General features: G+C 38.6%; 1 protein-coding gene across 3 annotated transcripts; it reads right to left on the reverse strand.

Annotated features, from left to right (window-relative positions):
- Window positions 1–3,235: 3,235 nt before the first annotated feature.
- On the reverse strand, window positions 3,236–50,843 carry sema6d.S (semaphorin 6D S homeolog). Of its 3 annotated transcripts, XM_041588289.1 has the most exons (19): window positions 49,898–50,840; window positions 25,813–25,967; window positions 23,437–23,548; window positions 21,588–21,648; window positions 20,683–20,745; window positions 20,377–20,478; window positions 19,537–19,627; window positions 19,124–19,243; window positions 18,588–18,676; window positions 17,422–17,639; window positions 17,180–17,311; window positions 15,408–15,563; window positions 15,135–15,308; window positions 14,891–15,031; window positions 14,724–14,801; window positions 14,286–14,344; window positions 13,463–13,519; window positions 12,355–12,525; window positions 3,236–6,539 (listed from the first exon to the last, which is right to left on the reverse strand). In XM_041588289.1, the coding sequence occupies exons 2-19, from the start codon at window positions 25,919–25,921 to the stop codon at window positions 5,215–5,217; spliced, it is 3,258 nt and encodes a 1,085-aa protein (XP_041444223.1). In that variant the 5' UTR covers window positions 25,922–25,967; window positions 49,898–50,840; the 3' UTR covers window positions 3,236–5,214. The 3 variants fall into 3 exon arrangements, with proteins under 3 accessions (XP_041444223.1, XP_041444224.1, XP_041444225.1); XM_041588290.1 differs by lacking the exon at window positions 13,463–13,519 and having other exon boundaries at window positions 49,898–50,843; XM_041588291.1 differs by lacking the exons at window positions 12,355–12,525; window positions 13,463–13,519 and having other exon boundaries at window positions 49,898–50,843.
- Between the last annotated feature and the right edge of the window lie 21,246 nt (window positions 50,844–72,089).

Here is a 72,089-nt window from a genome sequence, read left to right on the forward strand (position 1 = left end):
ACACTGGCCATACCCCCAGGCAGTATTCTCTATACAGAGAGGATGGGGATAGGGAAGCTGCATAGATTATTACATTGTGTTGGAAATCTAAACATCACATGATGAAATCCCCTATTCCAAGTAACTCAGCTTGACCTTTATTATTTAATTGTTCATGTATGGGGAGGAGGTACTGATACTGAGTGCATTATGCATAGCTGTTTTTCTTTGAAAACACAGGCTTGAAAAGGAGTAATAGCCAGTCTATTTTATGTAGGGAATCTTTCTTTACTCCTTAATACAGGCTGTGTATCAATAACATAACTAGAAGAGCCGGGTACGGATGAAGGCAGAGGCCCACCTACCCCCTCACATCAGCATTAGTGTCCGGAGGCCCCAGAGGGGGGGGCACCCCCTGTAGTTCCACCTCTGCTGCATATTGGAATTGTGCCCAGCCATATAATTCTCCTTTGTGTGCTTAATATTTAGAAGCCTTTTTTCTGTCACCATCACATATACAACAGCTACACAGGATACTGGGAAATATACAGCGGATACTTATTTTTCAGTAATACTGCTGAAGCAACAGTGAAGGCTGGTAAAATGTAATATATAAGAACAAGGTGACACAGTAACACACATTCTGGCTGGGTAATGGACTCCCAATGAAAGTGACCCTGAGTAGACTGCATGCTTCATTTTCATAAAAAAAAGAGAATAATTCTAATAATGTGAATTTGCATTACAATAGTCAGCACTCAGCACGGTAGAACAGAGCAAGCTGCCTTTCATTTGCTGAACTAGTTGTGGGGATTTTGCATTGTCTAAACGAGATATGAAATGAAGGTGGGTGGAGAGGAGATAGTGTTATTATGGCAGGGATATATACAGCACCTTGGCAATGGAAAAATAGCTAACTAAAGAGATTAATAGATTTCAGCTTGATAATGCCAGTGTATCAATCAATACAATGTAATTTCTTTCTGTCGAGCTGTAATATATATATATATATATATATATATATTCATAGGACAGCCATGCTGCAGGTGAATTATTATACAGTACGACTAATTTGGGTGTAAATCCCACTGATTGGAATGAGAGTGAAAGCTGGAAGGGGCCCAATAGCACACAATGAATGGCTGCCTGTGAGCTAGAACAGTTCCTGCCTCACACTAGTCAATATGACTATGGGGTAACAGCACTTGTTGGATTTCCATGACAAAGGACTGAAAGAAATGCTAGCCAGTCCCCTAACCAGAGCAATTTGTACAGTGCAGACGATAAGGCTTTATGTCAAAGAAAAGGAACACAAGCCAAAAACGATTAATTCAATAGTATTTATTATCACTGTATAAGGCCGGGATTCATTGCTCCACTCCATGTAGTAGTTCAATAACAACAGACCAGCTGCAGGATAGACAGGACTGATCCACGTCCAGAGAGCCTCTTTGCACTGTGGGAAATTGTAATTGCACGCTAGTGGAGAAACGGTAACAAATTTCACGCAGTTATGGTGCATGTCAGGGTTTGTCGGGCGCAGCAGAGCGCTTCATTGAAAGCCTTGAGCTAATTACGTTCCTGTTCCCTGAGCATCGTGATGTATGAACCCATGCTGCAAATGAGATATTTATGACTTTAATAAAAAACAGTGAAAATGCAAATATTGATGTTTATAGAGGGAATGCAAATGTTAGATGAGCATTTATACATCTTAGCAGCACATTAGGTGTGGTTTTATTACGGCACAGCAATAGATCGGCACAGAGCTTAATGGTCACCATCTCACTCGCTTTGTGTGATTATCTGTTGTTTCATTTTAGCTTGTTTCAAAGCAGCTAGGGAGAACAATATAATTCTCTAAGCAGCAAGCAACGGAGTAAAATGGTCTACGGTGTTTGTTTTCTTTTTGACTTCAGGTTTGTTGCACTTGCCCGTTACATAGACTGAACCATTTACCTCAAAGTACTCGCCAAATTAAACTAATGGAGGCCTTAATGGGCTTTTACACCACCAGTCACTCCTGTTAGAGTTAGGTTGCTGTGCATTGAGCATCCAGGCAATATATTGTCTCGTAATCCAAACTGGCCCACTACAAGCTGAACCCCACGTGTTTGTAAAGGTGGCCATAGACGTTACAATTACGATCTTTCTTGGAAAAGATCTTTCCAGGAAAGATCATTCATTTCAATACACAAGTGTAGAGCTGAATCGTCAGATATACAGGTAGGAACAATAGAATTCTACCTGTTTTTGACAATTCAGCACTAGCAATGGCTGATGAAAATTTTCCGACCGTTCCGACTGACAATTCGACCGATATCCAAGTCTTCTGCCGTTATTGGTTGGCTCATCTTCCACCATACACGCACCGAATATCGTATGAAAAATAGTATAGTATGATATTATCTGTGCGTCTATGGCCACCGTAAGTCAACCAACAAAGGGATCAGGAAGGGAAGCTGCTCGTCTGTTTGGCTGATGTGGGTATCTGCTGATACGATTATTACGCATTTAGGTTTACCAAGATTTACAATTAGAAGCTACATGATTCGGAGAAGATTCCAGAAGTGGTGTTATTTAGAGCTGGACTGCCATTGGCCAGCTTGGTGAACAAGGCAGCCATCTGCTTGTATCCAGCTTTAGAAAGGGAAGGGGATTTTTGGAGAGAAAGCCCTGATACATCACTAACCAGACCAATCAATGCTTGAGGGTGTTCACTATAAGGACAGCTACTGTTGTTATTAGTTGCATCTTTTCAGAAAGGACCAATTGTACAATATGTGCCATTGGGGACTTTGACTGATCCCATGTAAAATAACTTTCCCCACTTAGCCATCCAATCAGAGCAACACAAGGATTAAACAAGTTCCTGGGGTGTCAAATAAGGGCTGTGATTGGCTATTTGATTGCCCCTGTGAGGGACTGGCAGACTATAGGAGGCTCTGTTTCGCAGACCTCTGTTTTTTTGCAACTAAAACTTGCCTCCAAACCAGCAATTGAAAAATAAGCTCCTGCTTTGAGGCCACTGGGAGCAACATCCAAGGGATTGGTGAGCAACATGTTGCTTGCGAGCCACTGGTTGGGGATCACTAGCCTAGTGGTAACTTGACCCATAACAGAATGGGCTAGTTGACCCAGCAATCATGGCACTCTTGTGCTTGATCATGGAGCCATTTTGGCAAGCCTGAATCATTCCCAGGTGCAGTGCGGTGCTACTGTGCCTACATACTTCAGAAGAATTCATGACAAGCGCTTTCGATTGGATATTTTATTTTTTCTTTACATGCGCTGTTAAAAATCCAAATAGTACAGAATTATTTACACATTCACAATAAAAGATCTACCCTTTAAATACTCTAAGGAACAGGATAGAGCAACATTTGCATGATTACTTTTCTATGCTGGACCAATAGAAAAAAGTTACAATCTGCAGTTTTTATTTTTACCTTTGCACAAGTGGATAAAGCACTTTTTTTAGATAAATGAAATGTTTTTGCCTAGATTGAATGTTAGAAACATCAACATAAATACTGATAGAACTCACATTACGATCTACAAGGCAGTAAAAAGATACCCGGGTTAAAAGGTTTACTGGTTTGGCTTTTTTCAGTCTCAAGTGCTCTTACTCTTTCTCAAACAGGAACGCCCATCATCAGCCTTTGTAACTGGAAATCGATGGCAAATTGCATAACTGGTATTCATTCAGTATAAAAACATTACCCCAAACTTTGGCCATAAACAAAGACTAGTGAATACTTTCTTTTCAGGCAAATTTACACAAGAGAATGAGCCAATTTTTGTTTCCTGTCAATTTGCAAATTACATTGAAAAAATAAACCGGACATTCTCTTGAATAAAACAAATCTAGCCTCAGTTTTGAGCATATTCTCTCTATGTGCAATAAACAATATGTTTATATGCATCTAAATCACCATCTGTGTCGAATATCAATCAACAGCCGTTGCTGTCAAATCTTGGAAATGTCTTGCACCAATTTTAGTAGGTGTTTTAGCTCAGAAATCTGTATTAAATTCCTAGTATGGCATCGATTGCAGAGTTTCTCCTGCTGGATGGTAGTTCTGACTGCCGTCTACATTCTTTTTGTATTTAGTGGTTGAAAGGACTTAGTGAAAATGGATCTGACACTCTAATATGCTGCACCGAAGACACTTTGACAGGCCACAGTAATTGTATTCTCATGAATAAGGCACAAAATGCACAGATCTGGGTATCCTCATCTATTTACAGAACATTGTCATTACCTGCATGACCTTTTAAAACACTCAGAGAACATGAAATGAACATAATTGCACTATTGTTGAACTTAGTACTGTAGCGGTTCCAATTTCACCTTCACTACACCTATGGCAACTAGGAACCGTAATAATATTCCACTATTAAGGGCTGCATTTATAGAAACAATAGAGAAATGTAACTGGCACTAATGTTAAATTGACTACAATTCCAATCATGGTAACAAAGCAACATAATTCACCTTTCTGTTGTTTAGTAGCTTTACCAGTGATAATACACAATATTTATTATATAGCAGCATAACCTTACTAAGAATCTTTGCATTCTTGCACGAGGTACCTCGTTCAGCCATGTTTATCAGAAAAGAAAGGCAGCTCTGTCTCTCCCAGTTTCAATGTAAACAGCTCCATAGCACAGGAGTTGCAACAATCTCTATGGACCTGATTGTGTGAACAGGACACATGCACAGATAGCAAATACTAAGGTCTGGTGTATCAGTGGAGTACAGAAATTGCTGCATGTGATAAATAATGGGCTGGAGCCAGTAGAAGATTTAGCGCAAACTTTGATCAGGACAACTTGGTGAGACTTGTGCAAGAGGCAAGGTGAATGTATACACAACGTTCACATTAAATGGGATGGTTACACGTGGTGGTGGTATGAAATGAAGCCAGTTTTCAAGTATATCGTTAAATGTGGTACTGCTTTAAAAAAAACCAAAAAAAAACCCCTTAAGTAGCATAGCTTTGTGCTACATCTCCACTCTGTGCCAAACAAAAGAAATTAAATGACCAGCACATTCCTTTGTTTTGCTCTTTTGCTCATTTATCTATATCTGCGGGCGGCGAGACACGACGTTGCCAAACTAAAGGGAGCTTCTTTGGCCACTTTGTTTGGGAATGACTAGGCACCTGCCTGCAGACTTTGTATTACAACATCACGCCATTACCTTATTTGCATTAAGCAGGAATATTGTCCTTAGTAGCTATATTTGTTCAGCTGTCTTACAGATGTATTTTGTGAAGTAAACAAAGGTTTTGGTGGCACATCTGGCTTAATAGATGGTGTCCTTTTTACCCCCATACGGGGAAGGGTTCCATGCCCTGTATAACTACTTTGCCGCGACAAAGAAGTCTGTTGGTGAACTATTATAGGTGTCCCTTGCATATAGTCCATCCTTGTACTGGGACTTGGAGGCATATATCCTCCTCGATTAATACTTGGCTGTCTTGAAAGCAAAACACCATTTGGTGAGTTCATATTTTTAGGCAGGGCTGATATTGAATGCCTCTGTGAAGAGTTCTTATGATAGCTCCTTTGTGATTCTAAAGGAGTCATTTGCCCATTTGGAGTTGACGGCACATCCACTCTTTTTGTTGGGCTGTTTCTTGGAAGAGTAGAAGATGGGGAATACAAAGATGCCTCTCTGTTGGGAACTTTAGGCGGCACTTCAGACATGTTTCCCATTGTATCTAGCATTAAAGTTTGATGTGGAACTTGACCATTCTGATGCGTTACTTGAATATCTGCCATAAGAGCTTTGGGGCTTCCAGTGGATTCATTCAAATGTTTCAAAAAGTCATTTAATGTATTCCTTGAATCAACAGAGCGCCTGTGGTCCCTCTTGCTTGACTGTTTTCCCAAAGAATGCTCTAGGTTGTGCAATTTTTTATCCGATTTATGGGCATTTGAGTTTGAAAAGGAAGTATTGAAGTCATGGGTGGCATTTGGAAGAACAACAGCACTCGGTATTTGCCCATGAGCTAAAGGTGAATGGGGTGGAGGGCTGGAGGGAAAATACTGTGGACTTTTAAGAGGAGTTTCTTTCCGTGAAATGTTTAAGTTATTGTGTGTTTTCTCCCACTGGTTTTTGATAGGCTGCAGACTCTTTTGGTGAAGCACCGGGGTAGATTCAGGAGTCGGAAGGGCCGATAGTTCGGGTGGCTGTCCTTGACTCTCCATCATCATTGACTTGGTTTCTCCATTTGGTGGCATTTCCTTCCTACTAGTCAGTATGTTTGTGTAGTGCTTGGGTGAATCAATGCTTTGATGATATTCTTTAACGGGACTATCGAACAATCCATTTAATTTTGCAAAACTTCCACTTGAATCTGTACAGGACTGAGCAGACTCTGCATCTTTGTGGATTTTTCTTGTTTTCCTTGTGAACATCTCCCTGTAGCAGTAAACTATCACTCCTGCAATAAAAGCTCCGAGCACAAAAGCAGCAAGTACACAGGTGATCACAACATTCATGTGGACCATTTGGTTGGCATCTCCTGACTGGACTTCCCATCTTACACCTAAAAATACAAATGACAACATTTAGGGAAACTCGAAGGCAGTAACACAGGTTCTATGGTATATGGACTGCTCTTTAAATACGTTTCTTTTTGGATCATCTATATTGCATTTCCAGTCCATGTGACAGCCATGATGATAACATTAACGAAATGCTGACAGTTGCATAAAACAGTGTTCTACCATTTGACAATGAAGGGTGTTGAAAGGGAAAGGTATTATTGAGTAAGGTTATATAGTTAAAGAATGTGTACAGACAAAAGTTATTTACTAGGAGTTAAAATCAGTAATCATGTTCATACCACGATCTAATGAAATTAGAAATTTTTGCTGTATCTTCTTTCCATTGTAGGATGTCCATACATTGCTGCTCAATCAGTCACACTGACCAAGTCAGCAACTTATTGTCCTTATTAATGTGACCATATTGATGACCTCTCCTATTGATATCTGATACACAGGACATATTGACATTATCAGAAAATGCCACTGAGAAGGGTTGCAGATGTGGTTCCCTCCTGATGGGTCTGAACAGGCTCCAGGGGCCAAACTATTAATTTATCTAGCAGTTAATACAGCTTGCTCTTTTTTGCTAAACTGTATAAAGCATACTAAACCTGTGCGCATTAACAATGCCCCATGCAGTGTGCCATTTTTTTCACTTTGCTCACTGTGTGGGGCATGAATAGCCTCAGGACTCTGCTCTCCATTTCAGCGCATTATGAATTTAGTTTGGCCTGCATTAGGCCACACTAGAATCAAAAGAGGTGGACAGGGGGTAAGCGTGTAGGTCTTCCCTCTACTCAGCCAGGACCTTGTGCAAGCTCATGGTAGCAGGACGCACAGGCCACATAAGGCCCTAGCACACCTCCTAACAGTGCTCATTTAAGGGGCCGCTGGATTGTTGAACAGACGCTTCATTTGAAGAGCAGAATACCACTAGATACAAGTGTATCACTAAGGGGCACACTCTTGTGTCCAGGGATTTAGAAAACAGGCCTTTATATGTCTTACATGAATACAAAACCCACTTTGGAGTTATTTTCCATTACATTGGCAATTTGGCTGTTGAGTTCATTCTGTATATTATGTATATTTCTAGTAGAAAATATTAAAATTTGGTAATACATCAAACATCACACTAGTTCACTACTGGCACTGGGTTTGGTATAAATAAAAAGTGTGCATTAAAAACTGACATTTAGAGTCAGTTGTGTCAATTTTTCTTCTTGAATTAATTATAGCATTCAAGAACAAATATATTACTCTATTTCTACTGCATTACGCATAATTGAGTTACTCAATGCTATCCAATGCTACCTCTATAGGCATTGCTATGCTTCTCCCACTGTTAAAACATAGCAGGCACATACTGACGAACCAATATGGGGCAGGCACTCAAAAAGGCAAAACTTCCACCAGGCAAATGTTCACAAGTGAAGAATTGTCCAAACACTTAATCATAGCTGATTAAGTGTTTGGAACACGAAACGCGTCAGGCTGTTTGACACAATAAATTCTTCACTTGTGAACATTTGCCTGGTGGAAGTTTTGCTTTTTTGAGTGCCTGCTCCATATTGGTTTGTCGGGTTTGTCCTCCCCCCTGTGCTGAAGGCTCAGGTCGGTGCACCCGAGACCCGAAAATCACAGAAGCGTTTTCATAGCGGGCACATAGTAACCCAGACAATCGGTCATTAAACTTTTTCACACTCCTGCTTTCTAGCACTTCTTGTCTATCCTCACCACCATAAACTCCATCTTGAATTCAAACCGGCTGGCAAAGCCCAATTCTTACTCTGCTTTCTCCACTTCTGGCCATAAGCTTTAAAATGATAATAATGTTAATAATATAAAACTAGTTTCGGGATGAATATGAAGATTGCTGCCCATAAGCGCTATTTCCTAAGTTTCCCATTTCTCTTCCTGTCAGGCAGCAGCTGGTAAAATTGCGCACAGTAATTCCCATGAATATTCATGCCTTTTTAAAAGACAATGCTGATGATGGATACAGATATGTGCAAAAGACGTGTGCCAAACATGCAGATCATTGTGTTCAGTTCTGGTTAATGCAATGCAATGCCAATACAGCTACAGGTATCTAATAATGATTGCCTAAACAAAGTACTGCTTGGTGTATATGGACACCCTCTGCCTGTTGTACACCCATTACAGATGTGAAATGTGATGTGTGTGTATTCTAGGATGAATATTACTTTACTAAAGAAACAGCAGCATTGCCTTTCAGTGTATCCAAGTATGTATAGCCAGGATTCTGAACAATAGCTGCACCCCCCCCCACCAGCGAGACTGCTACTGTGTTATATTGTGTGTATAGTAAGGGAAGATGTTGTAATACTTAGCCTGCTGCCCAATTTTCAGCCTTTAACTGTTGAACTACACCTACTCCCTCAAGCAGCCAAAGAGTCTCTGGAGCTGCTTGGAGATCTTGTAGAGCAACAGATTATAAATATGGAGCCCTCGTCACTATTTATTTCCCTGACTTGTGACAAGCAAGGACTACCCCGATAATCTCTATATTAAGACTGGCATGATATGTGTGTGCCCAGGGCATTATAGGATTGTAATATTTGGTTTATGCTCCATTATACCTGAAACCGACAGATCCAAAAGGACATCCTATGGGCACAACAGTGTAACATTGTTTCATAATTGTAATAGGGCCAATTAGATGAATTCATCTCATGAATGACACAAATACTGTTCGTAAAGCAGCACATGCTTGAAAGTTATTTCAGATTATTCCAGACGAGAATAATGTGAAGACAAAGTATGAAAACGTCAGTTTCCCATAGGAATGAGAGAAAGGGTGAGTTTTTCTGTGGTAAGATCTAATCTCAAACTTTGCTATATGTGCCCCTAAAACACACTTATCTTAGAATTATAAAGAGTGATCACTTCATAACCTGCAATAAGACCATTTTGTAGATACACAGGGACTACCTCAGACCTGTCCCAAATCATGCAGGACATTCCTAATCATTGGACCTCAAAAGAGGCAAAATGTGTGATAGGCTTGGAAGGATCAGTGGTGTGAGAGAGCTGGGAATGGTCAGGGCTGATAGGGTGTGCAGCAAAAACATCTTGTTTTGTAGTTAGGGAAGGTGAGATGTATGCAAATGCTAGGCTAAGAGCTATGGCATACTCAAAGATTTGTTGTCCATGAGAAATCTCCTGAAAAATGCCTTTCACTTTACTAACATGCCGATCGCTACATGTAAACACTTGCAGAAGAAGGCATTTTCCAGTGATAACACTGCGCTGATCCTCATGTTAGTAAACGGAAATTTTCGGGAGATCTGTTGCCCTAATGCTAAAAAGAAGGGACTATTTATTTTTGCAGTTAACCAATCTGGCAGATTTATATGCAACCATTAACCTAAAAGGAGAATATTTGGTTAGTTAGCCACCACAGACATAGAAAATCAGAAACACCCACCAGTTAGTTCTAGAAGACATGTGACTATACATGCACACTTGCATTCCTCCAAAGGAAATTAGGATTAATAGAAATACAGAGGGAATCAGCGTTTGTTAGAGGCAAGGCCTTGGAACATTTAGAGCAAAATGCTCTGGGTTATTATGTTTTGGCAGTGCTTAAAGAACAAATGAAAAAAAAAAAAAAAGTCACATCAAATAAAAATTAAAAACTAAGACAAAAACAAACTGAAAAGTACTCAAATACTCTCTCTTGCTGCATCACCATGTTTCTTTATACAGTGGTGTGTAATATGCTGCCCCAGATATTAAACCCAATAGAACTGTTTGCCACCAGTATGGATTTATGCAGTTTAATTACATCAAGTACAGGTTTGGGAGTTGTTATCCAGAATGCTCGGGACCTGGGGATCTTTCTGTAATTCAGATCTCGGTACCTTTAGTCTACTAGAAAATCATGTAAACATTAAAGAAACCCAATAGGCTGTTTCTGCTTCTAATAAGGATTAATTATACTTTAGTTTGGATCAAGTACAAGGTACTGTTTCACCATTACAGAGAAGGCCATCCCGTAATTCTGAGCTTTCTGGATAACAGATGCCATACTTGTACATGGTAATGTTTTTTATCACTGAGAAAAAGGAAACCGTTTTTAAAAGTTCACTTGATTGTAAAACTCTCTGTTGCCGGAAAAGTGTAAAAAATATAGATATAGATAAGATAGATATGGCCACTATTTACTGGCAGTTTAATCTAGAAATACCAGTTAAATTCAATAAAAAGGCAGGTCATTACTGCATAAGCCCTGTACTACGTGTCACTATATGGGAACATAAGTCCCTGTGGTGTGACACTACCTGTTGCCTCTCCATGCCTCACTGATCATATCACTTAACTGTTGATTTCATATGTCAAGTTAAAACCTTATTCTCATGACAGTGGTCATCTTGGCATAAGTCAGAGAGAAAGGTGAATTACTACAATAGAGAGATTCCTAGTCACTTGTGTAGCTGTTCTCCCCTGCGGAAATCTGGCCCTTTCATGAATATTTCCCATGGGTAAAACTTGCTGGCTACTAAAGCTTCTTACAAATCTGTTTTTTAACCAATAAGAAATGACGGGAATAAAACAATAGCGCTGTAATCAAAAAGAAACAAAACAAAAGAAACACGAAATGGAACTTAAAAATATATAAATGAAAATACACTGCCATAATGTCTGAGGGAAAACCTGAGCCACAGTTTCAAATCATGGCTAAATAATTTGCATTGAAAATTTAGAAATGGAAAGGAAGCATTCATCATTCCTGTACCCTGGTGTATTGTTTCCTGCTTCCTCCATTGTTGGTTAGGTACCAGCATCTCCTCCCGCTCCCATTCAAAGCAGCATTAAAGGAACAGTAACACCAAAAACAAAGTGTTTTAAAGTAATCAAAAGATCATGTAGTGTTGCCCTGCACTGGTAAAACTGATGTGTTTGCTTCAGAAACACTACTATAGTTCATATAAACAAGCTGCTGAGTAGCAATGGCGGAAATTGAAAAACGGCTATACAGCACAGGATAGATAATGGATAACAGATAGCATTATGTTCTACAGAGCTTATCTGTTATCTGCTGTGTAACTTGAGCCTTTTCTCCTTTGAATGGCTGCCCCCATTGCTACACAGCAGCTTATTTATATAAACAATAGTAGTGTTTCTGAAGCAAACACAGCAGTTTTACTAGTGCAGGGCAACACTGCATTATATTTTTATTACTTAAAAACAATTACATTTTTTGATGTTACTGGTCTTTTAAAGGCAAAATAGATTCATGCCTAGTATTTCTCTTCAATTGATGTCATATACAATACCACGAGCAGAAACATTGTTTCTCTGCATGGCTGTAAATATACATATGTATGGGATTAACTACTGTCTTAGACTGAGTAAACAGCATCTTGCTATTATGATCTAGGCAGAATGGCAGAGATGGGGAAAGCAATAGAACATTTCCCACTGATGTGACATAATATATATTATCTATCTGTATATATACTATATATGTAGGATCTGGATCTGCTCTGCAGATGGATACAAGGCATTTAGCAGAAAACTTGATATATATCTCAGCTATGTTATAAAGTCATTATTCCTCTAACATTGTAAATAACAAAGCTGATTTTTTAACCTGTGCTAGTAAAGTACAAATTGACCATCCCATTTGTGCCATATGCTGTAGGGCCAACACTAGCCAATCTTCACGCCAACCAACACTGGATTAAGCAGGGTAGGTAGTTTTACTTGCCCAATTGTGTACAATAATGTTATAATGGCTGTAGGTTTCCACTCAGATTGCCATGTTTCCCTTAAAGGCCTTACCCTCGTGGACACCTGTTGTTAATGGATCAATATACTCAGAGGTGTTTGGGTCATCTTGGTATATAAATTTCCGAGAGCCAGTCATTCTGGGCTTCCAGGAACCAATCACTTTAGGTAAAATGACTGGGCTACTTGTCATGGTGGTTACAGAAGTAGAGGGAACCTCAATGTCTGTGGTAGCAAACGAGATATTCATTAATTGGTATTCACAATACACAACTTATTACGACAGGTTTAGAAAAGAGAGAGAGGAATTCCTTGGCTGTTAGAGAACAGCATGCCTAGTCTTGAAGAACTGATTCAATTCTTTTGTATTCTTATCCAAAATGAATATAAAAAGGCACACATTTAAGGCTTAGCAGCAGACAGCTAACATAGAAATAAACTCTATTCACAAACAGGATTTATCCACTTTCTGTTAAACAGTTTATGAGGGTCATAGCTTTCTGCGTGCACAGAACATACCATTTCTGCATACTTAAGAAGGGGGTAACCATATTATATATATACACATTGGTTGTAGTAATAGTCAAAGGTTGTAAATAGCTCTTTATACATATAGGAAAGGCTCAGCTATACAGCTGTTCTCACTCACAGTTATATATAAACACAAAGATGGAATGTTCTGTGCATGCAAAAAGCCATGCCCATTATGTTTTACAGTAAGTTGAAGAGAAACAGGATTTTGAAAATAAGAGTCAATTTCCCTTTAAGTAAATGCATAATTGTCTATAAAGATGCTTCATGGATATGGTGCTGTCCTTTATCATTAATAAATGTAAAACAGGTATTGACAAATGCATGGGCAGAAGGAATGAAAGCTGGCTGGCTTTCATGCTGTGGAAATGTCACAGAATAAATTGCATTTTAGCAAAGAGAGTTGACGTTCAATCAATCAATGATAGGGAACATGCGGCTACACATAGGCGAGTTTCTGATTGGAAGAAAAGGAAGGAGAAAAGACCATCTTTCTGTTACCAGGGGGTGCATGGAGTTAAAGCACAGTAATGAGGAATTGCCAACTGCGGAAGAGATCGAAGGGGGGAAAAAAAACCAGAAGATGCCGAACCCAAAAGAAAAGGCAAGAAATGAATTAAATAAAACTAACCAGATGTTGGATCGCCAAATATTTTGTAATCTGGTGTAGTTGCAGAAGGCAAAATGTCTAAAATTAAAGGAACAGATAATCAGTGAAAAGTAACCAAAAGAAAGCAAAAAAGTTATAATTTGTGAATTGAAAAAACAAATAAAAAATTCTGACTATTTCAAGTCTTTGGACAAGCGTCTGATCTGCACTCTACTAGCTGTTGGTCAATGGGAAATAAACTCCTGTGTTCTACACGAGCAACATTAATAATGCTTGTGTAGAAATGCACTTATTCATAGAAACAGTCAACCTGTAGCAGTGCCATAGCTAGATGTTACTGGGCCCCACAACATTAATTTTAGGGCCCTCAACATATACAGAGGTTGTCCTGTTTTACCAAAATGTCTTGAAATTGCCCATTAATTAGGGTCACATGGGCCCCCTATACCTCCTGGGCCCCCCGCAGCTATACAGTTTGCTTCCTCCGTAGTTACACCCCTGACCTGTATTGTGATTTATTACATGGTGCAACTCAACTGAGCCGTTACATCAGCTACACATGCAATTTAATCTAATCCATCTGACCCAATTGTACTGCTGTGTGCTGAGCCCTAAAATAATCTACGTGGCTGCCTCTAGTGCACTAAATTATCGGCTAACCAAGATATGCAAGTCGTGGTTCAACTAATAAAGCATTGGGTACATATGCTCTGTGCTTTAAGTTGTTGTGTGTAGCCAAACACATGAAGGACTTTGTCTTTGTACTAAGGTTAATACAGCAACATCCTTAAAGAAAAAAATGATTAGTGAAGGATTTTGTAAGGTACTCAGGGCAGATTCTTACCATGACAGTCGCCAAGCTGTACTGTGTTACCGTATTCTACATCCTGTTCATATCCAAAGCTGCATTAATACAGAAAACGATAAAAAAAAAAATTTATGTACACAAATATTAGCAGAGGCAGCAACTTGTGCTCTGCACCTTCTTCAAGTGTAAATGGAAAAAGACATCAGAGCAGCAAGTTCCAGTTAGAACATAATATTGTGTAAACACAGAAATCCAATTTATGCTTGTTTGTACAAGAGAATTGTTTTGTCATAATTAATAGAACTCCCTTGAGATGCAATGCTATACCTCCCATGAGAATTCAAAGCATATTACTTGACATGCTAGGGGTATTGCTTACTGTCTCAGAAGCATTCTGATGAAAAAATAAAATATCTGGACTAAGCAGAGAAAATGTAAAGGAAAACTTGCCCGAATAACAGAAATGTTACTTACAACATGCCAGGTTTCACTCTTCCGCAGGTCTCGTGGTTTAGCCAGCCACAATAAGGATCTCTGGCACCGATGCAAGACCTGTACATGGAAAGAAAAATTACTCAGTATGGATTGCTGAAAGTCTGAAAAAAACCCCCCAGAAAATCAATATTACAGAATTCACTCACTTTTTGCACGATCCATATCGCTCACAGCGGCTCATGGGCAGTCTAACAATGCAGCCTGAGTATGCCACAAACAAGGCATGATGGTCTCTGTCCATCTGCAGTGATATTACTTTTCTATCCTCCTCGCTATTCCCAGAACACCTACAGTAAAAAATGGCAGTTTGATCTTAAACCGCAGACAGGCAACTATGCTCTGAGGTGGGAATATGTGACATTGCCAAAGACAATATAAGAGATGACTTACTTTACACGGTTGTAGGCATCAATCTCTTCCAGTAATACACTGTCATTCAGAGAAAAGGGGCTGGTCTTGGCTAGGATCTTTAATACAACACCAGCTTCAGAACCCACAAACATCACTGTGTAATTTAAGTAAGGCCCTGCCAAGTGGTCCACTGCTACAGCAGTTAATCTGTACCTAATTAGACAAGAAAATGTGTATCATGAAATCTTACCCTTTAAGCGATCAACTGTCATCACAAATACTAAAGTGCAGTTTGCGGACACATTGGCATACCTTACGCGTGTCTTAGTGAACCACGGCTCTTCTATTATAGTTGGGATTGCAGAGTCCATCAGTGGATGGGACTTGATAAAAGATAAGGTTTCATCTGGAAATTCTGTAGAGGCCCTGTAGCCTTCTCCAAAACCATGTCTTGCACAGCAACCAGGTCTGATAAAAAGAATATAATCTTTTTAGGCTCACTGTAACATGGAATGTAAAGCAAAAGCAGCTGTGACTTCAGAAACATTTATGGTATTACTGCATTCGATGCAACTTAAAGGAAAACTATACCCCCAAAATGAATACTTAAGCAACAGATAGTTTATATCAAATTGAATGACATATTAAAGAATCTTACCAAACTGGAATATATATTTACATAAATATTGCCCTTTTACATCTCTTGCCTGGAACCACCATTTCGTGACTCTATCTGTGCTGCCTCAGAGATCACCTGACCAGAAATACTACAACACTAACTGTAACAGGAAGAAGTGAGGAAGCAAAAGGCAGAACTCTGTCTGTTAATTGGCTCATGTGACCTTACATGTGGTATGTATGTATGCACAGTGAATCTTACGATTTCAGGGGGCGGCCCTTATTTTTTAAAATGGCAATTTTCTATTTATGATTACCCAATAGCACATACTACTAAAAAAGTATATTATTATGATAATGGTTCATTTACATGAAGCAGGGTTATACACATGAGCTGTTTTACTCAGTATCTTTTAATAGAGACCTACATTGTTTGGGGGGTATAGTTTTCCTTTAAAAAAATAGGCTCAGCTAGATATCAAATTGCTGGTCTTTTTGTTACTGTAAATCACAACACCCAGAAAGCAAGAGCGCAGCTGAAGAGCTGCGAGTCTGCAGTACTTGGCTTAAGCCATAGTTGGTATTCATGCTACAGTAAAACTGTAATGGACCCTGCAGCACACACTAAATAAGATGCCCATACAAATCACTTAAACGGGCCAAACAAAACTAAGGTTCACAATTTGCCTGCATAATGTAAATACGGACTAAAAGCCACGCAGCATTTCTACAATGTAAATTCGATCGAAACCATTGCCAGTTCTTGTTTTTTAAAGGAACTGTAATGGCATAAAGTGAAAATATTAAAATATAAAATTACTTCTCTAGGGAAAGGTAGTAAACCCCTGATTTTCTAAAACTAGCCTTGTGTAAAGCTGAATCGAACTGGAGTGGTGGTGAAGCTAATGTCAATGTATGGTCACGTTAAGAACTTTAGGTGGTCACACACAGGTAGCTATATATAAGCTGGTGGCAGACTAAATTGGCAGCTTATTGGGTTTTTAAAGGGCCCGCTGATGGGCTTCCCCCATTGGGCAGATATCAATCAGACAGGTTAAAAAATCCAGTTGGAGCAAGGACCACATTTCTGTTGTGATCTGATTATCGGGCCCTAGAAATCCACTCGTTTAGCGACCTTGCCTGACTCTTGCTTGGCAGAGACAATTTGATAGGAGGCAGTTATGTGGTTCAATACATACAAAACTCTTAATTTTTGGTTTTGCTGACCCATTAAATGAGCAGATTATCAGAGGAGATTTAAAACATTGAACCTTTCTCCATTCTATAAAGATATGCTCTAGGTACATTGTCTATATATACACACACAAATCCAACTGACACCTATCGGACATCTATATAACAAGGTCTTCTGATCTGTAATTGACATGTTTATCGTCATATAATTAAATACCCTGAAACTATTAAGATTTGTGTGCTGTGATCATAGCTTCCCTCTTTTGTAATACCTTGGCTTAGGTACTCTGTCTTCAGATACAGCTGTCCAAACAGAGTCCGGGGACTTTTGTTCTTTAAATCTTCCTCTGAATACCTTTTCTATGTCATCCATGGTGAAAGCGCAAACCGCTGAACCTGGGATACTGAGAAAAACAAGGAAAACCTTTGATGGTTGGCGGGGCTGCAACAAAGTCTATTTGGCTAACAAGAAGAAAGTAAAGCAGTTCATTTGATGTCAGTTTTCTTCTCTTACCTGTTCAGCTGTGTAGTAAATACACCAACAACAGTGGGAATTCCATTGATTTCTATTATGTCTGTGATAGACTGCAGAACATCAAAGTAGAAGAATGAATCCCCAGGAACAGAGCAATTGAGTCGCGCCTTTACGAATGAAGTCCAGTGTTTCTCCAGCACTCGCTGTGAGCCTCCCAAGTCATTTTTGCATATGCGTGCCACCCGAGAGTGCACCGCCTGCAGAATTGAAGCAGAGCCAAGGGAAAAGGGGGGATATGGTAGAACTAATGAAAATCAGCATAGTAAAAGATTACATTGTATCTATACTTGCTAAATAAAACATATCCCATTTTATGTTTGAATTCAAAGGTAAGGTAAAGCAGACACTATTTAACTTAAGACTAAATGTCCAGTTTAATGCACCACAAAGCAAGCCCATAACATTCACACAGTTTCCCCACTCTTTAATTAACCATGCGTAAGTGGTTTAATAATTTACAATGGGTCATCTATAATGTAGCCCGAGTATCACAGACTGCATTTGTGTCACTTAAATATTTAACATCTGGGAGGCAAGACGGAACCTCGGCTCAAATATAAACACATATATGAATTTAAATCTTAAAAGGGAAACAGCTTCCTAATAAGGATCATGGATCACTTTTGTCAGAAAAACTAGTGCCCGAAATATTAGCCGAAATATTCCCATTATATGGGGAAATAAATGCCTGTGTTTGATCTACAGGGCTGGTTTTGGACATGCATTTTGCCGAATTACCAATAATTATTTTATTGCGTACAATAAATTGTGGGAGGCACATTTATCAGGTTGAAATTTGAAGTTTTTAAAAACTCCCCTAAATTTGACATGATAAATCTCTAAAATCAAATTAGATTTTTTTTTAAAAAACTCAAATCAAATTTGAATAACTCCCTAGTTGAATTTGACAGTTTTGACCATAAAAAACTTTGAATTTTCAATTCGTCCCTTGATAAATGTGCCCCTAAATGTATGGATACAATAAAATAAATACTATATGCACAAATAGCAGCTCTAGAATTGCACTCATATCAAGCAATAGCATGTCCATGCTGGTATATCCAGGATTCATGTACTGTATTCCATATCCTTGCTAAAACCGTCTCACGAGTTTAAATTTGTAACATTCCCAATTCTGCACTTACCTTGCCTAGATTATTATGTTCAACAGCAATCTCCCGAAAGAAGAAATAGATATAATTTCCGTATTCTATCGCATGGAGAAAATGTGGCTCTGGAAGTTTAATGAGACAAGATAGTTTTATCAGTGCCAGTATATTAGATACATACAACACATCTTGTGTTCATACATTATTGCCGCAGCTGTGAGCCCACATACTCCAAGCCTAATGTAGAAATCTGAATGGATTCAAGCATAATTGATCCTACTGTCTTCAGTACTGACTAATGACATCCAAAACTCTTAAAGGATTTACATCACGCTTAATGTTTGATTTTTTTATTTTATTGGAGAATCAATCCATTTTGAAAAAATGCATTTAAAGTAAAGACACTGATGCATCAGCATGCAATGGCATGATCATCTAGTAGTGTCGTACAAAAAGGTTCTTGAATGCTTATTAAGCATTATATTTCTGAGAAATGCGAATACACTACACTCACTAAGCTAGTAATGATCACATCTCTGTGCAGTTTTTAATAGAAGCATGGTCTCAAGTACCTTTCAGCCATTTGGAGTCATATTTAATTGTCCTCAGAGCAAATCCATCCCCCATACTTCGATAGATCACAGCGTCGCTGGCTTGGAAATCGGCCATGGTAGCAGAATATAACTTGCCATCTAGGAGACAGAGAAGATTTTGGGGATGAGTGGTCATTGTAGGGATGCACCCATGCAGCAAATGCAGCCAACTCAGTATGTCAAACATTTAATAACAGATCTCTCACTGAGCACTAAAATAATAAGCAAATCCAGGAGTCAATTTCAAGCTTATCTGCTTGTGACTTCCTCAGACACCATTAATAGACTGAAGCTCTGCTGCATGAAAGATTCTGGATTGAGCCTTTGAAGCACTTGATGCTAGGCATACACAGGCCCATCCCACCAAGCCAAGCAAAGAACCGCAAACTTACCAGCAAAGAGGGCTACATTGGTTTGTCTGGCATCAAATGGGCATCTTGCCAAGCCACTAATTTCTTCCCCATCATACTCGAAAGTATTTAACTGCAAAAGTAAAATAAGTAAAGACTTGTTTCTTATAATAGAAAGCTAGAGCCAAATTATGAAGACAATGTGGAAATGTCAAGATTGGTTGTGGGACAGAAACACAAAGATGCCAAGGAACTATACACTTTATATTATGGGGCAGATTTATCAAGGGTCAAATTGAAAATTCAAATTTTTTATGGTCACATTTGACTAGGGAGTCATTCAAATTCGATTCGAGTTTTTCAAAAAATTTTAATTTTGAGATTTATCATACTCTGGCCCTTCAAGAACTCAAATTTGACTATTCGACACCTAAAACCTGACAAATTGCTGTTTATGTCAATGGGAGAGGTCCAGGGATCAATTTGGAGATGTTTGACATCCAAGTTTTTTCTGGAATCAAGTTTGTAAAATTCGAATCAAATTTATCTGAAAAAAATTGATTTTTTTTTAAAATAAATTTCAATTGGTGAAATTTCTAATTTATGGGCGTTTTTAAAAACTCACACGAATTCGAAATTTGACCTTTGATAAATTTGCCTCCGTGAGTCAGGGAAGGAATATTTGTAGAAATATAATTATAGGACAATCTGCTTAGTAATGGTCTAAATTATATATTTTAATTCAACAATTTAAAAATGCAAAACAAGGAGCCATACACATCACTTTGGGGTAGAATATCATATCGGCAGGACGACACACAAGTATATTGTAGGACACAACAACACCCACACAGGGTAAGTACAACTCATACAGCATCTTACCGTGTAATATCTGCATATAGGATTGAATGCATTTGTACCACAGACAAACACCATCTCATCGTTTCTTGGAACGAAAACCTTGATGTAGTTATGGCATTCATCCTAATCAGGAGGAAGAAGTAAATGTAAGGACAATATTAAGAGTCTGCAAGGCATTTCTCATACATTTCAGAAAGTATTTTAATCAACGTTGTCCTTCAAGCTGGTCCCTTGCTTCTGCAGAGACCTTAAATGTCTTGCAATTAAGGTCTCTTGCTTAGTAACAAAAAATTCAAGTATTTGGCATTTTTGACTAGAAACACTCACCTTGTGCTTTCCTTTCATCGCACAGTTTTTACGGTCTGCTGGGCCCGACCTCCATGTCAACCTCTGAGAAAATCAAAAGCCAAAAATTTAAAACCCATGAATTTGTCTGTATTTGAGTACAGGGATATTGTCATGATAGAATTACCTATTCTAATAATTCAATGACATTTTGTAGATAAATTGATATAGCTGTGTTGATTTTCTATTACATAAGGTATATGGTTTTTGTACTGATATATATTTACATCTTTAAATTATAAGGATAATATATATATATATATATATTGACAAATCCAAGTAATCCTTTGCACTCAGCCCATTAACAATATATTTAAGAGGGGTGTATGTATGGATGCTGGGTTTTCATTTGGAGGGGTTGAACTTGATGGACTTTGTCTTTTTTCAACCCAATTTAACTATGTAACTATGTAACATGGAGACACTTTGTGCCTTAAAGAGATACGGCCACCAGAAATTAAACCTTTTTTTACATCTATCATAGTATTGACTTAGTTTGCAACTATTTTACCATAAAGTATTTTCTCATGCATATTTTAAAAAGTATTTTCTAAGCGTCAGTATCATTTTAAGCTACCAAAAAATGGATTTCAAGGAGTTGACTTTCAAGTTAAAGGCTTACTCAAAACACCCCAAGGAAACATTTAACCATTTTGTTTCCTCTGCCTTGGTAAAGCCCATATGAACTTAAGTCATCCCAATAAATCATGGGTCTTGACATTACATCTGATTCTGATGCTTATATAGAATCGATCAGCTGAAAAGTGACCAAGGCTTTTTTTGGCTGAAACCGCACTGCCCACCACCATCCAAAAACAAAAATATATTTTTTCCAAGAAACTATAACTTTCAGAAAAAGCACTTGCACAGTTTTAAAGCCCACTTACTCTGCTCGGAGTTAATTCAGTCTTCGGTACCTCATTTAAATTGACAGCATAAACCTGATCTCTGTGGAAGACAGAAGAAGAACAAGCTACTTCAGGATATAGAGAGAAAAGAAAAAAGCTGCCCTTCAGGATATAGAGAGAAAAGAAGAAAGCTGCCCTTCAATGTAGTCATGCATAGCATGACAAATCTGTTTCAGGGCCCTTGTCAGACAAAGTTTGCAGCCTGGCTGGATTTCTTTGTCTGGATCAGGATGGTTATGGCAGCATTACATTTCACTCGCTTCAAAAGAGTATCACTTTCATTTAGTTCCTCCTTTGCTTGAGAGCGTAATATATCCCCTTTCTTCATAGTATGATCATACACAAACACATCAATCAGGAGAGAGAGAGAGAGAGAGAATCCTATTTATCAGTAGTTCTTTTTTCTCCACTCATGTGCCTTAAACAGGGATCAAGGAATAAAGGCTCTGATTACTGCAGTATAGAGCCATGAGGTCCCACCAATATGGTTTTTCCTCAGGTGCTCTTCATGATCATTTCTTTTTCTCTGAATATCTGCCTTGATACATGGGAGTAGAAGCTACAAAACCCGCAGTGTTGACATTAAAGCATTCGTTTACCTTAGTTCAACTTTTCACTTGGTTTTTCTAGGTTTTAGATTATTTGCCTTCTTCTTCTTTCTAGCTTGCAGTTCTAGGGATCCTTCCATAGGCTGAAGTCCTGTTTCCATTTGTAATTGGTCTATGGAAGGATCCACCACCCCCAACCCAACGACATTGAAGCAACACAGAAGATCATTAAGCTGTGTCGGAAGGTTGGGTTAACAAAGGTCCACGGGGCTGGGGGGGCTTTTAGGGGAAACTATTCAGCGTGCAGCAGCTCCAAGATATGAACACATTTCTATGATTTTTATAGGAATGTGTTATCACTTTAAAGCAGCCCCATTCACATAGCACTATCTTTTTTGGCTGATTGGATCAGTGACCCCCAACATCCAAACAACATTTTAAACTGCAAGCTACAAAGAAGAAGAAGAGGAAGGCAAATGATTTAAAACCTAGAAAAAAAAACAAGCGAAAAGTTGAACTAAGGTAAATGAATGCTTTAATGTCAACACTGCGGTTTTGTAGCTTGTACTCCCATGCATCAAGGCAGATATTCAGAGAAAGAATGCTCTAGCCCAGTGATCCCCAACCAGTAGCTTGTGAGCAACATGTTGCTCTCCAACCCCTTGGATGTTGCTCCCAGTGGCCTCAAAGCAGGTGCTTATTTTTGAATTCCAGGCTTGGAGGCAAGTTTTGGATATATAAAACCAGTTGTACTGCTAAACAGATCCTCAATGTAGGTTGACAATCCACATAGGGGCTACCAAATGGCCAATCACAGCACTTATTTCGCACCCCAATAAAATTTTTCATGCTAGTGTTGCTCCCCATCTCCTTTTACTTCTGAATGTTGCTCACGGGTTCAAAAGGTTGGGGATCCCTGCTCTAGCCCTATAATAAGCTTGGACCTTATTTGATCCTGTTCAGGGAAACACATAAATGTGTTTATTAACAGAGAAGATTTTCTATTTACCACCACCCCAATTTATAGGGACAGGGATCATCCTTTCTAATCCAGCTGGAGATACAATTTTTATCGATATTTGCACTGAGAGCAGAATCATATTTTCTGTCAGTGTAGACAAATATTACAAATTTTTATTTGCACAGCTGCCTGCCTATATAAATATAATATATATATATATATATATATATATATAGATAGATATAACGAATGGTACATTTGAGCGCAGGCAGAAATAGAAAGCAGAACCAATTCAAATAAACAGATTAAGGGAAAATACCTTCCAGCCACATAAAGTGTATCTCGAATTTTCAGCATCAGTTGAAAGTCCAGGCTGTGCTGTGAATCATTGCCTGAAGGGCGTCCTCTAAATACTGGATATTGCCTTGAATCTGCAAGTTAAAATGGGATGCACCATCACTCTGGATTACAGCACTAGGAATCAATATCTGCCATTGATTAGCTGTACACACTTGGTGTAAAAGGGTTTAACCTAAATCCCCATAGCAACATCTTGACTAGAAATGAATATATTATAGAGAATGTCAGCAAATCTGACCCACTGCTGCTTGAGATTATATATGAAGTTTAAAGGGGCTGTTCACCTTTAAAAAAAATTTTTTTAGTTGAGTTGGTTTCAGATTGTTCACCAGAAATAAATGCTTTTTCCTATTGCTTTCCCTTTTTTATTTATCGTTTTTCCAAAATTAAACTTTAAAGTTTCATATTCCTGTCTCTAGTGTTTCAGTCTGGCAGCTCAGTGATCCAGGAGCAGACTCTAAGGGTCTGACCGCATGGGCAGACTCGGGGAGATTAGTCGGCAGACGACACATCTCCTCTTCTTTGCGGCGACTTATCTCCCCGATCTGCTTTCCAAAGGCTAAAATGTAAATTGCCTGGGGGCAGGCGAAGTCGCCCGTAATTGCCTCACGAAGCGTTCCGTGTGCCTGCCCCCAGGCGATTTATAGTTTAGCTTGCGGAAGGCAGATGTTACAATTTGCTACATTTAGTTGATACAATTAGTTCATACATTTCTCTGTGGGAATATTAGCAACTATTTGTATCAATTCTAACAGTTGCCTTTAATGAAACGCAGAGATTCTGCTCAGCAGGAACAAAGGTAACAAATCAACTAAATGTATAAATTTAGAACCGTTAAAGAGTCGGCGACGCCCCCTTTCCCAGAGCTGCTTTAGAAGGTAAAAATTGAAACTTTACGCTTCAATATTAGTTTTAATATTATTAATAATATTATATAATATTTTAATGAGTATTAAATGCAAGTCCATGGTGTTATACAATAGTAACTATACAGCTAACCGGTGGGACATTAATTAAGTTTGCAGCAAGTCCAATAACATGTAGCAGCTAATCAGATGATTGATTGCAAAACTACAATTCCACATGTCTCACATTATATTCTACTGAGTGAACATACAGTAACTAGTCATTAACAGAAAAGTAAAGTACTAAGCTGGCCAATATTAGGGATGCATGTGTATAGAAAACGGATCTGCACACACACTGGTTAATGCAGTTGGAGAGTATCCCCTTTTATTCAGCCACCAAACATTTAACGTTTCGGGGGGGGAGGGAACACCCGAACACCCACCCTTCATCAGATCCTGATCCTGTGTCATCTTGATCCTGGTGAAGGGTGGGTGTTCCCCCCCCAAAACATTGAATGTTTGGTGGCTGAATAAAAGGTGATTCCGCTGAATCTTTTCTGAAAGATTTGGATGAATTCAGCGAATCTCTTTTGGCCATACACGTGCCAATAAAAGCTGTAGACTTAGCCCCTTCAGATTGAGTTGTCAGCTTATTGGTTCATGTATGGGGATTGAGAGAGAGAGAGAGAGAGAGAAAGTTACTGCCTGCATCCATTAAGAACCCGACTACAGATAATCTAGATTTGGCCAACATTGTTGGAGGGCAAATCAGGGTCCATTTGTTTAGTAAACTCACTAAACAAGCCAATCTTGTATGTAAAGTATGTATGGCAACTTTATAGCCCTACTACCTGTGGGTAAAGGGTTATCAGGTAACACTGTATTTTACTGTGGTCATAAACAGAGCAAACAGAGATATGACACCTGCAGTTTTGAGCTTGACTGTGTATATATACATACTGTATATAAATGCATACAGTCAATACAATACCTCCTCAGGCAGATTTTCACCTTACTTTTTAACTACTGTACCAAAGAAGCAGCACTGTATATTTGGTTTCCCATATCTTCCCTTAGAAAATCAGAAATGAATTAAACATATGCAGGAAATTTAACTGTAGCTTGGATGAAACTTGAACCTGACTTGATTTAGAATATAAACGTATAATATCCTATGGCATGCATTTTGTTGGAACAGTATAGTACAAATTTGACACGTCTAAATGCCCCGAGGTTTGACTTCTCATCTAAGGGGGTCAATTTAAGGCAGCAAATGTAGTGGACTCACACGTGTGCACAAGACCTTGGAAATGCCTGGGCCACTTTTATGCACTGGTCCAAGTACTACCGTTGATCATGTCACATTACTAGAATCACTTGCATTATGCTGAACTGATGGAAGAATTAGACATTACCCTTGGCTCTGTGCTCTTGAATGTTACATGTCACAAGATAACACTTTATTATCATCATTGAGTGATACTTACAGTGATAATCGACAACATTAATAGGCTCGTCATCCTCAGGAAAGTTAACGGCACAGACCGCACTTACGGTGAGCAGCAACGCCCAGGCAAAACCCATGCAAAGCGTCATGGTTCAGCAAGTGTATTATTCCTTCCTTCCAACAATGTAATTCTACCTGCAATGACAAACAGACATCACTTATAACTCAGCCGTGTATGGAACAATGTGCTTTATTTTCAACAGCCGTTGATTTTTTCCCAAACAGGGGAAAGAATTATGTTAAATGGAAAAAACAATAGAGGAAATATATTGAGCTGTCTGAGTGCAAGAGGACTTTGTAATATGGATAACTATTTAAAAAGGGACTACACACTACACAATGTTAAAGGGGTTGTTCAACTTCCAACACATTTTCCAGTTCAGTTCGTTTCAGATTGTTAATGAGGGTAGTGTGTTATTGAGATGGCACTGGGAACGCTTTGTTTTCAGAAGTTGCCTCACCTTAGGGCGACTTCGGAAAGCCCAAGCGATCAGAGAGCCATCCTGCCGGTGATTTACATTCTAGCCGATGGGAAGTCATTTAGGGGAGATTAGTCGCCTGAAGAAGAGGCGATTTGTCGCTGGGCGACTAATATCCCCCAGTAGCCACGTCTGCCACCACTCTAATACTCCAGCGAATCTCTTGAGAAATGTATCAAATAAATATAGCAAATTGTAACAATTCAGAGTCTGCACCTGAATTATCGAGCTGCCAAACTGAAACGCCAGAGACAGGGACATTAAACTTTAAACTTAGATTTTGGTAAAAAAAAAAAAAAAAAAAAAGGAAAGCAATTGTAAAAAGTCTTTATTTCTGGGGAACAATCTGAAAACAACTGAACTGAAAAATAGTTTGGAAGGTGAACAACCCCTCTAAGTCTGTGCTTAGTACAGGGGCGAGTTCTGATCATGTATAAAACATATAGCGCTGGCAGACCCAGTATATATCTACACACTGGAGCAGCTTTTAATCCAGCTCTAATATGAACATTCTATCCAAACATGTGGCTTGGGATATTCTATGGATTCTACCATTAGGAATTTGACTCTTTTATATTCTGTACAAATTCACGTTCATGTGCTCATGCCCCCCCCAATTCAGAGGACAGTACATAGATACTTTATATGTTATTGCATGCTGGGTTCTGTGGATGAACCCCAGGGGTACCCTGCTTAAGCATGGCCTGTTCTGTAGAAAAATAAAGATGAAAAACCCCATTTGTGTTCCCAGTCAGCGCAAGTGAAATCTTTCTTCTCTTGAGCGCTGACTACGTGACTCTTGTCTTCTGTCCTCTATTTGGGAATAAAGTATTTTTTTTTCAATGTCCCGTTATAATTAAATTCCTGCTAATATCTGTGCTCCATTTGTGGAATGAAATGGCTGGAGCTTGCTAGCAGAATTTCATGTCCGTCTGCATGGCGTGGGGGATGCAGGGCTAATTGTAACAAAGAGCGAGGGCTGCTTGCAATGCTTTGGTCTCCGTGCTGATACACTGGAACAAAGATGATATGTTGCCAGTGCCAAAGTCGTATTGCATGGTAGATATCCTGACATACAAATATAGCAGCTCACGCAGCTAAGGAAAACAGTAATTTCAAGACTGCCTTATTTTTGTTTACCTAGAACCTATTAGAATGCCAGCACTGCAAATCCCAGCCTGCCACTGTAACACAATCCAAGGGATTCTGCACAGAAACAAAAGGTCCTCTCTTCCCCCATTAACCCTGTGTGTGCTGCACACTCTCAGCCAAAAATATATTCAAACCAACCCTATTATACACAACTAGAGATATTTATAGCCCATTAACTGACAGCATCTCAGTGAGTGATGTACTTGACCCAGAATGGAGAGTCAAAAATGCAATAAACTTTCAGGCCACCCCTATCACTGTGTAATGGCTGAATAACCCAACCCTTCCCTTCCCACCTGCTCACAATCTAAAATTAGCAGGTCTCTTGGGGAAACAGACTTGCAGCTTAAAGGGCAATTCACCTTCATTAGCAAAACTGTAATAACACATAAAAGCCACAGGCGTGTTCAAATTTAGAAATGTGTTCAAACTTTCAGAACCTGCCAAATTTTGCAAAATGAACATGGTAATTAGGGGTGTGGTCAAAAAATTGCCACGTTCCGCATGTCAAATCTTTTTGTCCCGCTTTCCAAAACGTTGGGAGGTATGCGACAGCGCTATATAAATGACAATAATAATAAATACCATCAGGGCTGCCCTAAACTATTGCCTGGGGCCCCATACAGGCTAGTTTGCACCAGACTCTGTGACTAATAACTGCCCAGTTGTAGAATCCTATAGAACATCCTTTAAAATGAAACTAACTTTCTTGGTATAGTTCTGAAATTGAATATTGTGTGCGCAGAAGAAAGGATCTTTGTAACTGCAGTGCATGCTGAAGTAAGCCCTCAATAAATAGAAAAAGGCAATAAAACTACTGGTAACTAAAAAAAATGGCCCAGTTTAGTAGCAATAGGGAATAATCGGCCAGTGTGCCAAAAAGCTGTTATAAAGAGAGATTTGGGAGGAACAACATGTTCCCACAACCCACTGACTGTTATTTTCACAGTTTTAAAAGTAGGCAAAGACATCATTTGCAATGTGCAGGTATCACTTTTACTGTCGAAAGAAGAGAAATCTTGTTTCCAGACGTCTTGTCACTTGTCAATTTTAACTGCTAATTTATCAGTCATTTCCCCCGTGGATTTATCTCCGCTCACAATTCACAGGCGGCTAGGTTAAACATGATTTGTTGTGAATCTGTTCCATTTCTTTATTTAATCAAGGCTTTATTTTTATTGTTGGAAATCATGGAGGATTGGCTGGAAATGGCCTGCGCATTTAGCTTGATATTCCGTCGCTTACTTTTACTGCTACAAAATAACACATTACGTTTATTGCAACTAGATAAATATCCTTTATTAGGAATGTGCATCTTAGGCTGGCAGTGCACAAAAAAAACACCTCATTCCATTTGTCTAAGGACTTCTGAAATGGTATTCTTTCAATGTGTGTGTAGGGAGATTGGTAGAAAGGAAAAGAATAAATGTGACTCAAAGGGGGACTTTGCATTTAATAGGACATTGTAAAGAATAAAGCTGATGGCTCAGTTGTTGCCATTCAATTCAATGGGAGGTCATTTTGGGGAGCTTTGAAGCTGGATAAAACATACCCTGTGTGCCATCAAAGAACATAAAGGGATACTGTCATGGGAAAATATGTTTTTTTTCAAAGCGCATCAGTTAATAGTGCTGCTCCAGCAGACTTCTGCACTGAAATCCATTTCTCAAAAGAGCAACAGATTTTTTTTATATTCAATTTTGAAATCTGACATGGGGCTAGACATATTGTCAGTTTCCCAGCTGCCCCAGCCATGTGACTTGTGCCTGCACTTTAGGATAGAATTACTTTTTGGCAGGCTGTTATTTCTCCTACTTAATGTAACTGAATCAGTCTCGGTGAGACTTGGCTTTTACTATTGAGTGTTGTTTTTAGATCTACCAGGGAGCTGTTATCTTGTGTTACCTTCCCATTGTTCTATTGTTAGGCTGCTGGGGGGGGGTGATATCACTCTAACTTGCAGTACAGCATTAAAGAGTGACTAAAGTTTATCAGAGTACAAGTCACATGACTGGGGCAGCTGGGAAACAGACAATATGTCTAGCCCCATGTCAGATTTCAAAATTGAATATAAAAAAATCTGTTTGCTATTTTGAAAAATAGATTTCAGTGCAGAATTCTGCACTATTAACTGATGCGTTTTGAAAAAAACATGTTTTCCAATGGCAGTATCCCTTTAAAGGGCAACTAAACCCTGCAGTCTTTCTGCTGGTGATTCAAGTGCATCTGATTCAAGGTATATAAAGACCAAGAGTAAAGTGCTTCATTTTTTTCATGCACAACAGGCCTGTATGGATTCAATAACACCGGCGCCACAAAAACATGCTGGCTGTTGCAAATGCTGAAAAAAGGGGGTGCAAGTGATATTGTACAATTCCATTTGTAGATGTTATCAGTTGCCTTTAACTTTTTATTTAATATGACTTGCTTTTCAGTACTTCCCTGCCCCTGACTGTTTGCTAGATTGTGAAGCAGAGAAAGGAAAGAATGGTCCCGATATGAAGTAATGGATCAAGAGCCAATAGCCATTTCATTGCCAGGGCAGATATATTAAAAAAGGATATACATCAAAAGAACATAAATTATTGAAACATTACAACCAACTGAAAAACTAGATTGACTCTTGTCTGCAACAACATGTCTACATTTTCTGTTTATACTTCATGTTCCTTCCACCTTTATATTGAATCTAACATCACCAAATACCCAAATACATTCCCACTGGCTGTTCAATGAGGCCACGGACAGCAATATGCACTGTGGCATCTCATTGGATACACTGCCTGCATAGTTAATCCAACATACCTTTCACGGCACAGCAACTTTAAGAGACAGCCAAAGGGATGAATGCATCATATTAGCAGTATAAAACTGCTAATAACTTTAAAAAAGCTTCAACATTTAAATTGGAAAAGGGCTTAGAAGAGCAGCCCTTGCAAGCTGACTTTTTTCCGACCCTCTTTAACAGAATTAACTAGAAAGACTGTCAACAAGTAATGTTGTATGAATCCTCCTGGCATCAGTGTTTGAGCCACCTGTTAGTCTTTCTGTGATTTACAGGGTTTCTGTACTGATATGTATACCCAGACTGACTCTTATCAAACATGGAAAAATGTACTGAATATGGAAATAATAGGATAACACTTTTTTGAATGTTTCTTCTGTTCTTCTTATTGCTTTAGTTAAGGCTCTAAAGCATGTCTTTTCTGTGTCTGGAAAACTGTAAGGATAACAAAAAGACGTGACCATGTTTCCATCACACCTATTTTGAGCTGATGCAGCAGAGGATCTCGGCCACATTCAGAGCCCTAACTCACCGCCATTTAGAGAAGGCATGAGCAGCCATACTGAAATGACAGGAGAAATCCTTGCAGGACAGAGAATTAAAATGTCAGGACACTTGTAATTGCATTCTCACATTTAGGCATGTACATCCTATGATAACATGTAAAACCCCAGGGTAAAATAGAGCACAGAATCATGTACAAGGAGATATGTGATTCACTGTGAATGCTTTTTTAAATTTTTTACCAAGAATCCCCCTAAAAACAAACAGTCTCACGGTTTAAAATTATTTTCTTTGTAGGTTATGTCCGTTTTGTTAATGCTGTTACTGCACCATTACATGTTATATAACAAGTTTGAATAACTGCATCAGTTGTTGCACAAAAGAATACGCTTGAATTCTTTATGATTTGGTTCACTTTTTTAAAGCACCATGGGAAGTCATGAACTAATTGCAAAAAAAAAAAAAAAAAAAAGATTAAAATATAAAAGGGATATATATATTAGTATGCTGCTTTGTTTAGGATTACTCAGCCAGGAAAAAATGGTATTAATTCTGCAATAAAAGATGACCAGACATTTCTTTTCTAATCAGAGTGAAGTAACTAGATAAGCCACTATCTGGAAACTGGAACAAGGCAGTCCAAGAAATCAGGGAAAGTGGATGCTGTACAGACAGTATGGCAAGTTTAAGCGGACAAAAATGTATAATTTAAAGCTTTAGGCCAACATTAAAAATTGCTGTGTAAAGGGAATTTTTTCCAACTTTAAAATAAGAACATCAGTCAATACACAGGTCATAAATATGTCATGGTTGAATAAAACATATGCACTAAATATAGCTAGTATTGATTATGCATTCATTTTTACCTTAAAATAATGTAAAGCATGAGGATATTCCCTCTCTGCAAAGTTCCATGAAATATATGTTGGAGCTGTTAGGCCTTACATACAATACCTGGCAAAGGTATTCAGACATTTGAGCTATTCTCTCATATTCATGTTCTATTTTTACTTCAGATCACTAAAACCAGTATTGTTTTTACTGTGACACGGTTTTATGGTAGAAACAAAATAGAAATGTTGTTTGTATTGAATCCCCACATGTTCGTATCTTTTGCAGCAACAAACTGTGGGATAGATAGAGCAGAGCGTGGGCACATGGGGGAAAAATAACTTTTTTGAGGGGTCCCAAGGGGAGGTCATTTTCAGGTAGGAACGCAAACTGGTGTTTCCACAAGATTCACAAGGCAGCATTCTGGCACATATTGTGAGCCATATGCCAAATACAGATAGATATTTTGTTTTCTGACTATGAAGATTTTCATTCATCCAGGGCATGGTATATCTAATATAAGTAATTATAAAACAACTGGACTAGCTGAGTAATCATTGAAGATGTTTCATTACTCATCCGAGCAGCTTCTTCAACCTCTTTGAAGAGTTACAATGTGCCATTGTGATTGGATTAGTGGAAGAGTTTATATGCCGAGTCCACACCAGTCAGTTGAACTGAAGAAGCTGCTCGGATGAGTATTGAAACGTCTTCAATGATTACTCAGCAAGTCCAGTTGTTTTATAATTACTTATTTTAGATATTTTGTTTTCTGTTGTTGAAGAGATCCGCTTTTCATTCAATGATTTTGAAATCATCAAAAGGGACCACTAGAATTCCAACAGCTAAAGAAGCAAAAAGCAAATTACTATGTGCATTTGTATATATACATTTTTATAGTGCTACTTGTAAAAAGAGCACTGTATATTCAAGTTTTTAAGGTTGTTATATAATGGGACACAGGGCAAAAGCCTTGGATATTGGTCAGCTCGCCGATCGCACAGGATGAAACATTTTTATTGGGCACCTTTGAAGGCGTTTGAACATCAGGCACATGTTAATGCTGAATAAATTAATGGTTGCAGGAAAGATTGTTATTGTAACGTGTATGTCCTCCTTTATTTTCATCCAATAGACAGCACTCCAATAGTATTAAAACCGTCTTTATTTGTAGGACAGCAGCACAGATGCAACGTTTCGAGCGGCACCCCACTCTTTATCAAGCATTTGTCCTCCTTTATTTCCAGGTAGAGTGCTGCGCGGAACCAATTTCTAAGACCCGAACCGCAACCCGCATATTTACCCACTTTGATCCGCTACCCGACCCGGACCCACAACTGCCTTATACGCAACCCAACCCGCAACCTGCCGACCACCATCAAACCGGAAGTGACATCATCAAAAGTGGCGGGACAGGAACATGTTTTATAAATCTTTAAAAGGAGTAAAATATAGACAATATTACATAAGATAAGAAATTTAGATGAGACCCGCAACTTCACAGACCCACGGGTATACCCGCACCTGAAAATCCTCCCCTCATTCCACAGGGTGTCTGCTTTTTTTTTTAAGGTAACCCATAGGTACCCGACGCGCTGCAGGACTCTATTTCCAGATATATAAATAGCAACTAATATTACCTGAACTCACTACTGTGCAACTTTATTCAGTAGGCCGGGTGATAATCCAATGTACAACATATACAGTATAGGGGGACAGGATGTAATTACATTATATCATTCACAGCCAGCTGAACCTTTCTTACATAGCTGATGTCAACAGAGCATCTGAAGTGGCTGCTGCTTTCCCTGGTGTGGTTGAGGGTAAAACAAAACTATAAAACTCTGCTAAATCATCATTTTAACATAAGAAATAGCACCTGCTGGGCAGTTGCAGCTGGGAGCCCCTAACATCAGACAAATATGTCTAACCTTGGGCTCCCAGCATTGGTACATCAGTGGTATGGTCATGTTTATATATCTACTGTACTACTGTAACATCTGACATTGTGTCCTGATCAAATACACAGGCACAATCGGTTCTAATTGAGTAGAGGGACGAGAGGAACACATGTCTCTGCTTTGTTCTGTATAGGTGTCCAATTCCTTTCTTTTTCTAGCTTTCTCATTTCCACATGTTTCCTTCAAGGCCGTGAATGCCTACAGTGTTTTTCCCCCCTCCTGCTTGTCAGTTAAGAGATTTCAGGGATACGGCATTGGAGAAAGGCAGAGGATTCCAGGGCATGATACTAATTGATTGTGAAAGAACAAATAACAGTTCTGTCACATAAAAACACCACTTGACTTGTTTCAAAGAAGCCCGCATTAACACCCCTTGATCTGTGTCAAAGTCAAGGAAAAAAAAAAAGAAGTTTAATATTAAAATGATGAAGCGCTACTACGGAAAATCGATGCTTTGATCTTAATTGGCTTCTGGTAGTGCTAGTTACATTTCAGTTGTTTGCCATCTTTTAATATTAGAGCAAGCCCATCCTTCCCCTTGAATAAGAACAAGCTGGCAGGATTCTTTCAAATGCGCCTGATGCTTTTTAATGATGTGAATGCTTAGTGCTTTCCTTTGACTCTCTCTGTAAACTAAACGCTCCTTTGATTAATAAAAGCACTTTGTGGGGTTTGCTTCTTGCTGAAGCACAGATAACGGCCTTCTTATTGTCAAATTTAGTGTTGAATAATTTATAAGCGTTAGATTACTACATGTATCCAGTCAACATAACTATCTTAATGGAAAGAACCAGCTTTCATAGAAAGCATTACTTCCCCCTAATGCCGTGCGGAGTGCATGCGTGTGGTTCTTTTTCATGCACCATGATTCCCTGCTCCACTGACTCTCAAATAATAATATTTTGCTGCCTGAGGCCATAACCCTAAAGAGAGTTGATACTGGGATTAGCACCAGAACAAGGAATGTGGCTTGGGGAATAGAGAATGTATTAAAAAAAATAGATCGCTAGCACCACTGTTAAACTAAAGAGACAGGGATAGTCCAGAGCTTTTGGACAGTGTCTAGGATAATTTAAATATCTAAATATCAGAAAGAATACCTACAAAGTTCTACATGATCTATACCACAGTCTCACAAAACAAAATTCTTTGAAAAGTGCATCAAACATATTGTCAGTGCCCCAATAAAATCACCTTATACCACTTTATTGTAGCCAATAGCTTCACATGGTGTAATGGAGTTGGACAAACAAGGTTACAAACAGTTTGTCAGAACACCCAAACTTGCATTTGTCCTGACCTAACCTCTCTTGATAAAAGAGTGGCTTCATCATCAATTCCTAAAATATACTAGACTCTGTTGTGAATGATTATGTGACAAGTAGTTCAGTGTAGCTCAAGGATTCTGACATACCCACATCACAGTACTAAAGAGCTCTAGGTTAGAGACATAAATAGAAGCCCAAGGGACCCAGTCCAAAATCCCCCTTTTTTCAGTAAACAATGCCTATCCCCCCAACAAAACCTTGACGCTGCCCCCTCCATTCACCCATAACTCTCAACCCTTGAGTTAAGATTGTTCTTGCCCTAGAAATGTTTTCTCTCTCTAGTTCTTTGTGTATACAGGTCCCCTCATATTTTAGAGCCATAGGCAGCAGAACTGATATTAGCCTAGGCACATAAAAGATAAAGCCTTTGGCGGTATTTTTTTGTTTTGTTTTAGGATAAGCCATCTCCTGCACACACAAGGGGAGATCAGGCTGTCAAAAATTAACCAAGTTTGTTAACGGATTAGCCATTCATATGACAGAATTAAATATCACTGAATCCACACAGGTGTGTAAAGAGACGTCCTATTTTTCAGACATAATAAAGAGTGGAAAGGAAACACGAATGCCCAACGAGCTTTGCCAGCATGCTCAATCAGCATAACAAACAAACTGCTTGACGGAGGAAGCACACAGCAGCCAGTCCAAAATGCTATTCAATGAATACCCAGCATGCATTAAACTCCGCCAGCAGCGAATCGTCATCCCTGGGTCAATTTTTATTTGAAATTAATCAATCTGTATATAGAAATGTTTTCATGAATATTAAACATTGAGTCACCTCATTGTACACTGGATTTGTTTTCACCGATTAGACTTCAAAAGCTTAGCAGGCGAATGCAAATGTCTACACTTCTTCCCTGCAAGTCGCCTCGCTATATACAAGGAGCTTCAGACATGAAAACAGGGCTGCTATAGACATGTATAGTCATTAATAATTGAAATGCTTTTATTGAAGTAAAGCCGACTGAAAACAGAAGGAGGGTTTTTAAGGTGGAATTTCCTATGCCCCAAGTTCACACTAGTGTTGCACAGAGGTCTTGTTTTAAAGCAGAGTTGCAAAGTCAACATTCAGCGCTTCAGTACGGAGAAAGACTGTGCTATTCATGTACACTGGGGTTGGACAATCCTGCCAGATATCTTTGTAATATGAATATCTGTCACTTGGAGCTGAAAATCTGTAGATGAGACCAGTGCATTGCACTTCCTACAGTTCTGATTGTTCTGGTTGTCAGCCCAAATTAACGGAACAATAAAAAGTTGATTATCTATACAGTGTATACTTTCCTAGTAACTAGGGTCCAATTTCTCTAACTTTTTTTTTATCCCCATGTAATGTATCAGACCAATGAATCCAGAGAAATCTAATTTCCTAATTGAATAAACAGATGAGCCAGTGCATTGAGTATATTTCAGTGATGGATGGTCACCCAGTTTTTATTTCCTCAACGTGTAATTACTTTGGTGAATGCTGCAGAAAAGAAAAGGACAAATTAAAAGTCGATGTAGCATTTCTGAATGCTTAAAGTCAAATAGTGATCCTAAGATGATGAGTCAACACTGATAATGGTAGCCTTATTTGCATGCAAAATACATTTTGCAGTAGCTCATGAATATAGTCAAAGTGAAAGCTGCCTTCAATTATAATCCTAATGAACACATTTTGTCAACCCTTTATAACAGCACATATGTATTCAAACACTTTTGCTTATTGCTACAAAAGCAAGTTGCAACTAAAAACCATTAGCAACCTATACAATCAAACACCATGTTTTTTTAAAATAATGTCATAAGCCTTAGGAATGCTGTGGGGTCCCTGTGGTCTTGTTTACTGTGCATCTTTTTTTATACTGCTACTAGAGTTTTTACAAATCATTGGTTACATTACTGCAAAAAATGTCACCATAAGTAGCAACTCCCTGTGGCTCTGCTAAGGTTCTACTATTAGACATTGGAAGAAAGGCACCGGCGCTTGCAAGGAAGAAGCAACCAACGTTTTACTATACAGTCTTTCTAGAAGATACTGTCACAAACAAAACATTTTATTCTGCTACCAAAATAATTAAAGAGTAAATATATTATTTAATAAGAAGGGGATCTCTTTATATTCTACAGCTATATCTTATTGTATGCAATAAACATGTCCATGCCCCTCTGCTTATTTGCATTGTTTACAGATGTGTGGGAACGTGATACATGAATGGAACTACTTTAACACAGTGCTATAAAGGTATGCATACAATAGACTGCTTGTCACTTATTTCTGCTCTGTTCTCTGCTTTCAAAAAACCACATGGCTGAGACTACCAATGGAGAAGGCCAACTACAAGTTACCCAGTGTGACCATCCCTATCTGATGTCATTCAGTAAGGCTCTAGCTATGGAACTTTCCGATAAATTGTCAGAATCACTGGGGAATCACAACCTGCTGCCTTCACAAACAAGGCTCCAGTTAAAACTTACTAGCCATTCGGTTTAAAACATAAAAGGGTGACAGTTTGACTTCTTTGTAGTGTTGAAAAATGGCACTGAGCCACCCATATGGCCTTAGCAACATGTTGGCATGTCATCTTTAGAAAAGTGCAATAGGGCAAATCATCTTGATCAATTTGTGTCACAGGAATCATGGATTTGATTTGTATATCCCAAAATTATGTCAGCACTTTGTTTCATGAAAGAGAGACCTCAATATTGTATGCTAAACACCTCTGTTCACCCATATTCCCTTCAAGGTAGGCATATCTGGGAGAGATCTGTTCGTTTGGTGAGGTCACAAAACGAGCAGATCTCTCCCCGATATGCCCACCTTGAGGTGGGCAATATAGGGCCCAACGACTGGATCACAATGAAGGGAATATAGGTGGTCAGATCACAGGACCGCATCAATGAACAGATGCGGTCTGCGATCCAACAAGATTTTTAGCCCCGCCCAATCGACATCTGCCCGACTTCGGCCAGATATCGATCGGGGTAGCCTGTCTGAAGCTGGTCATAGACGCAAAGATCCGATCCGGGCAGGTTAAGATTTCTGTCAGCTGCCGATAATTTCTCTGCATGTATTGCAGATCGTACAGTTTTCAGTGGGAGACGGTCACCAGCTTTGTCGGACATAACTTTCGTACGATTGCTGTCAGGGGCAGAACATCGGCTGATCTGTTCTTTTACTACTTTATTTGATCGGAATGGTTAGTGGCAGGTCGGGAGATGGGGAAGTCCGATCGATCTTTGCATCTATGGCCAGCTTATGGGCCCTATATGCAGGCCAATAAGCTGCCGACTCTGAACTGCAGCTTTTATCGGCCTGTGTATGGCCACCTTAAACCCAGCTCTCACATGTATAACTGTGATTATCAAACAGAAGAAGTTTACTTGGACCTTTGTGACCCTTGTTGATTACAGAACAGCATTATATAGTTCTTTCAGGGCCATAGAACAGATAACTAAAATTATAAGGGTGTTGCTACTGCACACTTTTTCATAAACATATTTTTATATGTATGGTGGTCCTGGGGATTCTGTTAAATCATTTCTATATACATATTACGGTAACCTAGACTTTAAGTTCTACAGGGCAGGGACCTCCTTCCTCTTGTCTCTTTAACATTAGCACTTAAACATGAAAATTAACTGTATTTTTATGTTACTGTATTGATCCCCAGTTCACTCTCTTAACATATTATTCTAGTGTAGGAGTAAGTAGCACTATATAAATAAAAATATACATACATATGAGCACTCCTGCTGTAACAAAACTATCTCAAGCTTCAACAGGGTTATTTGTATAATTGAGCAATTTAGCATAGTAGAAGGGATAACAATGGATAAAAAAACACCCATCAAAAATACAAAAAACATACAATTCTGAAAAAAGTCATACCATTATGAAATTGCAACAAAGTTGTATTCATAGGAACAAATGTTTCCAAGCAACCCCAGCATCTTTGATAAAATATCACTTTTCTTTTTGAATATGTTGCTTCTCATCAGACTAATAGCATTTCACCAGGGCCCTGTATAGCAGTGAAGGGTTTAAAAGGGGATTTTAACTAATTGACATGCAGGAGGGTTGTGCATAACACAACTTGGCAATGCTTGCTTCCTTCTGCAGTGGAAGTGTTAATGCCCTCTATAGTCCTCAAATTGCTTAATCAAATGCAGACTTTGTTCCAGTCACGCAAAATTTCCATATAATGGCTGAATGGCAGCATTTTGCCTCAATCTTTTGCTAACCATTTGGATTGGCACAGATACTTTTTTCTGTACTGTTATTTCAGGACATAAAAAGAAACCGAATATTCTACTTCAAAAATCTCTTCTAATTATATAAACGCGCACTGTGAAATAAACCCATGAAGCTGACGTTTTTTTAAGGCTTAAAGTAAATGAAGGCATAATTACTGGGATAAATATACTACACAAGCAGACAAAAATAAACATGGATTGATACCTTGATGATATTTCCTGCTGAATTAAAAAGTGTGGTGCTGGGAAAGAAGAGCTATATATGTCTGTCGAGATAGAGCAACTCCCTATTGGTTGATCATGCGATGTTCAGGCTAGTAGGGAACTTTCTCATGGAGGAACAGTCCCCAAGTGTGACAAATGTCCCTTTAAAGATGCAATTGAGTGTCCCCCACATAACTTGCTTATGTGGGCCAATCAGCTTATGCTGCCTTTACATCATACAAGCAACCAACCCAAATGACTCATTCAGGAAGGGCAACCTTTTGTGATAGTAGTGCACTGTGCTTAACACTCCATTTTGACTTACTGTATAGTTCCTTGTGTCATTTGTCATCATCACTCTGATTTAAAACAAGATTTGACTTTTTAGTCCCAAAAAAAAAAAAAAATAAGTTATTTCTTCTGAAATTTCTTGTGTTTGTTTTTATATATAACTACAGAAAGATACATTGCTAATTTACTGAGACCCCTATTGTTTCTACTAGAATATGATTGAAAAGTTAAATTAAACTAATAGTGACCTTTTTGCTGCATAAAGAAAAAAACGCCAATGCAAAGTCAATGATAACTGCTAGTTACCTGAACTCCATTTATCACTGTACTTTCCTACATTTGTACTACCACCATGCTTGGCTCCTTCATATGATAAGAACAGTGGCAGCAAGGACTGTACGACCCCCAGTATATCCTTGCTTAATACGTTGTTCAAAGGCACAAGGCTGCCCATAGCAATTGGTATAGCATCACTATTCATTTAAATTTAATAAGGTAAGAGAAAAAAAATGTAATGAGGTTAATTAGCCCTTTAGAAAACCGGTTACATGCTTTGTTATTAAACAGTAAAGATTGAAATCAATATAAAGTCATTTGCCTACAGTCACTATACAATACAGAGGATACAGAATACATCCAGAATGCTATGGGTTGTAGTTCATAAAAGGTCTACGTTTAATACCCCGGGACTATAATGTCTTGCCTGGCCCATGCAGCTCAAATAATATAATGGGAATGGGCCCAAATCCTTTATGAATGGGAGTACCATGATAAAGTATGAGCAGAGTTTACTCTCTCCATCTGCTGCAAGATTACAAGTGGGAAAGTCACAAATCATATTATTTTCAAACATGGAGTAGTTCCTTACAAGGCATACAGAGTAAATGATACCAATATTTCAGTACAGTGCCCCTTTACTTATAGATTACCCAGCACACATTTGCAAATATTTACAGTTATTTGCATGTCTGCTCCCATTTTTGTATCTGGTATCCTTTGCTGTTGCTCAGAATGTGAACATTCCATCCGTGGGGTAACAAATGGGCAAGTCTGTATGCTGTTTGCACAGTTAGTTTGACTAGAGAATGTGGGATCAAGGCAATGCTGGTTGCACAGACACATCTATTATTCATTGATCTAACACCTACTGTGTACTGATCTGCCACTTTCCAAACCTGACTTGATTAATGTATGCTTTTTTCATCATCTTTCTCTCTGGGGCTATAAAATCATTTTTAAAAAATAAAAGCTACAATGCCAATTTGCTATTTCAGACTATATTTTATATTGTGGAGTTGGGCAGTTCAGGAGTCTTAAGCTTCAATGCAAGAGGGAACAGCTACAAAGGAAGTGCTTTGTGTACAAAACTCTCATCTAAACCCAATGAAAGGCTGACCAGTTCCCCTCCTCTCTTCACTCCAAACTCTGGCATCACCAGTTGTTTGCCCCATTACAATAACACGTTGTTTCTGCTGGAACCCACACTCTATAATAATATCAATAGGTGGTACCAGTGTAACTACATTATACTGGGCCCCACAGCAAATTAATTTTAGGGCCCCCAACATATCCAGGGGTTGTCTGTTTTACCAACATATGTTGAAATGTCTCATTAATTAGGGACTGGTGGGCCCCCTATACCTTCTGGGCCACCCTGCAGATGCAGGGTCTGCTTCCTCTGTAGTTACGTCCATGGGTGGTAGTGTGCAACTAGTCATGAATTTGATTTATTTTTCTTTTAATTACTGTTGATTTTTTTTTTATTATTTGGTGGACTCTTCCCATCATAATGCAGTGTGCGCATATAGCTGGGTGTGCCCCCTTTCATTAGCAACTGTATAGACGTTTATGGAAAGATAAAAAAAAATGTTCACTCAGTGTTATGCACATCTGCATGCAAATGCATTCAGGGCTGCAAACTGTATATGAATATACTTGTACAAAAGGGCATTGTCATGGGCAACTGACACTGCATCTACTTGTTGCATTAGAATAGATAATAAATAATACAAATGTACATTTTAATGATTTTTTTCTGAGTTCTAACAGAATTGCCTGTAAAAATCCTATATCACAGTCTTTGGAATAGTCTAGTCAATAACATCATGGCAATGAATTATGATAGGGATGCCCAGGCATGGATCTCAAGCTTTTGCTACCCCTACAACGCCAAAGTATTCTAAAAAAAGCCAGAAAGTTCTTTGAGCATTGTTTCATTCATGTTCTTTTTATATTTAGGAAAGTTGATGGCCCTGGTTTTTTTCACAAGTGGGAACATGCCTCAAACACTTCAGTGAAAAAAAACTCTGCTCCCTGTGGCTTTGTGTGCAGATACAAGTCAATGGGGTACCATGGGAAATCCCAAGATGCCCTGTCAATAGCAAAGTTGTTGAGTTGGAAATGTACAGTGCACATAACAACAACTCAGAAGCAAACAATTTGACACATTAGCAAAAATATGGATTAAATAAAACATACCCAAAGTTTTTTTCATGATGTACACAAAGACATCTTCCTTCAGTGTAGCCCATGTCGATAGGAAGATTTTAGTCATAGATATTAAAGCAGAGGATTAGAAATTCTATTTACATCAATGATGATATCAGCACCACAGTCCCACCTATACAGCTCCCAGGAATAAATGATTATTACAGTGTTTATTTCCTCCAGTGTCTCTCCTGCTCATTTTTGATGGCAAGAATATGCTTTTAAGGGGGGGGGGTATCTTTGACATAACACTATCCTGATAATAATAATTATTCTAATTCATACGGCAGACACAGAATGTAATTTTTATCCCGTTGCTAGTTTCAGAATATAGCCAGTGGCAACCTCGGGGCTTGTGCACGGTAGCACTTTTAAACCAAGCATTTGTGTTTATTCTGCACCTTATAATGCTTCCTCTGTGCCATGTAATGTCAACAAGTATTAGCATTTATACATTTCCCCCGCTGCTTATAGAATATAGCAGTAGCAGTGTAGGTAAAAGCCCTTTCTAAACACAATATGTGCATTTGCGCAATCCATCTTGCATAGGCCCAGTGTTTAAATATGTATGTTTAGCTCTAAGTAGTGAGGCTGCATCCAACTTAGCAGCATGAACTATAGAATACACCTCCCCGGCACACAAACATGCTTTATTTCCTTCTGATCAGGACACGAGCCAAAGCAGCATGGACAAATCAAGGGCTGGTAACAGAGCATGGAGGTGATGAGATTCTAAATTCCTTTGTGTGTTCTGGGAATTTCATCCTCAGAACAAAATATTCTGGGCTGCTAAAACATGACAAAAATGAACAGCCCAATGGGTATTAAGGGATATCATTGTTAGCAATCAGGGGGAATAGAGAGGGTTATTAGTAAAGAACTGCCTGCCAGCACTGCCTTCCAAAGCCATAAATTAGATAATGATAACCTCAGACACCGCTCTGGCTCCAGTCAATGCCCATCAGTCCATCTGCCATAGACTGTTCATTTCCAGATGTTTCCAGCATTCAAAACACAAACAGCTATGTGGCAGGCTTTGGGGCACTGCATATCCACAAAGTAAAGCCAATAGTTACTTTCATGCAACAGCTAATACCAGATATTCCAGCTAAGTGCTGATAAACTGTTGTCCATTCTGGCAGTGTACAGCCTCTGCTCCAACATGTATCAGCCTGAGTTAGCATTACAGTGGGGATGGGAGGGTTTGGGGGGGGGAGCAGAGGGCTATGCAAAAGTGTAGCCATCAATAAAGCTGCCATTAGTCTGTAAACAATTTAGAATTACATGAGGAACAGATTACAGTGCTTCAATCCAAGACCAGTAAAGAGAAAACTCCACCCAATCAGAGCATGAAAAAGGTATATACCTCAGGCCCTGGGAGCGGTGCCTCTTTACCAAAGGGATCAGTCTGGTAAGGTGCTCTCCAACTGCTGAAAAGGGTGCATATGTATTTTTTAAAAAAAAAGCCTTAAAAACTATAGGGAAATTATAGGGGAAATATACTAATACATTGCGTGTATTACAACGTGAATGTACCCTATTAATAGGCAGCGTTTGCAGTCATAACCTTAGTTATTCATGTTTTATTACATCCCACAGGAAAGGAGCTGCCATTGATTTCTAAATCTCAACTGGTCAGCATAATGCTCCTTTAAACAGAGGGTATAATAGCAGGTTACTACTACTGGAACTACATCCATAGAAGATTTTTTGATATATTCAAAGCAAGCAGCAAGGCAAATATGTTTTATATTTGTAAAATAAAGCATACACATTCCAAACAAGGCATGAATAGCATGATATAGGCTCTAAACGAATGGGTAGAACACTCTAAACATTTGCACATAAACATAAAAGCTGTAGCTAGTTAAGAAATATATTAGTTTGTTCTTTGACATTCCGGAAGGCATTGACCCTATTTTGCCTGAACCTCTGGATGATATTTCAGCAGATGATTCAGGTTAGTGAATAGTCATATCAATACACTAACACAAATATGCAGATAAACAAGTCTCTCCAAACACAAAAAGAATAATGTGACGGTAAAGCCCTATTTAGAAACATAACCCTCAGCTGCAATTCAGTGACTGGAGAATGCCTTTAAGCGGTTTCAAATCACAACAGCAGAGTATGCATCAAGTTTCTACAAGTTGGTGTAACTACAATGATTATATTCTTCAAGTGGAGGGGAAAACAACGCTTTGCAGTTTCTAGATTGGAGTATGTACTCGAGTAGATATGTAAATATATATATATATATGGAAATGTATATATGGAAATATTAAACACCTTAAAGTTCAGTTGTTTTCAGATAGTTCAACAGAAATAAAGACTTTTTCCAATTACTTTCTATTTGTGACTGTTTTTTTTTTTTAATAAAGTTTAATTTTTTACCTTTTAAAACAGCTCTAGGAAGGGGGGGTCGCCGACTCTTTTACTGTTCTAAATTGATACATTAAATTGAACATTTGTTATTTGTCCCTGCTGAGCAGAATCCCCAAGTTTCATTAAAGGGATCCTGTCATCGGAAAACATGTTTTTTTTTTAAAACGCATCAGTTAATAGTGCTACTCCAGCAGAATTCTGCACTGAAATCCATTTCTCAAAAGAGCAAACAGATTTTTATATATTCAATTTTGAAATCTGACATGGGGCTAGACATATTGTCAATTTCCCAGCTGCCCCTGGTCAAGTGACTTGTGCCTGCACTTTAGGAGAGAAATGCTTTCTGGCAGGCTGCTGTTTTTCCTTCTCAATGTGACTGAATGTGTCTCAGTGGGACATGGGTTTTTACTATTGAGTGTTGTTCTTAGATCTACCAGGCAGCTGTTATCTTGTGTTAGGGAGCTTCTATCTAGTTACCTTCCCATTGTTCTTTTGTTTGGCTGCTGGGGGGGGGGGAGGGAGGGGGGTGATATCACTCCAACTTGCAGTACAGCAGTAAAGAGTGATTGAAGTTTATCAGAGCACAAGTCACATGACTTGGGGCAGCTGGGAAATTGACAATATGTCTAGCCCCATGTCAGATTTCAAAACTGAATATAAAAAAATCTGTTAGCTCTTTTGAGAAATTGATTTCAGTGCAGAATTCTGCTGGATCAGCACTATTAACTGATTCATTTTGAAAAAAAGTTTTTTTCCTATGACACTATCCCTTTAAAGACACCTGAATTAATACAATAGTTGCTAATATTACACAGATACTGCTGTGCAATGTTTCAACTAATTGTATCAATTGTAGAAAAAAAAACAATTGTATCAACTAAAATTTTTACAGGGTGTATTGTAAAATATAATGATATTAGAACTCACTGAGAAGATCCATGGCCTTAGCCTGCAGGGGCTACAGCTGAAGTGTTTCTATAAAGGTCATTTAACTCTAAGGTGACTTACAGAGCCTTACATTTTAAAGTTGGGGTTTATATTATTTCTTATAATACACAAAAGTGACATCAACAAACACTAAATTATAACTGATGACATCACAATATAAAGACGCATATTTAATTTACACAATTTATAATAAAGCATTAACATTTTCAGCAGCATTGTACAATAAAACATTTGACATACAATCAAATCAACATTCCTATGTTAGTTCTGTATTACAAGCAGAAAGCTATGTTTCTACCATTGCTCTGTTTTCTTTTTCACATATTTGATTTTTCTCTGTAATAATTAGATGGCACTAATTACCTGTATTTGACAATATCTGTGTTACTTAAAGCCATACAGAGTGCAAAACTAACCTTCTGCAACGGTGCTCTAAGTTAAAGAAACAGTGTTGTAAGTTAAAAACAGACCCTGTATCCAGAAAACCTCAGATCCCTTGAATAATAAATCCCAAAATCTAGCAAAATTAATCAAGCACACCCCCTGTTTTATATTTAACCCAAGGTAGCCAGGAGTGAAACCCATTGAGCGCTGACAGCTAGCAAAGCCAAATAAGAAGAAGAGAGTTGGGAAGCCATTAAAGAAACAAAGGAATCTCAATGTTCTTGATGTTAACTTTTGTTGCTATGGCCCTTACAATGCTGGCAGTAGTATAGAAGAGAAAAAAAACTCCAGCCAGCTGTGCTGTTCACAGTCGGATAATTTCTCTATAGCTCTGAATGGTTAAGGAGCCAGTAGTCTGTTGTGACCAAGGACAGAATGATAGATGATCTACAGACTGAGCCCAAGTTGAAAAAAGAAGGCAGAAGTTCACTGCAGGGTTGTAAAAATGCTAATATGGGTTAGTTAACAAAAGACTAATGGAAGAGAAAAGTTGGGGAAACAGACATATCTCATGTACGTGTGTGCTCTAGAGATTTGAAGCCTATTCCTTCTCAAACATTAGCCGTGTGGAATGAAGACAATTTACTAGCCTTCCTGTTTGAATAAACTGAATCAATACATTATTCGCAGCTTGCTTCTCTCTGTGCCAGACACTGAATAGAGACCATAAAATACCTCCCACAGCACTAAGAATTGGCATAGGATGGAGAAATATGATTTTCTGTAAACAGTTCGCTGGCCATAATAAAGGGCAAAACAAAAATCCTACAGCCGTTTTGTTTTTGAATTTAAAATTGGCAGATATTCTGAAAGGGAAGAACTTAATTGAATGGCTTATATCAATTTTTAACTGTAACCATAATGGCTTATCTAATGTATGAAAACAGATCAACAGGGTGAAGGAACTGCTTTGGCTGGTTTAATTACAAAGCACTTTACTGGTGTTAAAGCACTGAATAGAATATTCACCCATGAGTAAATAATACACATCCTATCCTTAGTTCATTATAGTGGAAAAATGTATTAGTACATGATCTAGAGGAGAGGGGGGCAACCTGTGGGTCCTTAAGTGTTCTTGAATCAGCTGGTGCCCCAAACAGCTGTCAGTTCCAGATTTTAACATGGACATTTCGGGGGTTATTTATTAAAGTCCGAATGCCAAAAAACCCAAATAAAATTTTTTTTACTATAAAATACGAATTTTAAGTGGGAATAAAAACTCGATTGTTTCTGGATTAATTATACGCCGAGAATGGAAAAAGGCAGAATCAGAAAATCCAGCATCTCAGACCGGCTAAGGTTGCATATAAGTCAACGGGAGAAATCCTGAAGATACCTTGATTTGCACTGGGTTTTGTGCAATAATCGGAAGAGTTTTCTGGTGGAAAATCCGAAAAATTTGTACGATGTGTTTTTTTCACGATTTTTTTCCAACAGGAAATGTTCAGGAAAATGTATTGATAAATAAGGGGGAAAAACCTGTGCGGATCTGGTCAGATTATTTTTCAGAAAATAATGAGAAATTTGGACTTTGATAAATGGGCCTCATAGTTTCTGGCTCCTACAAGGTGAATGCAAAACCTGATATGTAATAATTGCTAAACAAACAGATTGACAGGCGACAGCTATTAACCTGACTGTCCATCTTAAGGCCCAGGGGCTGGGTGTGGCCCTCCAATAGACTTCTATTATTTTCCCCAGCCTGCTTGAAAGCTCCATAGACTTCTATGTCTGGTATCAATATTTTAACATAATCAGATCAGATAATCTCCCCCAACACATGGAACAAGGGAAAAAGCACAGAGTTAATCACGCATCAACATGCAATGTAAGTCAAAACAGATATCTCTGCACAGGTTCACCTATTAGTCAGCAGAACACATCAGGACCCTACATGCTGTAATTTATACAGTGATAATTAGATCTGCAGAAGGTCATCCAATTTAAATGTGTTATTACACTAGGACTAATTTAAAGACTGCTTCATGACAATGCTGCCTTCAAATAAGATATAGCCAATGAGATCTTTCACCAGCAGAGCTGCAAATAAAGCTCACATCATCTAAAGACCATGTCGTCATGTTTGTTATTTAAAGCAACACTGGCACATAATCCAGGTGCTACAATAAGTGGAATTAACCCACTGCCCTTTACTAATGGAAAAACTACAATTTACCAATCACTGTTCAATAATTGGAAGGTACAAATTTGGGCAAATCACTTAGTTTACACTGTTTGCATTTTTTTCATCACAGCCAACCAAGTAACATTAATTTTGCTACATGCTAATACATTTTTTTTTGCTGTATATTGTGGGGGAAAAAAAGTTCACACGTGCTCATTTCTTGAGCAGGTATAATTAGATCCTCCAAATATGCAATTAGATTGCAGTGACAGGACCCATTCATCTTCTTATGAATTTCTTTTGAGCAAAGTAAATGTTTATAGACTGAAAGCAAAGCTGCTTGTAGAAATTCTTATTAGGTAGACGGTTACATTAAGCACACGAATGTCTTGCTCTGGGCACAAATAAAGCTGAATAAAGGCATATTCCATTACAGCACAAAAGCACGGTCTCACACTGAGCTCCTTGTAAGCCAGACACCTTGAGCATACAAACAAGCATCTCGGCTAGTGCCTGCATAAAATAAACATTAAAGTGTGCAGCGACTATACCAAGCATTTATTTCATAGGAGGATATTGCCAAGTCAACATTATATTTAAATATAGTGTATATAAATCACCAGAATGCATGAATATATTGTAAAATCGGTGACTTAAGGCTCATGGGTGGGTAAATGAACTCTAGACCTCGAGAACCTGGGTGCAATGTTTATGGATCTTCCTGTGCCACTTGGATCTACTAAATGTTGACTGTCAGCTCTATGGCAGACTCACCAAATGTGTCTGCAAAATAAAGTCTGTGCAGATGGTTGTATTTATTAATGCAATAATATAATAATAATGTGCTTTATTCTCTTATATAGAAGATGTCGGCATTGTGTTAGGGTTAAATGTACTAGGGTGGGGGTTAATACATTGCTAATTGAATTTTCCAAGGCACACATAGAATAATAATGACACAGTCTGGTTTAGAAGCTACTTTGCGAGAGAGGTTATAATAAAAGAGTTAAGTAAATATATATAAATATATCACACACACGCACAGCAAAGGACTTGGCACGCTGCAAAGCAACTGGTCTCCGTAGCAGTAAGTGCTCTGTTCTGTGACATACGACAATACTTTGGAGCCCTGAGGTGTGGTTTCGGTAGGTGGTGCACTACTGAGGTTTTCACTTCATCTATAGCCACGCAATCGTCTTTGCAGAAGCAGCGACCTTTTCCAAAGCGAACCAGGTATAGACATAAGATTTTCCAAGCTATTCCTTGGGTAGTGCCTAAAATGTCCCAGAGCTAAAGCAAAACACTGCTTCCAGCTACTCAGCAGCACACACACGGCTGCAAAGGACTCTCCTATTTGTTTCCATGCATAATTTATATGCAAGAATGAAATTTAGCTCCCTCTACATCCCGGCACATTGCTGCTACTCAACAAGACAAGGACCCAGGCACGATTTGCCATAGTATTTCCTTACATTGCGTATGACTCCACATAGAGAATCACAGGAGCTGAATTTTCAGGCCACTTAACAGCACTGGCACACACTGGGGCACATACACAAAGCTCATAGACTTTCATCATCCAGCAGATCTAAAGCAGACCCTCCACATAGCTTGGAAATCATTGGCATTTCACTGGGATCTGACACACATGCAAAGACTAGGCTCTGAAACAACAGCACTCAATGCATGGGACCCCTGGCATGTCAATATTAGACACCCAGCAATGTGTTTGTGGATAAGTCGTGTACATAAGAGATGGGCAATGCCCACTGGTGAAGACCCTGACAGGCACATGGGCTGCGGATAACAGGTACCCCCATATAGCAGGGCCCCTCCCCACCCACACACAATAACACACACACACAAACACACACAGTATAATGTAGAAAGGAAAGTTACCCAGTGGAATGATTGTGCGGCTGCTGTTACTTATCCGTGGGAGCAGCAGACAAATGACAGATCCCCGCAGCCATCTGCTTAAGTTTGAGCAGCTCCGACAATAGTCCACATAGGAGGCTTCCGATCCAGGGAACATCCAATTGGGCTTAAAAGGCTCCGTACATCCCACAGCCCCGGCCAGTGCCTTGGGGCCCAGCTGTGTAATCTGTGTGATCTTCAAAGCTCCAGTCTGATCAAATGGCAGCAGCGAAACAGCGGACTGGCCGAGCCCCCTCTACTCCAGCAGCTGCACCTCCCCCCGCGCACTTCCCATCCCCCTATAAACACAACCCTCCGCCAAATACAACTTTGCCCCAGCAGATCACTTCGCTCAAGGGGAAAAGATTCCCGGTCAGTCCCACAGAGGAAAGAAATCCATCCACACACGCCCAGGCTGCACGGCTAAACTTTGCCTCCCCCTGGCACACACGCCCAGCCTGCTAGTAAAAATAGCCCGGCTACTAGATGCACCTCACGCAGGAGTAGCGCCTGTGTCCCAGCACTCTCCTCGCTTCTATCAGTGGCCCCTGTGGGGAACGGGGATAACAAATGTTTCTATCCCCTCTTCAATCCTCAACTGGCAGCAGCGAATAAGCGGGACAGGCAGCGAGCAAAACAAAGTGAGGCCAGGCAAATGGTGTAATTGGAGCCATCTCCAGTCAGTCGGGCTGCTCCTCCCCCAGCTCTGATCCTGCAGCAGCAACACACAGTCACATTTGGAGGGTCCTCCTAGGTCTCTTCTTCTTGTCTCTCTCTCACACGCACTCTCAATCAATCACAGTTGCCGGGTCTCATTTTCAAGACCAGTCAGCCACAAAACCGGCCGAAAAACTAGCCAAGAAGCACTTCAAAAGTAGCCCAAAACAGAACATGTGCAATGAAAAATAAATCTAAAGAAATCAATGTGAAAATACGCCTTTTATACATTTTCACTGTTTGACAAATGTTTCCACGAATCATATTTGGACATATTTGTCCGTAACTACAGGAGGTACAAGGGGACCCATAAGGCCTAAATACCATTTTAATAAATATGGATAAAACAGGTCAACCTCTAAACATTTTGGAGGCCAGCAGATTTCTGCCCCACAATTGTTTGAAATTGAATGAGAGAATGCATAAGGGCTAGTCCACACGGGGAGATAGCGACGCGTTTGCGGTCGCGGCGACAAAGCGCAGCGACAGTCGCCGCGACCGGCGCAGGCGACAGTTTTGTATGGGCGCCTATGTAAAAACGCCTGTGCTAACCACACGAGGCGATGCGCTTTTCAACAGTCGCCTGAAAAAGCCTGGCGAGGCATTTTCAGGCGACTGTTGAAAAGCGCATCGCCTCGTGTGGTTAGCACAGGCGTTTTTACATAGGCGCCCATACAAAACTGTCGCCTGCGCCGGTCGCGGCGACTGGCGCGGCGCTTTGTCGCCGCGACCGCAAACGCGTGGCTATCTCCCCGTGTGGAATAGCCCTAAGAGTCACTGGAGACTGGGGTACAGAGCCCAAAATCTGGTCACTTCCCAATTTATAAACAAGTCAGTCCCAGTGCATGCTGGGCATTGTAGTCTTACATTAAACTTGGCAAACTGTTAAAATCTACATTACCCACCATGCATTGAGATACACAGGCTTGACACATTAGGGCAAGCAAATTCTGTGACTGGTTTCCAAAGCACAAACCAGCTAAAGGCCCAAAAAGTAGCCCAAATCCGGACCTTGGCTAGTTTGTACTTTCAAAACCTGCCTGGGCTTTAAATTAGTAGCCCAATTTGGCTGGAAAACTGCCAACCTGGCAACCCTGCCTACAATGGAGGGTGAAGAAATTTACTTTTCGACTGGCTTTTCGGCTTCCTCTGTGACATCGGCTGACAGAGCCTTTGCAGCTTTTATAGTGTGTTTCCCCCCATGTATTTGCAAAGTTACAGTTCACCATTTGCTTAATACACTTTTATTAATCCCCCCAGGAACACACAAAGAGGGGGTGAGTTTTTTTCTGTTGTAAATGTGCCCCTTACTGTGATTATAATAGCTAACCAATCCTACTCATTTCATCTGGGCGGGAAAAAAACACACAAGGTGGCCAGTCATACACTAACTACATATTTGTGTATTTACAAGGCTGATAGGATATTCTGGGATGTGTAGTTCAGACGCATCTAGATGGGGATTCCCACTGGGACTGTTGGGTGCACTGATGGGGCAGGGCAATGGGGAAGCTCTGGCTGAAGATTACCTACTATAAAATCTGGGCTGAGGTTACCAGGTCATGTCAACAATTTGGGACAGATATCTAGGAAATCCTAGATTTTCAACGGGTGGAAAAAACCCTCCTGGTATCTTTTAGATAGAGCCACATCAAAACAATTAGCAAATGTGGCCCCTTTAGGACATGGACAAATAAAAAGGGGGACTGATAAAGTCTGAAAAATAAAAATATAAGCTGAGCCTAGAGGATCATGAATTAAAATTATCGAGGTTTTTTTTAACTTATCTGTAAATTTACCTAAAATGAGTATTAGTATATCTCTGTCTGCTTCTCATTCCTGTACTCCTCCAGATCTGTTAATTATTTGATTATAATGAAGTCTATAGGACACAGCCTTTCTGTAATGCGGATCCTTCTGGATAACAGGTTTCCGGATAATGGATCCCATACCTGTAATATATAAATCTAAAATATTTAAAAATACAACAGCCAGATTTTCAGTACAATTACATTTATAAATATCTTAAACAAAATATCACTAAACATTTGTTATTCATGTATATTGGAAAGTTTCTTAGGATTATATATTCTATTCTTTTGCTAGAGAAACAGTTTTGTGTGATTACTATTATTTTAATGTACACAGTGATAATTTGAGACAAATTGAAATTTTAACTATTTGCCCTTTTGCTTTCCACCTTCAGTCTAAAACATAAGCACATTAATCCTGCGGCTCGATTGTTCTTTGTTATTAATATTAATTATCTTTCTATTTAACCTCTCTCCTATTTATCTTCCAGCCTGACATTCAGACCACTGCTTGGCTGATAGGTGGGACTCAAGAAAAAAAAAGACATCAACATTCCTTATAGAAGAACTTCAGTATAAAAAGTTAAATGAGAAAGGGAATTTTCAACTGTTTTTAATTTTTATGGTATTTTTCAATAATTCATCTTTTTATTCTGCCTCTTTTAGGGCAAAGACACACGGTCAGATTCAGGGAGATTAGTTGCCCGTCATATGAAGAAGAGGAGATTTGTCACTGGGCAACTAATCTCCCCGAATCTGACCATGTGTCTCTGCCCTAAGGTTTTAGATCTTAAATGCTATCTGGCTGTTGGTGTCACTGACCCTGCTGACAAGAAAAAGTTTATTGATGGGACATGTACTTCATTCCTTTTTTTTTTACTGCTTATTTTTGTTTTGAGGTCCTCTCCTGTTCATTTTCAAATCTCATTTCCAAACCTCTGCCTGATCGCTATGGTAGGAAGAACCCTAGCAAAATATGATTTCCAAACCACTGCCTTGTCGCTATGGTAGGAAGCACCCTAGCAACTAGATATATTGATAAATAACTAGATATATACAGGCTTTTCAAACTGGAGAGCAACAGTGCAAAATGTTATTTAAAAAAATGTAAATGAAGACCAGCTGCAAGTTGTCATAGGCTGCATCATATTAAAACTGAATTCTAAGGTTGACCATGCCTCAAATAGTTTTGCAAATATATATTAGATAGAATATTTATTTTTAAGCTTAGCACTTTGGTTCTTTGAATTGCACGTCAATGAATTTCTTTCAAGCTCATGGGGTTTAGTTGTGGCAGTCAAAATGCCACTTTTCCCCTACTGCTCCTAATACTAGTGATTGAAAAGCATCCAATTAGACCCAGTGAGAGTTGAACCTTGGCGAATGGGTGCTGTGTAATGTGCTCCATTAATAAAAACACTTATATACCAACAGATTTCTATAGGAAGCTAGCACTTTGCAAACAAATACAGCCTTGTTCATAAAACATTTTGTAATGCGCCCTCATACATTTTTAACAAGTGAAAAGCCTACTGTGTAATCATTAAGATACAGTCTAGGCATAGATTTTCACATTTATATTCAATAACAGGCACTAAATATTCTGAGAATTAAAGAGCTAAATGCTTCCTATGCTCCATTGCAGGTTGTTTTCAGGCAGCAGATATTTTTGATATTTGTTATGAACCCCCAGTGAGCTGAAACAATGGGAAAGGGGTTAGTGTATTAATACCTTAAATGCAATAAAATACAGGTCCTTTTAATTTTTAAAACAGCATGCCACTCTTTGTTTTCCCCTTGATTTGTGACAGAAAAAATATTTGTCCGTAAGGCTTTCAAGGCATTCCTGTTTCCTCCCCATCTCATTAACTGTGCAAATAGCTGATAAGAGGAGACTTCTGTATTCCCAATAGGAAAGTTATAGGTCAGCCATGTTTGTTTATTTTGCCAAGTTATTTGACCAATACACCGTATTATGAGTGAAACTGGACAACAAATTAATATTAGCAGCGACACATTTACAGTGCTGCAAAATATGTTGGCGCTATATTAATACATGTTAATAATAATAATATTGTATGAAAAACCTCTATATGTGTGTGGCCTTCCTAAAGGGGATTAAAACCTTCAATGAGACACTTCTCTTAGTACAGGTATGGGACCTGTTATCCTGAGATGGCCTTTCCATAATTCAGAGCTTTCTGAATAACGGGTTTCCTGATAACGGATCCCATACCTGTACAATGATTAAAAAAATAATGCCTCGTTTTGGGCGCTTACACACAGGCATTTTCATACCTCTAAAAATGCATGCTAAGAGCATCAAAATGCATCTGCTTCTTTAAAACACAACTGGGTTTCATGGTTTAATGCTCTGCTTTATTGTATTATGAATGTACATCAAGTCCAAAAAAATACAGCATGTTGCATTTAAAAAAATAATCAATGATATGCGGCGGCAAAAAATGCAACTCGGAATGCAGTTGAGAACAAACAGGCAGAATATAAAAACCAGCTGTTATTTAGCTGCGCTGAAACACTGCAAAAGCACAAAGACAACTTGGTTTTAAGCAATATTGCGCATGACCTGGCTGTCCCGATTCATTTGTACAGCTTTATCCTATTGCAACCAATGCAATGAATGGTATGCACATGAGGGAGTAACAGACCAATTCTCTTTCCCTCTGTCCAGCTCTGGTTTTGCCTGTTGGAACAGGGGGTTGCCAAGGTGTATACCACAGGCAAGAATCATACTTTATAGTATTTTTAATATATACCTCTTTTATAAAGGAGGACACAGCTTTTCAGTGCATTTGCTTACATGGCGTGGCGTCCTTATATGGTTTATGATAAATGCTAGCTTTATAGCACAAATCAGCTGTCAGAAACTGCACATTTTACATTTTTAGGTGATGGCCACAGAGTTTCATTAGCTGAAAAGGGGGATAGTTTCCTGAGAAGAAGCAGCTAAAAACTCCACATGATCCCTCAAATATGATGGTGCAACAGGCACTGGTGGTCCTTGACCCCTTATTATATATGTATATTGATAGCCCGCTTTGATATGTGTTGTCATGTAGAAGTTTTTTTCCTGTAGGAAGCCAGTCTTGTGCAGGGATGGAACCTGTTATCCAGAACTCTTGTGACCTGGGGTTTTCCGCATAAGATTCATAAGTTGATACATTTCTTATCTTTGTTCCTGCTGAGCAGAATCCTGCGTTTTATATGGCTATGGACACACAGTCTGTTGTCAGCGGCTGTTTTCAGCCTGCGTATTTGGACTGACTTTAGCCTGTGTGTGAACAGCAGCCCATAGCCTTAGGGAGGAACGCCGGAGTCAAATCGGATGCAACAGAAATAAGGTAAGTGAATGCATTGTCGGATGGTGTCGCAGCGTTGATCCGATGTGAAGCGACAGTCGGATGTAGATGCTGCACGCTGTGTCTGCATCCGACAGTCGTGTTGCGTCTTATCAGCGCTGCAACTTCATCTGACATTTCCATTACTTACCTTATTTCTGTCGCATCTGACGTGACGCCTGTGTTTTTGCGCAGCGCGTCATCCATGAAGTCCTACCTTTAAAGGGGTGGTTCACCTTTAAGGTAACTTTTATTATGTTATAGAACGCCCAATTCTAAGCAACTTTTCAATTGGTTTTCATTACTTATTTTTTATAGTTATTAGCCCTTTTATTCTGACTCTTTGCAGCTTTCAAATGGGCGTCGCCGACTCCCTTCTAAAAAACAAATGCTCTGTAAGACAAATGTATTGTTATTGTTACTTTTTATTACTGATCCTTCTATTCAGGCCCTCATCTATTCATATTCCAGTCTCTTATTCAAATCACTGCATTCCTGCTAGGGTAATTCGGATCACCAGATTGGTTAAGATGCAAATTGAAGAGCTGCAGAATAAAAAGCAAATTAACTCAAAAACCTTCAATAATAAAAAATGAAAACCATTGCTAATTGTCTCAGAATATCACTCTCTACATCATACTAAAAGATATCTCAAAGGTGAACAACCCCTTTAAAGACATTTGTTATAACTGATACAATAGTTGCTAATACTCCACAGATGCTGCTGAGAAATATATCAACTAATATAGCAAATTGTAACAGTTCAGAATCTGCACCTGGGTCACTGAGCTGCCAGACTGAAACACCAGGGACAGGAACTAGCACCCAGCCCCGGGCCCACCCTTCCTCTTCTATTTATTTGCTCACGCCTGCCCTGCAGTGACATCACAAAAGGGGCAGGTGCTAGATGCCCGTGACCCAAAGATTTTATGCAGGAGCCGGCCCAAACCCACCCAACCTGCTGGTTTTGTGGTGGCCTGCACATTACTAAACAGGAACATTAAATTTTAAGTTTTCATTTTGGAAAAATGGTCACACATAAAAAAATAGAATGTAATTGAAAAAAATCTTTATTTCTGGTAAACTATCTAAAAATAACTTAACTGAAAAAGTGTTTGAAACATAAACAACCCTTCTAAACATAAATAAACCCAAAAGGATGATTTTACTTCCAGTGAGGATTAGTAATTTGGATCAAGTACATAAGTATTCCTTTATTATTACAGAAAAAAAGGAAACCATTTTTAAAAAATAGAATTATTTGATTAAAATGGAGTCAAGGGAGATGGCCTTCCTGGTATTCTGAACTTTTCACATAATGGATTTCCACATAACAGATCCCATACCTGTACTTATACAGTCAGGCCATGCATGAAAAAGTATTCATTATTGGTTTTGGTTGATACCCACTATGTGTATTTATTGTGCATGAACCAATGAATAACTTAATGATTTTGCCTCAGGTCACAGGCAGCTCAGAGACACAGTTACAAATACCACTTTCTCCTTCTCTGCGTTATTGTGTCAGTCAGATGATTCCTATCACAACAAAAAGGAATATAATTTACACCACTCCATAAGACTTAACTACAAACCAAGTTCTAAGGTTGGAAGAAGACTAACAAAAATAATAATCGTTCCTGTTTTTCATAAAACATTGTATGTTTAGTAAATTTTTTTACTGATTTTTGCTTGGTAATTCTGTGGGAAAAATTCCCGTTGTGCTGTAGCCAAGATTTAGATATGAAACCGTAGTGCTGGAAGGCAAATTGTAAAGCAGAGAAATTCACTTGAACAGCCAATAATGCTATTAGTGGGAGGAGGCTGTTAAAACTATGAGATTAACTGTGTTGCTTCTAAATAATACACATTCATTGGTAAAGAGAGAATCAGAAAAAAAAGTATGACTCCAAACCATTACACAGCAAATATGATATACAGTTTGTTATATCTTTATAAGTGACCTAACAAGCAGATGTTTACACAATTTGGCAAACAGTAATATTTTGACACCATTTGCAATTGGTCTTTATTCTTATGTTTTGTGTGTTTTTTTTTAAATAATTTTGTTTTTTGTAAAGCAGTTATCTCAGTTTGGAATTGAAGTAGCTTTGTGAGTGCTAGGGTCCATGTCACTCTAACAACCAACTAGTGGATTGAATGAGAGACTTGAATAGAAATACTGTATATGGGAAAAGACCTGGATAAAATACAAGTACAGCTGAAAAATTCTAAGGACAGGACATTCTATAACACACTTAATAATTTGAAACCAAAACAAAGAATACTGACACATTTCCATTGGAAAGCATCACAGGGAATCACATGGCAGCCAATAAGTAAATGTTTAAGCAGAAATGTGGCTGTAATTTGTAGTTAGCGGGTTAAATTAACATGTTTCCAATGCTTATCACATTTACAGTACTAAATCCTTCAAAAGATTTATATATCTTTAACTATTCAGCAACATCTGGAGGTTTACAGAGTGGCCACCTCTACATAACACTTTATAATCTACCATGTAAAGATGCAAAATAATGTATGTTATGTTCAAACAGAATACACATAGATGTAAATTAAATTTTTTAACATAACATAAATGCTAAATAGCTGGTGGAGAATGCTTTGAATTAGCGTCCGTACTGACAGGATCAGAATAGCCATCTGTCAGTTATGCAAAACTCCTCAGCAGGCCATTGCGCTAAAAAGATAGTGGGCTTGAGCCCAAATTATCTGATGACACACACACATGCTGTGTTCTTAACAGGCCATTTTGGATTGGATTTGAGTTAATTATTAGATGCAGCTGCTAGCCCTACCGTAAGGATTCTCACCTTCTTAATCCACTAGATATCCTATATATATATAATTAAGGTCATGTTTGCAAAGATATAGTACAGGCCAATATGTATGTGCTATGAATTAAAGTTAAATATATAGTGAATAAAGTACCCCCTCTTGTAAAATATAAGGATATTAGAAGTTACCGAGGAGTTTCATGACCATATAAAAACACGAGGCCGAAGGCCGAGTGTTTTTATACAGGTCATGGAACTCCGAGGTAACTTCTAAAATCCTCATATTTTGCAAATGGGGGTACTTTATTTATTATAATACACAAATTTCAGTGAATCAAGTGACAGAAATGACATCAGAACTCACCGTTTATAACTGATGACATCAGAACTCACCGTTTATAAGGATATAATTTACAAGATATTTATAGCTTTTGTGTATTATAATGGCATAGAGTATCCTATTTATTCTTTAAGTATGCCATTCAAATAATATTGGTAACATCAGGTTATTTGGGGCCAGTTGTAAAGTTGTTCCATGTGGCATCGGCCTAATATGTGGCATTGTATCTTTGTATTTATTCCGCATGTACAGGTATGGGACCTATTATTCGGAAACCCATTATCCAGAAAGCTCCAAATTACGGAAATGCCTTTTTTCCATAGACACAGACATAGACACATTTTATCCAAATAATCCACCTTTTTTTTAAAAATGATTTTCTTTTTCTCTGTATTAATAAAACAGTAGCTTGTACTTGATCCCAACTAAGATATAACTAATCTTTATTGGAAGCAAAACCAGCCTATTGGGTTTACTTAATGTATATTTAATTTTTAAGTAGACTTAAGGTATGGAGATCCAAGTTAAAGAAAGCCCTGTTATCCGGAAAACCACAAGTCCCGAGAATTTTAGATTACAGGTCCAATACCTGTATCATTGTGTAATTCTCACTACAGATACTGTATATTCACTTAATAATATCAGTTGAGTATTATAAGGTGCCTATATATTCTGCCTTATATTTATTTTCCCGTAGATTATGTCAAGTAACTTTTCCTGTTTATTTCTTTTTCATGCAAATAAAGCCAGCAGAACACATAATCAGACTGTATTTGCCTGAAGGGTGAGTCTTTTTCTTGTTTGTTGACAGAGTAGAAAAGGTAGAAAAGCTTCTAAGGTAAACTCAGACTTTCTCTGTTTCCTACACTTACTGCAATAAAATGTTCACATGCAGCATTAATCCTTTCCTGCAATCATTTTCAGGTAAAAGGGGTGAATATCCCCAGGGATCCTTTATCTCTAAGACTTGTTTTCAGTTTGAGTGGGAAAACATTGATTTCTACGTACCCCCCACCCTGGCCTTTGTTTTGGAGGGTTAGTACCATTATGGTGATCATTTTAAACCACCAACATTGACTGAGCAGATTTCCCTGCACTTTTGGCCATTAATATGCAGAGTACATAAAACATATGCTAATAATGTGTTGAAAAAATGCAAGAATGCAGCTAAGATTTATGTTTCAACAAAATGTGAATCGACAAAAGTTATAGATTATATAAACATGTTTTTTGTAAAGTGCCAGAATACGTTCAGCATATTTAGATTGTAAAATTCTGTGAGCAGGGCCCTCTGATACAATTTTTCTTGTGTAACCTTGGTCTTAAAACCCCTGTTTATTGTAAATGAACGCGCTGTATAAACAAATGATGATAAAATATTCCCAAATTGTTTGTTAATAAGAGCAGGGAAGGCCACAAAAGAGAAGAGACATGAGAGATTATTTATCCGGCAGGGTGCAAAGTGTAAAGAACAGTTGCAAGCTGCCATGTTTTTTTGCTGCACCCAAAGGTGCAGGTCCAAGTCATAAAGAAACTACAAATACCATAAGCTTAATTAGTCTTGAAGTGGGCTTCTGTTAGGGAATATTAAATTAATCTAAGCCAAAATCGTGATCCTTATTTATTGTCTCCCCATATATAGCAATGATCATGTCAGTTAGCTATTGAGAAACAGTACTTAAAGGGTTGGTTCACCATTAAGATAATTTATAGTTTGTTATAGAATGACTAATTCTAAGCAACATTTCAGCTGGCCTTCATTTTTTATTTGTTTTAGTTTTTGAATTATTTGCCTTCTTCTTATTGCTTTCAAAATAGGGGTCACTGACCCCATCTAAAAAACTGATGCTCTTTAAGGCTACAAATGTTAGTTATTGCTCATCTTTTTATTCAGGCGTCTAGTATTAATATTTCAGTCTCTTATTCATGGTTGCTAGGGTAATTTAGACACTAGCAACCAGACTGCGGAAATTGCAAACTGGAGAGCTGCTGGATAAAAGCTAAATAACTAACATCATACCAAAAGTTCATTTAAAGGTGAACAACCCTTTTAATACAGTTTAGTAAGTCATGATGGGATTAGAATATTGGATATAAGTACTTTTCAAGCTCTATGTAATAGGAAAAATGTTTGATTCTAATATATCTGTGGACTAGAATATATTAAAATCATGTTGGTCTTTGAAGGCGCTTCCAGCTGGACACCTCAGTTCTACAGGTCTAATGCCATTCAACAAGGAAGCCATGATATAATTACATTGTATGAAACAGTCCTGTAACGTGTGCAATTAGCATGACAGTCACTCTTGCAGAGCTGCCCTCCTGCTTTTATGCGGGGAGGGCAGAAAAACGTGCAGCTTCCAAGTCCTGGCCTTTCAACCACCTGGCTGCTCTAGCAGGGACTTGGGAACTGCAGAATAAACCATTATCTAGTTCTGTTTGTCTCCCCTCCCCCTTCATCCTGTATAATTGAAAACAAAAGTTGTTTCAGGTGCCCAGGTACCAGGTGGGTGGGTGAATTTAAGCAAAATGGGAGAAATCACTCAAGTGTTGCACAGTTTTATGACAGCTCTAAAGTAACCATGTAGGAGTCTGGGTGCAAGAAGCTGGATCAAAGAAGTAAACATAATTTCCACTGAGTTTGATGTTACCTTGCCTTCGTTTGATGCAACTTCGAAACTCTCCTTCCAATGTAGCAACTAAAGAAATAAAATGATTCCAGATTTGACCTGGTATGCAGAGTCACAAAATAGGCTATAACTTCATCTCCAGATGAAGGTAGTGAATAATAAATATTCCAAGTGTGTTATTTTAGGCAAAACTTTGCTGGGCTCTGACTAGACTAGAGTAAGTAACAGTGTTTATTATAGGATAGTGCCTCGATAGCAGTCATGTACACAGTGAATATAAACACCGGGCACTGTATGGGAAACAGCCAAGAGACGTTACCACAGCAAATTTACAAAAATAACTTCCACCCAACTGTGTGTAACCCAGTACATAAAAAACCTGGCTTTAGATCACACACAGGTTTGGGGAATGCATATTTTGGAGGGCAAAATAAAACTAACATAAAACACTGCTTGTATACAGATTTCTAAACAGGATATGACTTAGAACATATACAAGTCTTTGTGGCAAAGGTTTAACAATCCTTTCTCCTACGCAAATGCTAATTTACATGTTTCTAATTAAGAGCTTCTGTTTGCCCTGTTATAATTATACGCAGACTGCCCTCATTTTGTCAGCTTTACACACTCAGCATGAGATCTTTCACCATTGAAAACATGCATAAAAATGCTGCAAATCTTTAAGATTGATGATTTGATTATTTTAAATAGTTACGTGCAGGAATACATTCGTTTTTAGGCTTGATCCTTTTGCAAATGATATTTAATTGACATTTTCCATGACTTTATGTATTACACAGTAAAGTTTAGTAAGTGCAAACACCTGTCTTCCATTTATTCTTACTCATGCAATAGCCAAATGCCAGAAATGAGAGCATGCATACTCTTGTCTATTCATGCAATATTTTGTGGGGATAGAAGCCCACAATTCGTTATAAGGGATCAGCAATTACGCTCAATCAGTGGCATAGGAGATAAATGGATGCATGCAATAGGTTGCGTTATTCTAAATGTAATCATGTATTAACAAGAAACATTCCAGCCTATAAAGTACAAACGCAGCCTTTCAAATTTGATATTGTAGGGCTGTTATGCCATTTGCTGCTACAGTATGATTCACATCAGGATGCAGAGAACTGTACAAATGGCTGAGCAATGACAGGGCTATAGGCAGTCATAACAAAGAGACTGGGGGTTTCATCCTTCTTTCATATAAATACCAAAGTTAAGTTATTTTCCATATAGTTTTTCAGACTAGGAATGACTATAAAGGAAATGATAAAAAAAGAAAAAAGGAAAAAAGCTAGGCCACCAACACAAAAGTTAGTGAATGGAATGTACTGTATATCTAACCAGATGCAAGAAGTTGGTTGTCAAGCTTTTATCATCCAGTGCAAAGCCATTATGAGGAGAGTAGACCAATAAGATTTCTCCTTGAATCAATACCCATCAGATGTCACCTTGGATCAATATACTAAATAAACTGGAACCAATTGCCCTACTCTAGTCATTTGTTCCTTATTACAATGCAATCCTACGCTTCTAAAAAGACCTTTTGTGTCTTCCAGTGCATCTTCCGCAGGCAAAAATACACATCTCCATTGCTTTGACTGCAAAAAAAGAAAGACAAAAAAGCTCCCAAAAAAGTTTTAACTTTATTTTATACTTATACATTGTTTTCTTTAATTACAACAGTGTTATTTAATTGCAACGCACCAACATATGCATGATTTAACAGAGAATATTTAATCATTCCTATCACAGGCACACAAACACAGGAGGATGTTTTTGGACCAGCGCAGAAAAATAAGGCAGAAGAATACCCACAGAGACATGAGGAGAACATGCTCTCCTTAATAAAAAGTAAATGCAACTTTAGTTCTCCCTAAGCTATCTGCTTTTCTATATGGAGGTTGCAGCAGCCAAGCAGTAAATCAGGTTACGATTTTTAGGTTGCTGGTTTCCTAAATTTGAAATATCCACGCACAGGTTATTGGCTCTTTGGGAGGCATATCAGATGAGTTAGTATCCTTTTAATGGGTAAAACCTAGGATTTTTTACAAACGTTATATTCTGGCAATTTTTTTTCAGAATAATGGCTCTCCATTAATATAAATCCATTCTGATATTCTTATTACAACAAAAGTCTGTTTACCAGTTGAAAATTCAAATCCACTGGAATAAAATCTGTTGCAGCATGTTTTAACCAGCAGGATGAATGGAATTTTAATTCATGGATACCTGGAAAGTCTGAGAAAATCCATAGCTTAAACTTTACTTGACTTGATACTCTCTATAATGGAAGATACTGTAACTGACACACAGAGTTAGGTTCAGCTTACTCTATTTAAATTTTCCAAACTTAATTGCACTCTGGTTGGCCAGCATTATAAATGTTCAGCTCTTTCTGGCAAAGCAAAAAAGCACAAAAGGGCATCTAGGATGTCAAGTACCACAAAGGCAAAATAACCTAGTAGACAGTAGATCAATTAGGTTTTATGCTGTCCTAGATCTAAGATCCTCCAAGAGCAGCCTGAAATTTTATTATAGCAACATTTGTGGTAAACATTTTAAATACTCTTAGAGAATAACTTTTTTAATGTGTAAAAGAGCCATGGCCAAATTTTGCGCACAACAGGGATTTTGAACTCAAAAAGTATGAAAATGACTAGTGAAGAGCAAAATTTTTCTCTAAGTTTCGCTGCAAAAATGACACCCACAGACTGTAATGGGTGAAAAAATTAGTTGTGCGTCAAAATTCGTTCCACAATTTGTTGAGTGTCGAAACAAATGTTGCCGCCCAATGCATTTCAGTGACTTTTCGCTGCTTCCTGAATTTCCGGCGAAAGGGGTCAGCTTAACTTATAAACTAAAAATCACAGCAATAGTCAACATGTATGAATGTGAAGCATTGCCTGAAATGTTTTTCTGGCAAGATCTTTTCAATAGCTTATATAACATGCAGCTCTCTACAGTCTTGAAAGACCATGCACTTACCTGGTGTTTCTAAATTCCTTCCACTGAACCTGACACTCTTGGAAAAATCAACTGGTTCTTCTCACAATCACAAATTTGTGTTGTTAATATTACTTGTTTTATGCTCTGCTATATACTGTATATAATATATATATATATATATGAATATACACTTTGTATACTGGTGTAGATATAAATATTGTTCCTCTAGCACTGAATAATCTGCAGATTACAAATGATTCAATTTCATAGCATCTGTAAATAATAATGAATACAAATTCTCTAATTCTCTTTTGTAACACACAGACACATATGTTATGTTTGTAACATGCAACATTTGAGATATTTTCATTACTTTTTGGGAACAGTCCTATTATATGAAAACCTCCTGGGCCTGTTTAGTACCAGGCAACATGATCTATAGACAATCTGCTTGAGGCAAGTGAGATAAGGTCATGTACTAACACCATGTCTCTCTCTGCTTTGATCAAAAGTGTTCCCTTAAGGCTTAAAGCCACATAGTAGACAGCCATTTAAGACATGGTAGACATCTTGCAGTGACCTAATGATTATAAAAGAGCTGGGGCATGTCAGTAGGTAAGTCCTATCAAGTCACAGGTGAGATACTGACAAGCTGGTATTGCCAATCACTCAGTCAGAGCAGTCTTCAGTATAGTGAGAGAACATACCCTGCAACATTCACAAGTGAGTTCTCATCTAACATTTATCTGTTTAAAACCATAATGGGATACCCCTAATACAATAAACAAAAAAAAAATATATAGTTAAACATCACTGAATGCTAAATATGTAACTATATAGTGTTTAAAGATGTGGGTTGATGGGGAAAACCCAGTCTGAGTCATAGAAGCATGTAAAGTCTAGCTTGCAAGTTATTCAAGAATACCCTTCCTCCCCAAGCAAAATGCTCCAGACAAAGACTTGGAGCGGGGTTGAATAAAGAAAGGCTGGTGAAAAACCTTTGTTCAAAACGAGTGTAAATTGACTACATCTGCAATATAGTTGGCCTCTTGTTTTCCAATAAGGTCATTTACACTCTTTCATTCTCACAATGTTTAAATGTCTTAAGCACCACTCTGTATTCTTGCATCAGCATTATGTACAAGGTAATTGAAATTTCAGTACACCTGTTCAGTATAAACACCTAAAATAAAGTACAATAGAATTTATTTAACACATGGTTCCACCATTTCCACCTATCGCTATAATAAACATGACTTTAGTTCAGCTTTTTATGAACTCATTTGACCAACTTGGAATAGAAAAATATGAGATTGAAGAATGCAGTATATTCAGTTATGAGGCTGGGATATTTCATTTTCCTTTAAACATTTTAGTATTTTTGCCAGAACACCCGAAAATGTCTGGGTTACAGGCATTTTGCCCAAAAGGTCCTGATACAACCTTCAGTTGTTCATTTGGTTCTGGGAAGAACACCACCAATTTCTTAGAAATCTTAGAAGTAATTTCATTACTACAATGAAATTGACATATGCAGGGATTCTAATATATTTATGCTGCCTGATATACCTTCCATGTAAAGTGTGTTGGTAAAACACTATATAGAATGAATTGTCTTTGAATGAAAAAAAAAGTTCAGCATTTAATTGTCTCCCTGCACCCAAGGCAGGTATATCAGATACATCACACAAAGTGCATCAAAACTATTTTGTTGCTAATCTATGCAGTGTTAGAGAGATGTGTTCTTAACAGTCATTGAATGCAAGGTGCAGTTAGATGATTGTTAAACAATAAACCGAACAAAGCTGCCTGATGATACAGTTACTCTGTTAGTTACTATGCAAAAGTGAGCATTGTCTGATTGCAACTGATGTTTTGATACTCTGCCAAGAGAATGCAGCAAGATGATTGATCAAGTTCTGTACACCTTAGCCAACCTCTTGCACATGGGTGCATCTGCCCAGATGGATCTATTAGCAGCGGGAATCTTAATTGCAATTAGATAAACTGACATATTAGAACAGCTGCACATGGGATGATTTCGTTTTTTTTTTTGTGGATTCTTCCCCTTGCAACAAGCAAAGCATCAGATAGCTCTCGATTGCCCCATCACTCTAATATTCTCATTTAATAATGTAATTAATAAATAATGAAATTAAGAGACTGGATACTAAGAATAAATATGGGCTCGAATTAGCTGACAGACCACCCAATATATGGAGGAAGAGACGTGTATATGGGATTTTCTTGACACATATATATATGTCTCAACATACTTAGACATAGTGCTAAAATTATTTCGCTTATTGATCAGAATCGTGTGTATACAACTATCTGATGAAGAGCAATATCAGCTTTCAGGTCTGGACAGGGATTCAAAATAGGCCCCGGCATTTCAGGTACACAGAAGCCCAAACAGTCCCCCACAGGCCCTCATTTTACTGTAGCCCCTCTGCCAGAATTTACACGGTTGGCTAAATTGCACTGTTCATTCAGACCATAAGCCAAGTGAACCGGTCGCAGAGTGAATGAATTGCAAAGGGACTGTGGGGAAGTGCTGGCTTCAGCCACCTCTAGGTTATCCTGTGACTCCAACCTGCACTGCTGGAGCACATCTGTAACAGAAATACAGTACTGAATATACAGAAAATAAATTTTGTATAAATATACATTGATTAGCACAAACACTCTGGAAAAACCTAGCCCCCCCCAAAATGTTTATTTCTTACAAATAGAAACAGCTGGCAAAGATTATGTGAACAATAACTAAATAGGACTGGTATGCAAATAAGTTGGGTATTTCATCATCATTTTGCTACTCTGAGAAGCTGTCTTAAAGGGATACAGTCATGGGAAATTTTTCCCCCCCAAAATGAATCAGTTAACAGTGCTGCTCCAGCAGAATTCTGCACTGAAATCCATTTCTCAAAAGAGCAAACAGATTTTTTTATATTCAATTTTGAAATCAATTGTCAATTTCCCAGCTGCCCCTGGTCATGTGTTTCGCCCCCCTCACTTTGAGATGATTCGCTGGTCATGCACCCAGGCAAATGAGTGCTGGCTTTTCGTTGGTATATACATACTGTATACAAGCTCTGCGGCAGGGTCTCATTATGCCTGTATCAGTGACGGAACTACCAGGGGTGAAGGAAGTGCAGCTGCATGAGCGACCATGCCCCTGCACCCCCGATGGGGCCCGCAACCCAGAGAGGAGTACCGGGTAGCAGAAAGATAATTTCTTGGCTCCTGCGACAAGTGCCGGTGACGTGACGTCAGTGCCAGCCTTGGGACAACTGCTGCTGCTCTGTCCCCTAACTTTTGCAGTGACACAGGCCTTGCGCACCTTCAGCCCTATTGTGCATCCCGACCCCCTACTGTTCTTTCCAGGGCCGGCGTTATGGCCGATTGAACCGACTGCTTCCAATCGGGCCCCGCTCACTCAGGGGCCCCGCAGTGCCCGCACCATAGCAAGAGGCAAGAGCGAAGACATGCTTTTTTTCCTCCCCCACCAGTGTTCCCCTGTGCGCAGATTTCCTGTCTCCAAAAGGATTCAGATCACTCTCTTCAATCTAAAGCCCACCTCCTGTGAATGTGATTTTCTTATCTCCAGGCTGAGTCAGGCAAGGGTTATGCAAGGTAGCAGGAAGGATTGCAGAAGAAACAAGGAGCTGCAGCAATGAAATTACACATGCTGACACTGATTTAATTCTCCCGCCCACACACTGGGTCCTGTTCACACTCCGCTGAGTCCGCTCTGAAGAAATATTTGGCTAAAATAGATGTTGGTGGTGGCTGACTACTTACAAAAAATCCCTCCCCCCAAACTGTCAGTGCAAGGAGAGGACTGTGAGAACTAGTTTACATATTTACATATTTTAATTTTTAACCTCTGAAAATGTATTTAGTTATTTTAATATATGTGCTGAGGTTATTTATTATACAATACATGACCCTGCCTCACTAAGTTTGCTAATAGTCTGTACAGAGAGAAACCGTAAAACTATGGCAGCATAGGTATTCCTCTGTACTAAGCACAATTCAGCAGGAACAGCCCCTAAATTTGCTCATAGTCTGTATAGAGAGTTACCATAAAACAATGACAGCATAGGTATTTCCCTGTCCTAAGCACAATTCAGCTGGAACAGCCCCTAAATTTGCTCATAGTCTTTACACAGAGATACCATAAAACTATGTAGCATAGCTATTCCCATGTACTAAGCACAATTAAGCAGGAACAGCCCCTAAATTTGCTCATAGTCTGTACAGAGAGAAACCATAAAACTATGGCAGCATAGGTATTCCTCTGTACTAAGCACAATTCAGCAGGAACAGCCCCTAAATTTGCTCATAATCTGTACAGAGAGATACCATAAAACTATGGCAGCATAAGTATTCAATGAGGTTAAAGGCGCAATCACTGGCTCAATGGTGGGGATAGAGATTACCAGTGCAGGTGGAATAAAATCCAGATTTATTGTTTCATTTAAAATACATTTGAAAACTCAAAAATAGAAAAATGGATGAAACAGAGCAGGGGAGTGCATGGCTATATGCGTTTCGTGACTATAACGGTCACTTCTATTTTTGAGTTTTCAAATGTATTTTAAATGAAACAATTAATCTGGATTTTATTCTACCTGCACTGGTAATCTCTATCCCCACCATTGAGCCAGTGATTGCGCCTTTAACCTCATTGAATCGTTTGTACCACGTGACCAGAGTGGAACTACTGGACGGAGGGATAGAGCTCTCAACTCACCTCGCATGTGGAGTCGACTGCGCTTATACTTTTGGCAGCATAAGTATTCCCTGTACTAAGTGTAATGGTCACAGAAGCACTCAGTGACTTCTAATATCCTTATCATTTACAGTAGGGGGTACATTATCCCTTATAATACATGAGTGACTATCAGAGTTCCCTGTATAACTCAGCCTGCAGCCTTGTGCCTTTATATGGTCACAGAACAACCCCTCAGTGACTTCCAATATCCTTATAATTTACAGTAGGGGGGTACATTATCCCTTATAATACATGAGTGATACTCAGAGTTCCCTGTATAACTCAGCCTGCAGCCTTGTGCCTTTATATTGTCACAAAACCCCTCAGTGACTTCTAATATCCTTATCATTTACAGTAGGGGGTACATTATCCCTTATAATACACGAGTAATACTCAGAGTTCCCTGTATAACTCAGCATTCAGCTTTGTGCATTTATATAGTCACAGAACCCCTCTCTTATTCAAATCAGTGCATGGTTGCTAGGGGAATTTAGACCCTAGTAAGCAGATTGCTGAAATTGCAAACTGGAGAGCTGCTGAATAAAAAGCTAAATAACTGAAAAACCACAAATAAAATAAAATGGAAACCAATTGCAAATAGTCTCAGAATATCATTCTATATATCATCCAAAAAGTTAACTCCTAGGTGAACAATCCCTTTAGGGGGGGGGCGAGTTTTAAATTTCTGTACCGGGGCCCTTAGGGGTCTAGTTACGCCACTGGGTGTATCCTGCTCTACGTTGACATTTAAGAAGCACTTTGTGAGAGTAAAGATAACAATAAGACAGACATCTGCAGAGTCTAGAGCGCTAGTAGGAATGTGTGTATTGGGGGTGGGGAGGTGCCAATCAGTGTTCTAGCTTTAACACAACATTAGAAGTATTTATATGGAGGGATTTTAAAAGGGAACCAGCAGAGAGATGTAATTAGGATAGCAATTAGATAGAATTGCTATTAGATGAGAGAGTGCTATAAAATAAATAGCAATTTAAGAGGTGTACAAGTTATATCTGAATGAAAGGAAATGGTGAATTTGACCACTGGAAAGTGGAAATTGTAGCTTTGGTGGAAAATATTAAGAGAATGATAGAAAAGAAAAGATCCCTAAGTGAAAACCTTAGAAAGGTATCTCACCAGTAATATGTGGGGCCTGTGTTCTTGTGCCCCAGACCTAGAGCTCAAAGTGGAGGTATCCGACCAAAAGAGAAAATGGCAAAAAGAGCCTGCCGTTTTCTCATTTGCTTGAATTGCTGCCCCCATAGCTACACAGCAGCTTTTTTTTTTAATATAAACTATAGTAGAGTTTCTGAAGCAAACACGCCAGTTTTACTAGTGCAGGGCACCAGTACATTATATTGTCATTCCTTTAAAACACCTTCTTTTTTTGGTGTTCCTTTAATGTTCAGGATGAACTGGGACAAGCTCAGTCTTTCATATGCTTAGTTACATTTCCATGAAACTCCTTGAAATAAGCACGAGTAGGAGGTCCAATGCGAAGGACTGATTTGTGTGTCATCTCCATATTGTTTGTAATTCAAGACAAATTAGTTAATGAGTTCACAAGGGTGTGTAAGAAAAGGGAAAAGAAAATTGGTGTATGCTGACAGATAGCCGAATGCTGAAACAGGCAGACAAAAAAACAGAGACAATGCTAGTAACACAAATAAGTAACAGAGACATGTACTGTAAGTAACAGGAAACCCAAGAATGTACTTCACTTCCAATACCTAATAACTGTGTGAAAAAAAGAGACATCTACAACAATGTAAACTGCGCCATTCATCAGATTATTCTCAAAGAAACCGTGACCCTTAAAATAGGTTGATGGCATCTTGTAGCATTTATTCTTATGTCTGTAAACGTTTCTGTGCCTTAAGGGAACGTGCAACTTTGTCTACTGTTTCCCAAGGAATTCCAGGAGTCTAATTTACTTGCATTCTTCTATCCAAGATTGTCAGGGTGGGTGCAAATGGTATAAATTGTTGGGCCAAAAAAACTTTCAACTTTTTAAGTACAGGTATGGGACCTGCTATCCAGAATGCTCAGGGCCTTGGGCTTTCCATAATTTGGATCTCCATAGTTTGTCTACTAGAAAATCATGTTAATGTTAAATAAACTCAATAGGCTGGTTTTGCTTCCAATAAGGATTATTATATATTCGTTTCGGATCAAGTACAAGGTACACGTACTGTTTTATTATTACAGAGAAAAATCTAATCATTTTTAAAAATTTGGATTATTTGGATAAAATGGAGTCTATGGGAGATGGCCTTTCTGTAATTTGGAGCTTTCTGGATAACTGGTTTCCGTATAACGTTACCAGTTGTATCTGAAAGAAAACAACTTTTCATTTAATTGTTACATATTGTTACCGCCTTGCTCACCACAGAGATTTTGTTGATGCACATAATAAAATAATGGATTTTCTTTGATGCTCCCTACTTGGGTGACTCAGTTCCCAGTTGGCACTAGTTCTTGTCATCCTTTATTTATACAGCACCAACAGATTTTGCAGTGCTTTACAGAGATTGTCATTCACTAAAGTCCCTACTACAATGGAGGTGAAGATTGAATGTCACATTCACACAACACAAAAGCTATTATTTACAGAGAATCCCAGTATTAATGAATACCTAGTATTCAGTTGTACTAGTGTTGCTCCAATACTGACTAAAAAGGTTACAGGTATGGGTCTTGTTATCCAGAATGCTCAGGGACCTGGAGTTTTCCAGATAATGGGTTTTTCTGTAATTTGGATCTTCATACCTTAAATATACTAAA

This window comes from Xenopus laevis, chromosome 3S (genome assembly GCF_017654675.1).
Source record: "Xenopus laevis strain J_2021 chromosome 3S, Xenopus_laevis_v10.1, whole genome shotgun sequence".
Taxonomy (NCBI): domain Eukaryota; kingdom Metazoa; phylum Chordata; class Amphibia; order Anura; family Pipidae; genus Xenopus; species Xenopus laevis.

Coding starts and splice junctions, on each gene's coding strand:
- sema6d.S (XM_041588289.1), bottom strand. CDS start 25,921: ATGACGCTTTGCATGGGTTTTGCCTGGGCGTTGCTGCTCACCGTAAGT. Junction 23,549..25,812: donor TAATGTTGTCGATTATCACT/GTAAGTATCACT, acceptor TTTAACTTGCAG/ATTCAAGGCAATATCCAGTA. Junction 21,649..23,436: donor ACACTTTATGTGGCTGGAAG/GTATTTTCCCTT, acceptor TGTCTTCCACAG/AGATCAGGTTTATGCTGTCA.